The 72,089-nt window shown below is 40.9% G+C and overlaps 3 protein-coding genes across 6 annotated transcripts; all 3 read left to right on the forward strand.

Annotated features, from left to right (window-relative positions):
* Nucleotides 1–31,723: 31,723 nt before the first annotated feature.
* LOC148356336 (tudor domain-containing protein 5-like) lies at nt 31,724–47,675 on the forward strand. Of its 4 annotated transcripts, none has more exons than XM_088347245.1 (14): nt 31,724–31,787; nt 34,072–34,134; nt 36,869–37,109; nt 37,178–37,344; nt 38,227–38,512; nt 38,589–38,668; nt 38,775–38,898; nt 40,723–40,877; nt 40,961–41,178; nt 44,341–44,553; nt 44,624–44,690; nt 46,718–46,918; nt 46,996–47,108; nt 47,228–47,675. In XM_088347245.1, exons 3-14 carry the CDS (start codon nt 36,869–36,871, stop codon nt 47,238–47,240), a joined length of 1,878 nt encoding a protein of 625 aa, XP_088203371.1. In that variant the 5' UTR covers nt 31,724–31,787; nt 34,072–34,134; the 3' UTR covers nt 47,241–47,675. The 4 variants fall into 4 exon arrangements, with proteins under 4 accessions (XP_088203371.1, XP_088203374.1, XP_088203373.1 ...); XM_088347248.1 differs by lacking the exon at nt 31,724–31,787 and adding an exon at nt 33,504–33,720; XM_088347247.1 differs by lacking the exon at nt 31,724–31,787 and adding an exon at nt 33,728–34,002.
* A 4,699-nt stretch (nt 47,676–52,374) lies between these two features.
* On the forward strand, nt 52,375–63,844 carry naa40 (N-alpha-acetyltransferase 40, NatD catalytic subunit). The gene is made up of 8 exons (XM_088347296.1): nt 52,375–52,707; nt 56,813–56,908; nt 58,657–58,709; nt 58,787–58,882; nt 58,955–59,113; nt 59,174–59,257; nt 60,697–60,774; nt 62,696–63,844. Exons 1-8 carry the CDS (start codon nt 52,702–52,704, stop codon nt 62,841–62,843), a joined length of 720 nt encoding a protein of 239 aa, XP_088203422.1. The 5' UTR covers nt 52,375–52,701; the 3' UTR covers nt 62,844–63,844.
* Nucleotides 63,845–65,408: 1,564 nt separating this feature from the next.
* b3gat3 (beta-1,3-glucuronyltransferase 3 (glucuronosyltransferase I)) lies at nt 65,409–71,192 on the forward strand. Its single transcript, XM_088348057.1, has 8 exons — nt 65,409–65,553; nt 65,981–66,080; nt 66,146–66,317; nt 68,310–68,493; nt 68,566–68,718; nt 68,786–68,872; nt 69,465–69,668; nt 69,738–71,192. The coding sequence occupies exons 2-8, from the start codon at nt 65,987–65,989 to the stop codon at nt 69,834–69,836; spliced, it is 993 nt and encodes a 330-aa protein (XP_088204183.1). The 5' UTR covers nt 65,409–65,553; nt 65,981–65,986; the 3' UTR covers nt 69,837–71,192.
* The last annotated feature ends 897 nt before the right edge of the window (nt 71,193–72,089 follow it).

Below are 72,089 nucleotides of genomic sequence, written 5' to 3' on the forward strand. Positions count from 1 at the left end.
GTTCTGCCTTTGAGAAATGTGTAAACTGGAATTTGAGTGTCTCTTTTGGTTAATTGTTTGTTGCTAACATTAATTATAGAGGTGAAACCTGATGTAATTATGGAAATTTCTGTTCTATAAATTAAATCATTTTAATTTTAAATGTTTTATTTATTTGTCATTCAAGCCTAACTCTGTAGTTTTAATTCAATGTGCCTTATAGTCCTGTACGCCTTATATATGAGAAATAGCATCAAATCCGGACTATAGAGCGCACCCGATTATAAGCCGCACCCACCACTTTTTAAGTGATTTTCCACTTTTGTACTTACACAAGCCGCACCTGTGTTTAAGCCGCCTGCGCCCGCATTAAAACTTGTGAAACGATCTTAAGTTTAACCCAGACCAGGCTGTAAGTTCCATGATTGTGATTTTGGAGAGATTTATTGTTCTATATTCTTTATCAATTAATCATTATTCGACAAATCATAATACACTACAAAGCCAATGGGCCGAGAGGCTGAGTCAAGGTTCTAGCCTCCGAGACTCCTACCGACACGATCCAAAAGTCAGTAGTACACAATCCTAGAACCACAGTTGGCATCATGAATGGAAAATGATACCCGTAATTAACGTATGATACAGACTTGTAAAGTCCGGGTCCCGTTAAAAGTAATCCAAGGAAATAAAATGTATATTTCCAAAGTTAAGGGTGGGAAAAATATATATCTACTATTATCTGCTGCGACAACAGACAGATCTACCGGTAACTCAGCTTTACCCCACTTCCTATCAGCCCGCATTTGCTCCGCCCCTTCTTTTTGATTCGCCTGTAGAACACATAACAGAATAAATCTCTAAAATAAATACATTACAAAAATATACAGTTGCAAATACATATTATACATGGTTACACATATTTACGAAGAAAGACGGTACACCGAGAGAGTTTTCAAAGCTTTAATAATAATAATATACCTTTCATCCCAAACCGTGCCTTTGAAAGGTACCAACACGCTAGTAGGATCACGCTCGCAATGCATCAAACATGCCTGTCAAAATAAAAGCATCCCGTAATTGTGAAATTCACGGTAGATCGTCCTCAACTTCCTCCTCAGAACTATCACCATCAAGGGCGTCTTCCTTATTATCGGAGCGTATCTTTACTAAACAGACAATGTATGCAAAAACTTTGCAGTCTTTCTTGGCGCACATATTCTACTGGTCTTAATCTCACCTTTTATACTCCAGCGCCGCTGGTGGCCGTTAGAAAAATTACATAAATTGGCCGCTTCACTGAATAAGCCGCAGGGCTGAACATTTGGGAAAAAAGCGGCTTATAGTCCGGAATTTACGGTATATTATAAAAGACTATTTTTGGTTGGTGTTCCTTATAATCAGGTGCTTCTTATGGAGAGGAGAATACAGTAATTGAGTTCCAGGAACGCGTTCAATGTAATGCGTTAGACCCAACACTGTTCATATTAACAAAATGGCCGCCACGCAGAACTTCAATGGAGATGTCCAAGACCCAGTCTTCCGCCATCCATCACCGAAAAACTTTGCCTCACCCGGCAAGACTCATTGGGCCCCGGCAGCTTTATTTCCATCCCCTCTCGTCTGCATCCATCTCATTTCCCGGCTGCCGCTTCTATATTCTGGGATAAGTGCTCTCCATGAATCTCTGGCACACCTGCTTTCTCCCCCCTCACCAACTTCCAAACTCTCGGCATCTATTCATCTGCGGCGCCCTTCTTGTCGGCTTCCTTCCGTTTTGTTCCCTCGCAGTCATGTGTCTCCTTTAATAGCCTCTTTTCTCTTATCACCCTCTTATCTTCCCTGATTCGACTCCCATCACCTCTTCCCTAACACCACCCCTCAAATTGTCTCCATATTTTCAACTTCTGCCATGTTTGTTGCTCACCCTTCAGACCCGACTGACTCCAACATTCGAACATTTTCTTATATAAAAAAGGAATTATTTGGATTGTTTGATGCTCTGTTCTTATTCGTACTGTCAGTTTTTGTAATGTTTAACCTTTTTTACGTGCACTTATTCTTCTTTTTTTCTCTTGGGGTTGAATATCGTTGAACTTTCTATTAAATGACCTAAAACATGTTGATTCTTGAGTTTTGAAGTTGTGCATTTGGGTTTGGAGCAAGTCGCCCTATGTCAGAGGTGTCATACTCATTTTAACTCGGGGGCCACACGATAGAACAAACATTCTGTCGGGGGCCGGACTAGTAGATTAAAGAGAAGGAAAAAGAGAGATAAATAAATAAGCGAAAGAGGAAGGGAAAAGGAGAGAGGGCGGGACAAAGAAATAAAAAGAGAGAGAGGGAGAGAGCGTTAGAAACAAAAGATAAAAAGTCGTGAGAGAGGGGGAAAAGAAAAGGAGAGGTAGAAAGAAATCGAAAGAGAAATAGAAAGACAGAAGGAGAGAAGGAGAGAAAAGAGAAAAGAAAGCGCAAAGGGTACAAAGAGAGAGCAAAAGAGGTTAAAAGACACAGAGAGAAAAAGAGACAAAGAGCAACAAAGGAAGAGAAAAAAAGAGACACAGAGAGTGAAAGAGACAGAGAAAGAGAGAGAGAGACAGAGAGAGAGAGAGAGAGAGAGAGAGAGAGAGAGAGAGAGAGAGAGAGAGAGAGAGAGAGAGAGAGAGAGAGAGAGAGAGAGAGAGAGAGAGAGAGAGAGAGAGAGAGAGAGAGAAAGACATACAAGTAGAGTGTCTTTGTGAGAGGCACCTGGCTTTGGCAACATCAAGTTGACATATTTCAACCTGCAGCTTGTTTTTCCCTTGCGCTTCTCTGAGTGTTGTCTCGCGGGTCGGATTCAATCCCTTAGCGGGCCTGATTTGGCCCGCGGGCCGCCTGTCTGACTCCTGTGCCCTATGTCAATGGTCGGCAACTATTTCTGTACCACGGACCGGTTCAATGTCTGATATAATTCTCTGGTCTCGGCCACCCAATAACATTAGTAATAATAACAGTAACGTACAAAGCGGCGCCGCCACTGTGATTTGTTGTTTTATTGTCTGCTTCTATCTTCGGTGTTTTTCTTCCCGTTTGACAACTAAACATTTGGATTACTTTCTATCCTATGGACATGGGTTTTAGCGCACAAAAATGCAGTTATTCGAGGATTGAACTCCTTGCCCTGAAGAATTCTCATGCCGGCGTGATGAGGGGCCTATCGTGGAAGAAGAGCCGGAGCTAGCTAAGTGGCTAGCAGCATTATAAGTCTTCGGTACCGTCCGTAATCATGGTAAATGTGACCTCACTACCAAATAAGACCAACGAGTGCTGGTGGAAAACACCGAAGCGCACAGGGAGCGCAGTTGCTGTGTTTTGCGGAAACGTGGCTCACGTTTAGCACCCCGGACGCCAATGTGTAGCGACCCGGAGCTGCCCGGAGCTATCCGGCTTCAGCGCCGCTATACAGAGACACGAAAGCCTACGGGAATCGTAGAGGAGACGGACTCGCTAACACGAGGTAGTGTATCCCTGGACACAAAGAAAAAGATTTCCATCTGCCGCAGGGATGTCGAACTTTTGGACTAGCGTGTGACGTCATCCACTCCGCTACAAGCACCCCTAGGGCTTCATGTAAATCTGTTATATAAACAACAGGGTAGACTGCTGGAAGTATGAATTTCCCTACGGGGAATAATAAAGTATCTATCTACCTATCTATCTATCTATCTATCTATCTATCTATCTATCTATCTATCTATCTATCTATCTATCTATCTATCTATCTATCTATCTATCTATCTATCTATCTATCTATCTATCTATCTATCTATCTATCTATCTATCTATCTATCTATCTATCTATCTATCTATCTATCTATCTATCTATCTATCGAATAAAACTAATCTTAATAATAATGATAAGCCCAACACTGCTGTGTTATCACAAAATCACCGTGCCACATTATAGAATGATGTTACGAACATTATGGGGATTAATTTAGCCAAAACAGCTCTAATTCAACAATTAACCAATCTTGTACCCCTTCAGGTCAGGCCATGTATAGGATAAATGACAAAATAAATGAAACGACAAAATATAGAATAAAATACACAACAAAATACATGACAAAAAAAACATAAAATAAATGACAGAAGAAATACTTAAAAAACAAATGACAAAATGAATGACACGACAAAATATATAACAAAACACACAGGAAAATACACAACAAAATACAGGACATAATACATGACAAAATAAATAAGTGACAAATGACAAAAGGAATGACAGAATGCAGAAATAAATAAATAAATTACATGTATGTCATATATTTAGGTATTACCGTATTTTCCGCACTATAGGGCGCACCGGGTTATAGGGCGCACCCCGAAAAAAGAGTTTTTGGTCCTAAATTTGTCATACATAAGGCGCACCGGATTATAAGGCGCTACAATGGGAACGTCGACAAAACAGTGAGATAGTTCAGCCAAACTTATTACCCCCTTAACGTTCCGAAAGCTTGCAAAGAAGCAAATACGTGCCGTAGACACGTGCGGATGCGGTGTCCGTACGATGTCACTCAAATGCATCGTTCCAAATATCATTCGGAAGGTTAAAGTCTTGGGATTCAAGAAATGCCAACCATTCCTTAGTTTCTATTTTATTTTTCGCTTGCAACTTTACTGTGCATATGACAATAAACACTTGGAATTGAGTTTAATTTAAAAAAAGACCCATCACAGAAACATCGATATCACTCTGAAACAAGATACTGGGAAAATATATAGCCGGAGTAGCTCACCGAAGTCGTTGTGTTCAATAATAACGTGCAACCATGGTCCTCTTATATCCGTGAGTGTTGTAAATCCAGGAGAGTAAAATATTTACAAATACAGAATGGTAAAACATGTTTTCTCCGTAGACAACCAAACTTGCTATTCACATTCATCTTTTTCGGCCAATTGCAGGCTTTGTTTTGTCCCTTTAGCCTATGCAAGCCTGTAAATGATAAAAAGGATCCGCCCCCTTTACCTCCGAAAAACTTTAGCCAATAGCGATCGATTCAACTGATGATTGACACATCTTTTTCGGCCGATTGCAGGGTTTGTTTTGCCCCTTTAGCCTATGCAAGCCTGTAAATGATAAAAAGGATCCGCCCCCTTTACCTCCGAATAACTTTAGCCAATAGTGATCGATTCAAATGGTGATTGACACATTGGTTAGCCAATGAAACGCCGGTATAAAAATCCCAGCATACACCGCGGACTACTTCGCGTTCGCACTGTATTATAAGGCGCATGGTCAGCTTTTGAAAAAAATTAAGACTTTTAGGTGCGCCTTATAGTGCGGTAAATACGGTACATGGTTTATATATATGTTCATTTATTTGAAAGGCATATTTTACATAGGCAAGGATAGGTCCTCCACACACGCTTCCTGCTGTTGAATTGTACCACTAATGAAACGATCTTTACTGTAATTACAGGCTCAGTGTTTTTGAATAACCCTGAATGAGCTGTCACGATATTGTCGGTGTTGTTGCTTGCACGTTATTGTCAGCAACACTGCCTTTTTACAGCCGGTGGGTGACAAACTCGTTTTTTTTTCTCTTTGTGTGTTTGTGACCTTGTTTCTCTCACTCGCATTACCAGGCCTTGCATCTCGGAAGATTTCTCGCCTCACCCCATCCCATCATCACCCAGCTTTTTCCCCTCGCCTTTCCATCTCGCCACAGTGGAATTACCCTGATTATGATTGTGGCGGTCATAATGACAAGGGGGGCAAAATGAGGCGCTCTCCTTCTCCCTGGTGTTGGACACCAAGGAGGTGATGATGATTGACTCTGCAACTGGCTCATTTTTTCGCCCTGCACAATCTTTGTTTTTTTCACTGCATCCTAGTGATCCGAATTTTTTTAAGCATACAAAACGTGAGGAAATAGTACACGTTTTCGCATAAAAAAATAAATAAATCCCAAAAATTATATATATATACCGTAAATTCCGGACTAAAGAGCACACCTGATTATAAGCCGCACCCACCACATTTTAAGAGGAAAACCGATTTTGTACATACACAAGCCACACCTGTATATAAGCCGCCGACGCCCACATTAAAAAAAAGCAACACAAACACAAAATTAATCCAAACTCAACTTCAAGTCCCGCGATTGAAACTAAATGTCCTTCATTGAAGTACAGTCCAAATATCACAGCCGGCAAAATGAATGGAAAATGATACCGGTACTTAAGGTTTGATGCAGACCTGCAGAGTCCGGGTACCCGTTTTACCCCACTTCCCGTCACCCACCTGTTTGTTTCGCCCCTCTTTTTTAATTCGCCTGTGCAAAATATATCAGAATAAGTGTCTCAAATAAATACAAATAAATACATTACAAAAATATACAGTTGCAAATACATATTATACATGGGTTACACATATTTACAAAGAAAGACGGTACACCGAGAGAGTTTTCAAAGCTTTAATAATAATAATAATAATATAACTTTCATCCCAAACGGTGTCCGTGACAGGGAAGTTAATGGTGGCAACACGTTAGCAACACGCTAGCAACACGCTCGCAACACAGTAAACAGGTCTGGTGAAAAAAAACATACCGTACTTGTAAAAATCACGGTAAACCGTCCTCATCTTCCTCCTTAGAACTGAAGCCATCAAAGTCGTCTTCCTCAGTGTCGGAAAGAAACAGTGTCATATAGACGTCGTCCCACGCTCCCGCATCTGGACTCGCGCTGTCACTGTTGCTGGAACTTTCATCCACTCCTGATTCTGTGCCCTCCTCTCCGTCACGCAGCAGACCGGCTTTACGAAACCCGTTGGTGATGGTGGATTTTATGATGCTGCCCCACGCTTTCAGGATCCAGTGACAGAAAAAGTTGCCTTTCGCATTCGGCCAGTTTTAGTGAAGTTGCAGTCTTCCTCGGCGCATATATTCCACCGATCTAAATCTTACCTTTTGTACAAGAGCGCCACAGGCGGCCGTTAGAAAAATTACATGAATTGGCCGCATCACTGAATAAGCCGCAGGGTTGAAAGTTTTGGGGAAAAGCAGCGGCTTATAGTCAGTATATGTCATTTCATGGGTAAATTCCAGTTATTTTCCAAGATACTGCATCTTGAAGACAGCACGTCTTTCTTATGCTGAGCTGTCATGGGATGAAAACCAGCACCCTAAAAAGCCGGTCACCATATTGTTTTACGTGACAATTAGTTGCAGAGGTTACAAGTGTTTTAAGCAAAGTTTTTGTGTTTTTCGTGGAGAGTGCAAAAACGTTGTTTCACAGGTGAGTGTAGTAATAGTACAAGAAAGAGCGAGCAACCTAAAAGGGGCTAAAAGGCAAACATAAAACACGGAGAACTGCAAAAGGAGGGCTAAACGGAACAGATTAATGAAAGGCAGATGAAGAGTCGGCGAAAAAAACGTAAGGCTGGACGATGCAAAAAAAAAAACAGTGAGCAACCAGGCTAACCGATAACCAACAACGAGAAGTGGCAAAGGCTTTGCCAACAAACGCAGAGCCGGTCAGGATAGACAAACCAAGGAACACGGCAAAACCGGTGATGAGGCCAGGCTAACCGATCAAAAGACACATCGTGATTAGCCAGGTTAACAGAGAACCAACCATAAAAAGCAGCAATGGCTATAACCTCGAAGACAGCCGTGAATAAACCAAGGGATATGTCTCTAATGCCAGTGTAGCCGGCCAAACTTCACACGGTGGGCAGCTAACGAGCGCCAACTGGGAGCAAACAAAACAGAAAAGCCGTCGGAAGCCCCGAAGCTGAAGGGGGAGTAAAATTATGCACGAGAGGAAAAACATAAATGAAAAGTCACAATCGCGTATCTAAAAGGAGGCGAAGGCAAACAAGGAACGCACGCCGTAACAAAGGCAAGTAAACACTCCATGCAGCCTTTTGTCATGATTACTAACTCTGATCACCTGGAGCAATCAGGTGGGCGCCTTCTGATTGGCTGGCACTTCGCTTATAAGCGCGCTGCGCCCAGACCTCCTCGTCAGAGTGTACGTTTGTGTGACTCTCCTGATTCCCCGTTCGTCAAAGAACTCTGCTTACCTGTTTCGGCCTGCCTCCGATCCGACCTGTTTCCGTCCCACGCTTCGATCTCCTCTCCAGCCCCGGTAAACTCGACCTGCCTGACTTCCGCACTCCGATTGGCCGCTTGATCCGAAGCTATCTCTCCGGCTCCGCTGCTGACGTCTGACGGCCATCACGTCTCCTGCAAGCCCTGAACGCTTCCTTAAATAAAGAACTGAAACGAATGCTCTGGGGTTTCCTGGTCTGTTCTGGTCTCCTGATACCTTTGGAGAGTGAAGCTTACTACTCAGACAAGAGTTTTAAGGACCCCAGCAACATGGTAGGCAAAGTTCCAATTCCTCCGAGCAGAAATGACCGGTAGCAATATCTGTTCGCTACACTCACTGTCTGTTTTGGAGCTGGCCTCACATGTTGTGTTAAAGGGATTCGCCATTTTGAAAGTGCTGTGTTCCCTCAATGACATCACAGTTCTTCCGCAAACAAGCCAGACGGGTCGACTTTGAGACTAAATTTCTCGAGTCCCCCTGTGCGAGGAATATTTTGCAAGAAATTTGCATAATTGTCTGGAGGATCACCACACGTTCTGTGCCTAATTGAAAAGAAAATCTATTTGGAAATACCTTTAACTTTTCTTCTGTTGTACTCCCCTCCCCCTGCCCCCCCTTTCCAATGCTCACTTGAAGACTCTTTTGAGTCTTTCAATTTTCCAACACTCTTTCATCTCTGTTGCTGCGACCTTCCGTCCTCCATTTTACCTCGGCTACTTGTCCTCCCCTCTCAAACACACGCCTGCGGAAGCTTCCGAAAGCCTCATTTCTCCTCGCCGCCCACTTTGCTCCCCTGTCACAAAGGAGCACGATCCATTTCCTTTCAGGCGCACCCTATTCAGAACATAATGATAGAATTGCCGTGTCTCTCAAACATGTGAAGTGGACAGCAGCAAATGGCCTGCTTTAGTGGGCTTTCATCACTCCCGCTCTTCATTACACGCCTGCCTGTTTTTCTTTTTTTGTTTTTTATGGTCCTCGCACAAATACATGCCTGTTTCCCTTATTGACACTAATGCACTTCAGAGTTTGCAAAATGTACAAAAACTGCTTTTCTTCCCTTCCAGAGTAAACACAGGGAGAAAAGTACATTTGCACTATTGGTTTCAATAAGAAAAACTTTTTTTGTTTTTTTTTTGTTATATATGCAGATCTGATCTCTTTGATAAATTAAAAAAAAATTCAGTGATGGTTGTTAAACTCAGAGGAGGGTAGTAACAGAGTACATTTATTCCGTTACATTTACTTGAGTAAGTTTTGGGAAATGTTGTACTTCTAGGAGTATTTTCAAATCCCTGTACGGTGGAACCTCGGTTCTCGACCATAATCCGTTCCAGAACCCTGTTCGAAAACCGATTTGTTCCATCACCGAAATCCTTTTTCCCATTAAACATAATGTAAATCGTTTTAATCCGTTCCAACACCCTGAATGTTTACCTTGAATGTTTAACGTAAACATGAAGCTAATCGTACGTTCGCGTTATTGTAATCTTCCGTATGAAAGATTACGCTAACATGAATGTGTAAAAATAAAAAAAAGGATAAAGAAAATAATTATGCATAGGATTTCTTACCTTTGTGGTGGTCAGCAGAAGGTGCAGGAAGATCAGACACTCGCACACCTCCTTCATATTTTGCTATTATTTCTTTCTTAAATGCAATAGTTGTACACACTACTTTTCTTTTTTCATCTGTAGCAACTTTGCTGCTTGCACTGACTTTCTTTGGAGGCATAATTAGGGGCTAAAACTCTTCGTACAGCTATATTAAAAGCAAAAGCAAAACAAAGCATGTCCGCATGCGATAACAGTTGGTCACGAAAAGAGCGATCTACACGCGTACGCCGCTCAACATCGCACCCTAGCGTACGCACTTACGCATTACCGGCTTTCGAACTCCGTTTTTTTGACCAAACAGCAAAGCAAGAATTTCGCAATATTTTTGGTCGGACTCCGATTTGTTCGAACTGAGAGGCGTTCGAAAACCGAGGTTCCACTGTACTTTTACTTGAGTAAATTTGTGAAAAAAAAACTGTACTTTTAATCCGCTACAGTAGGCAACATTGAAGTTGTGACTTTGTTACTTAATAAATCTTCCCAGCGTAAGTACATGTCTGTCTGTCTCCGCTAGGGCGCATTTATTTTGACGCAAAACTCCGCCAGGCTTTACCGTGTTTAACCAATCAAACGTAGCAGCCTCGTCACGTGACCATATTCAACTTAAGCAGGGGAAATTTTGTTTGCGAATGAAACAGATCGAGAATCTCGCTTAGCAATACCTTTTATGAAAAAAAAGAAGAAGAGGAGTATCACATCAAAAGCAAATTCCTTTTAAAAAGGGTGCCCAACATCACTTACAATATGCAAGGTTTCCAGGGTTGGGTATGGTTACTTTAACTTGATTACTTTCAATTACTTTTGGATTACTCCAATACCAAATATGCTAATAAAACACAAAAGAAACTAAATATGAATAAAATGATGACTCACAACACGTGGTAAGCTTTCTCTCCTGGCTTTGATCTCTTTGATCTCCGGCAAAACGAACATAAAATGCGACAGAAATAAAATGAAAATAAATCCAAACAGCTTGCCAACATCATTTTTGCCATTCCATGTATTCTGTTACTCCCCAAGCCTGCACAAAATTTAGTAATTTTATTCATATTTAGTTTCTTTTGTCTTTTATTAGCATATTTGGTATTGGAGTAATCCAAAAGTAATTGAAAGTAATCCAGTTAAAGTAACCCTACCCAACCCTGAATGTCTCCTTTGTTTGAATTCATGGGCTAGCTTGTTATTCTGCTTGCAGAGCCTGTTAAGATAAGTATCTGGGTTTTAAATGTGCCACTTGGTGTGTATTTATTTTTTTATATACTATTTATATTTTATTGTTTATTAAAATACTTTAATTTACGTTGATTATTATAATCTACTTTTAAATTAAATGTATTTTTTTGTTGGTTAATTGGATGGACTTTGATAATTTCATGATCTGATTGGTTGTTGAAAAAGATCACTACGTTGCTATAGTTACTCAGTACTTGAGTAATATCTTCACCAAGTTTTTTTACTGTTACCTACTGCTACTTTTGCTTCACTTTAGTGATATTATTCTGAAGTAACAGTACTTTTACTTGAGTACATTTTTTGGCTACTCTACCCACCTCTGGTTAAACTCCTTTCCATTTTGTTTTTGCACTTCTACTGTTTTGATACTTCAAGAATACTTTTTGAATAAATGCCTTTTTTCAAAGTCAACTTTGGCAGCCATCACATAGGTTAATGAAATCAGTATATGAAGAAAGAACACATTATTGAGTTATCAGCTCCTAAAATGGGACCCCCTGTATCATGGCACACCGACCCCTTTACCACATGGGTCGTTGGGGCAACTATTCCTGTGGTGTGTCTTGGAAAAGTACAGCCTGGCAGCGCCCATCTCGCTCTCCAGGGCGTTTTTTGGGGTATACCCTAAAAAAACAAAATGTACTCTAACAACAGGTTCAATGCATCTGCTGCCATTTACAAGGTCATTGAATTACTCTCTTTCTGTATACAGTAATATGTCTGAACGCCCTCCTCTGTTGTATGATGTGCCAAGTCCCCAACTCTTCTTGGCAATGGGATTTCTGATAGAAAAGTATTCCTCCAGATGACAGTGTGTTGGTCATCGGCGGGTAAGCATAGAAGATGTCAAGAACCGGAACAGGATCAGGACCCAAATGCGTGACATTTCTCACACATGAAACGGGAAATGGGGAGTAATGCACGTTAGGCAGCGGTCTAGCATGAAAACACAGGAAGCCAGAGACCGACGAGATCGATACCAATGGTCCGACCAGATATCGGACGGATGGGATCGATACCGGACAGGACGGGACAGACAGGAATGATAATGAAACAGGATATCGAAAATAAACGGGAAAAAACTAGACGGGAACGAAAACTTGAGAGAATAATAAACAGGACAAAAATAGACAGGAACGAAACTGGAAACCGATATTAAACAGGACAGAAATAAACAGGAACAATATCGGACAGGGAATACCAACAGAAGAGAGGATCGAGTCAAAACCCTCGTCTTGCAGGGCAGAGGTTCATTGACGGGCTGACAAAGGAAGAATGACAGCATTGAGCTTAAATAGACTGAAAGCAAATCTGTCAATGAGCTGCTGCTGGCGCCACACGGGCGGGGCCAATTGGGCGCCATGACAACCGTGACAGAAGAGACTGATGATAGACCATATCATTAACACAGCGGCACAATAATCCTCTGAATGGTAATTCTGAAAATTGAGTTATACTCCACTGATATGGTTGCCCTACCGCAGGACAAACAGTGGGATGTACATGTGTCAGAAAAAGCCATGAACTCGCGACCCCAGTTTTACGCAGACTTTTGAACTTGAGCGTCGACTTGACTCGTGAAGTTCATTGGTTAGAAACATCTTTGGAAACTCTGGTGATGGGAGAGGGTGTCACGGTTGCCATGGCGCCCAATTGGCCCCGTCCGTGGGCACCAGCTGTAGCTGGTCGACAGATTGGCTCCCTGTCAGTATTTAAACTCTGTCATGTCAGTCCCCTTTTGTTGGTCAGTCTGCGAATCTCCATTTTTACACGGCAAGGCCTTTTTCGCCCATAAAAGTTACTGATCGTTAACGCGAATGAGTTCACCCTTCCTGCCTCCTGCCTCCGATCTGGTCCGGTCACGTGACAATCAATTTGAAAGATTTGACATTTTCAGCGTCACTTTTGCTTTTCCGACCTCTCAAGTGGAAGCGAAAGGGCAGAAATGAAATGGCCAATGTTATTTCTTATTTGTTGACTTCTGTGCTAAGCAATTAGATATTGGGATGTTTCTTTGACATTTTGTTAAAAGAAAGAAGCCACTTTAAATCAAAACTCAAACAAATAACGATCAAAACAATCCTGCGCTGAGCCAAGTCAATATTCTGAGGGGTTTCATTATCTTCTAAATGTCATGTACTTTTTTCAAAGCTGCAAAGTTTGTCCTTTTGCTTTATTTAAGGCACCAACGAATACGGCGCTTACTTCATATTTCCTTCTTTGAAAGTCCCTCAGCATGAAAAGCACCGAGAATCAATGGCGCCGCGTCACCATGGAAACAACAAGGATCGACGTGCCACGGAAAGGCGTCATGCGTGCTGCTGTTGCGATACATTTGCTTTGCGCAAAGCGGCTGAAAATTGCACTAAAACTGTCATATCTATAAAATCCTGCAAATTGCTTCTCTGAGAACATTGGCGAGGCTCCCAAAAGATCCAGCCGCTATTTTTACTTCAAATAAACGTGGCATTGGATGCGACAGTCGCTGTGATAGCGCATCAAATATTCAGTGTCCCAGACTGTGGCCCTCATGTTGCCTCTGAGTGGAACAAACAAGCCGCTTTGTGCCAGACAAGCTGCATCAAAGTGACGATCGGAAGACATTTTGAATAGATTGGGCGATTTTCTCGCAGTGTTCTGTATCCGTCCAGTATTCCATCGTCAGACATTCTTGCATATTCTTTTATCCGTTACTCACTTTTGTTTTATCCAAAAGTGAATAGCTGCCCCCTGCCAGGAACTTCTTACATTTGTATGCAATAATTATTGGTGAATAGAATAGAATAGAATGTGTTGCCAATGCAATAACATAGTTAACTTTCCAATTACTGCCCTGCGACTGGCTGGCAACCAGTTCAGGGTGTCCCCTGCCCACTGCCCGATGATTGCTGGGATGGGCTCCAGCACCCCCGCGACCCTACTGAGGATAAGCGGTGCAGCTAATGAGATGAGATGAGATGAGAACTTTACAATTACACCTGGCACTCCAGGATAAACGCGTAAAAGAGACTTAAAATAGAAAAATGGGCTAAAAAAAAAAAGGATTAAAAGGCAAAAATATTCAGAATGTAGTGCTTAGAGCAGGTGTCAGGAACCTTTTTGACCCAAAGAGTCAGGACCAGAACGAAGACAGGACCCACTTGCGTGCGTTTCTCTTGGGTTGTTTTATTTAGGAAGAAGGGAAAGGGTAGATACAGGATCCGTAGATCGTTGATTGTGGGGAGCAGGTTACTCAAACGCGGAAGTGGTATTTCCGTGGTGAGCGAAGGGAGTGTCGAGAGCGGGGAAAAACAGATCGAGGGGGGAGCAAAAAGGTAGTCAAGTTCAGAAAAGTGGTCAGAGCCGGGAATCAAACAGGAATCAGGGTCGAAAAGGCTTGCCTCGCGTGAGCTGAGGTTCGCAGACGGACTGGCAACGGGTGACAGAAAGACGGGGGTTTAAAAAGAGACAAGCAGCCAATCAGCGTCCGAGGCAGTTGCCGCCAAAAGAGCAGACTCAGGCGCCTCGCGTCAGTAATTATGACACAAAGAGCCATAGAAGCAAAAATATTTTCTTTGACAGAGCCACACCATATAAAAATCAACAAAAATGCAAAACCCGCTCTCCAGACAAAAGCTCATTTTATTTCACTGTCTGACGTTTTATTTATGAAATGAGAATAATGCCAAAGCCTATGTCCTATATCAACAAATATACCACTTTAAACTCGTCTCTCACCTGTAGTTCCTTAGGTTGGTTGAGGGTCATTTTGATCTTAGTTTTTTTTAGAACAAGGTGCAGTAGGTGTGTGCGACAAAGAAGGAAGTGGCTGTGTGTGCAGGGATCTGCCAACCCCTACCGCTGACCCAATCAAATCTGTCCTCTCCTGCCGCTCAACCAATCAAATTACTCTGTGTGCTTGGCTGGCGTTTATGAGACTTTACAGTTGGTTTTATGGGTTTGTATCGTCTAGTGTCTCAACAGATAATATAGATTGTTTAATGAACTTTCATATAAAGAATTCCTTTAAGAGACGTACAACCAAAACGGGAGCAGTTGGTATGACATTTGACTGTGAACTGTAGTGGACACTGTGCCTTTTCAATACTGGACCGAACCATTCTAAACCCAGTGGTGCATTGGCCTTCTATGTGCCTATATTCGTTCAGGGCAATTCTGAATTGGAAGAACACAGATGAATTGTGCTTGAGTAATCATATCTCAGAGCTATATGTACTCATGAAAAGAGCCACATATGGCTTATGAGCCATAGGTTTGCGATCACTGGCTTAGCAACTAGCACAAGTTAAAAAAAAATAGTGCAAAGTAACAGAAAATTAAAAGTAATAATATGACGTCAGTGGGCAGCCTGGCGGCGCAGTGGTTAGCGCAGGGGTCGGGAACCTTTTTGACTCAAAGAGCCATAAAAGCAAAAAATATTAATTTTATTTTGGGAAAGAGCCACACCATATATTATGAGACAAATTTACTAAATTGCTAAACCCGCGCCCCAGACAAAAGCTTAGTCTTCAGCACATTTATTTTTGATGATTTGATAAAAATTATGAAAAGAGAATAATGCCAAAGCCCCTGTCCCAAAATCAACAAACATACCACTTTAAACTTGTCTCTTTCTTGCAATGACTCAAGATCGGTTAAACTCCTTTTGACCCTTTTTTATCATACATATTGGTTTCAAAACCAGATGCAAGCATTTATTTTGTAAAAACGTCACAACATTCTGAGAATAGGGAGCCTTATGTGCTTACCTTTGGCGAGAGATGGGAAGGAGTGCTTGTACTTTTTGCATAGCTCCACCCATCCCTCCCACTCACCCAATCAAATGACTAAGTTCTCTTCCGGTGTTTTGGCGTATTTACAGTTCTGTGGATTCATCATAAGGTATCTGAACACTGAACACAGATTACATAGTGAACTTTTATATAAAGGATTCTTTAGCGTTGTACAGCTAAAACGAGTTTTTTTCCCCCATTTTTTTGTGTGACACCTTGACTGTAAATTGTAGTGAAAAACGTGCCATATATATATTGCGAAGTTATCAGTTATCAGTAAGTTTCGGTTTGGCTTTGCGTGTAACTTGATAGGATAGACAAAGCAAGTTTTGGACAAGATGGAGAAATTTTGCATGCAATCAAATCTGTCTCTGAGCCACAGATACTCGTAGAAAGAGCCATATATGGCTCGCGAGCCATAGGTTCCCGACCCCTGGGTTAGCGCATGTGCGGCACAGTTCATGTCATGGGAACCTCCTGCGTGGGTTCAAATCCAGCTGCAGACTTCCTGTGCGGAGTTTGTATGTTCTCCCCGTGCTTGCGTGGGTTTTCTCCGGGCACTCCGGTTTCCTCCCACATTCCAAAAACATGCATTTCAGGTGAATTGGCCGGTCCAAATTGTCCCTAGGTGTGAATGAGCGAGTGAGTTGTCTGTCCCCGTGTGCCCTGCGATTGGCTGGCAACCAGTTCAGGGTGTCCCCTGCCCACTACCCGATGATTGCTGGGATGGGCTCCAGCACCCCCGCGACCCTACTGAGGATAAGCGGTGCAGCTAATGAGATGAGATGAGATGAATATGACGTCATATGCACAAAAAATGTATAAATTATCTGATTATATAAAACATAAAACTTGGCATGTAAAAACCTTGAAAATTATCAAATCAAATAAGAAACATGAAATGATTAGCAGTATGGAAAAGATAAATAACCATGACGGACTCCATGGTGTGTTCCTCTCCTTTATGTAGGTGTTTTTTCACAATGACTTTTCAACCATTTATTCTGGATATGTCATGATTACTGATGCGAATCACCCATACCTGCTCCTTTGGCGCCAACTGCCTCGGACTCTGATCGGCTCCCTGTCCCTATTCAAACGCACTCCTATCTGTCCCCTTTTGTCAGTCCGTCTGCGAATCTCCGTGTGTACTGGGCAAGCCTTTTTCGACCCTGACTCACACCTGTCCCGTTTTTCGCTCCTGTTTTTCTCCCGCTACGACCTGTTTTGATCTCGACCACGTCTGCTCTCCTGTCCCAAATTGCGATCCGTTTTTGATCCCGACTTTTGCTCTCCCGTCCTCGCTTACGACTCGTTTCCGACCCCGACCACGTCTTGCTCTCCCAGTCCTGGCTACCAACAAGTTTTCTGCCCCTGACACTGCCATCGCTCGCCACGGAAGATCCACTTCCGTGTTCGGATCACCAGCCGAGTACGAGAGAGAACACCGGATCGTGGTAAACGTTACGCGAGTGGGTGCTGTTTCCTTTCTGACAGGATAGCTAAGACTTATCATGTAATGGACATAATCTTGACATGGATCAATTTTTATAAGACAAGCACACCTCTGCAAATTTTCCTTGCCACAACTAATGTAGTTTTATCCGTAACCCTGAATAGAGCGGAGGTGGAAGCCGAACAAAAACTTCCCTAAAAATGTCTTACTTTGCCACTGTAAAGTGGATTACAACAGTCATTTAGCTCATGTGAGATCAAATCCACAATAAATATATCTCCCGCTGTTACCCAACCTCTTTTTCTAATGAGTTTCCGCATGGAGAAAGAGCAGATGTGATTTGTGAAGAGCGAGTCGTTTCTTCAAGTGTCGTAAAAAGTAATGATGTGCAACGTAAAATATGGCCGCTTGGGCGGCGCTGCCGATTCTCTGTCGGCCTCGCGTTTCCATCCCCGTGATCGTAGCCCTGTTACGGACGAGCGCTTACACAGACCATAAGGGGCCCATAAAGGTTTTTTTCAGGGTGCTAACAGCACGCAAGTTGAGAAAACAGGAAAATCTCAGCTATTCTGCCTGATTAGGGGGTCTTTCAAGATGCTAAAATTAGAAGAGGCTTTTTTTCTCTCTCTCTGCGGGAGAATTTCACCTGCAGTTAAGCAAACTTTGTCTGGAATATAGCAGAATGAAGTCTATTACCACAATAAGCAACGACCCGATGGAGCATTTTGCTGTTTTTACTTCATTTTCAGTATGAGGGATTAAAACAGGCTGGCTGCACAAAGGTTTGTTCTTTGTTTAAAAAAAAAAAAAAAAAATGAATTCTTGGATTATTTAGTGTCAAGACCAGAACGGAGACAGGACCCACTTGCGTGCGTTTCTCTTAGTTTTATTGGGAAGAAGGGAATAAAGCAGGATGACGTCTATTACCACAATAAGCAACGACCCGATGGAGCATTTTGCTGTTTTTACTTCATTTTCAGTATGAGGGATTAAAACAGGCTGGCTGCACAAAGGTTTGTTCTTTGTTTAAAAAAAAAAAAAAAAAATGAATTCTTGGATTATTTAGTGTCAAGACCAGAACGGAGACAGGACCCACTTGCGTGCGTTTCTCTTAGTTTTATTGGGAAGAAGGGAATAAAGCAGGATGACGTCTATTACCACAATAAGCAACGACCCGATGGAGCATTTTGCTGGTTTTACTTCCTTTTCAGTATGAGGGATTAAAACAGGCCGGCTGCACAAAGGTTTGTTCTTTGTTTAATAAAAAAAATTTTTTAAAATGAATTCTTGGATTAATTAGTGTCAAGACCAGAACGGAGACAGGACCCACTTGCATGCGTTTCTCTTAGTTTTATTGGAAAGAAGGGAATATAGCAGGCTAAAGTCTATTACAACAATAAGCAAATACCCGCTGGAGTATTTTGCTGTTTTTACTTCATTTTCAGTATGAGGGATTAAAACAGGCTGGCTGCACAAAGGTTTGTTCTTTGTTTAATTAAAAAAAACTGAATTCTTGGATTAGTTAGTGTCAAGACCAGAACGGAGACAGGACCCACTTGCGTGCGTTTCTCTTAGTTTTATTGGGAAGAAGGGAAAGGATAGTACACACGATCCGTAGATCGCTGGTTGCGGGGCGCAGGTTACTCAGACGCGGAAGTGGTATTTCCGTGGCGAGCGGTGGCGGTGTCGAGAGCGGAAAAAAACAGATCAGTAGCCGGGACGGGGGAGCAAAATCGTCGAGATCAGAAAAGGGGTCGGAGCCGGGCAATCAGAACAGGAGAGATTCAGGGGTCTGAAAGCTTGCCTAGCGTAAGCAGAGGTTCGCAGACGGACTGACAACCGGTGATAGAAAGACGGGGGTTTAAAAAGTGACAGGGAGCCAATCAGCGTCCGAGGCAGTTGGCGCCAAAGGAGCGGGCACAGGTGCCTCGCATCAGTAATCATCGCAATTAGCTCATTATTATGTTTGAACTTTGACAGATGTTTAGTAGAATATGTAAATAAATAAGTATCCTGATTTTAGTGAAACGTCATTTTCCCTTTTATTGTTTTTACATAATTCCATATAATTATCAAGTATCAAACAATGTCGTTTTCCTATTTAGCTTGCACCCATTCCAATATAGTGCTCATTATTCTGATTAAAAGCTGCATCAAATGCAATTCGACTTGTAAATAGTTAATGAGCGTGTGAAAAGTGTAACAATGTTATGAGTTTGTCAAGCTTCATTGTGCTTGAACCATTCAAAAGACCAGCTTGTTTTTATACACCAGACATTAGCAGCGTCTTCTTCCATACTAAAAAATTGTCTTCTTTCTCAGTAAACATGCTGCCTCTTGTAAACCAAAATCTAGTATCCTCTCCCTTAATGCTAAAAAACTGTTTTTATGTCAAAAACCAGCATTGTTTTATATTATGCTGAAAAACTAGCTCAGTTGTCTTCTATACTGAAAACTGTCACGACCAGAATGGAATCAGGACCCAATTGCGCAACGTTTACTACAAGTTTTATTGAAAGAAAGAGGAAGGGCTGCGCCCACGATCCAGTGCTCGCTGAACGCGGTAAGCAAGTCGCTCTCGCAATCGGATTGTGATCCGAACACGGAATTTGATCTTCCGTAGCGGGCGATGGCGGTGTCAGGGACGGAAAAACAGGTCGATAGCCGGAATGGGAGAGCAGACGTGCAAAAACGGGACAGGCAGGAGTCAGGGTGAAAAAGGCTTGCCTTGTATCAACAGAGCTCTACTCGTCACATTCACTGAATGGAAGGAGACCAAGAGGAAGACCGCGATTGACGTGGATCGATGGTGTTATGAGTGCACAGCAGGAAAGAAGTCTAAATTTAGTGGAAGCCTGATGTCACCATGGCTGTTCAATGTGTACATGGATGGTGTGGTGAGAGAGGTGAATGCAAGAATATTTGGCAGAGGTGTAGAGATGATGGATAACAGTGGAGCGGTGTGGGAGGTAAGTCAGTTGTTGTTTGCAGATACCTGCCTCCTCCTGTCCGGTATCTTTATACGTTCTACAGTAACTGGTATCGATCCCGCCTGTCTTGCCCTGTGCGGTATCTTGCTCCAGTATCCAGTATCCGGTATCCATCCCACCTGTCTCATCCTGTCCGGTATCTTGCTCCAGACTCCAGTATCCGGTATCGATCCCACCTGTCTCATCCTGTCCAGTATCTTGCTCCAGTATCCGGTATCGATTCCATCTGTCTTGTCCTGTTCGGTATCCTGCTCGTGGAACCAGTATCTGGTATCGATCCCGTCATGTCCGGTATCTTGCTGTTGTATCCAATATCCAGTATCCGGTATCGATCCTGTCTGTCCCGCCCTGTCCTGTATCGTCTGGGTCTGACAGATGCGTCGTTGCTGTTTTGGACTTCTTGAACAATTTTACACATAACTATTGATGTTGACTACGTTTTGTCTATTTTTACCCAATGCAAAATCTATTGCAGCCTGGTCGTCCTGGAAAGGCTATTACTTCTTGTGTGGTCACAAGGTTTATTATTTTCCTCATGTTGAGGTTTTTGTGTTTTTCCTTCCTTGCATGCCAGTTTCAGATCCGGGAATTGTGTAATTGCGGCCTGTGTAGTCCTTTGAGACATTTTGTGATCAAGAGCTATACGAATAAATGTTACTTGATTACAACAGGAGTGAAATGCAATTTCCCCCCAAATAAAATATAATTTGGTCCTGATTGTTGTAAAAACTGTTGGATGTAATATGGTCTAGTGGACACATGTCGTGAGACCTTACGACTTTCTCAATTGAACTCAAGTGATGCAGCTGGGAGGAAAAGTGGGAATACTACGTTTCTCAGGGTCACCATTGTTCTCGTCCGTCTTTTCAAAGTGCTCTTTGTCTCGGTGGGACATTTCTTTCATCTTTTTCTCAGGACATTTTCTTTCATTTTTTAATGCCAGCACGAGCTATTCAGACACTTTGCGCTCTTTGCTCCTGCTGACCTTTCGCTCCCATGATTTCTTTCATGTTTTTTCTCTTTTTTTTCCCTTGCTCCGCTTCGTCACCCTCGCTTCGTTTGACGGCGCGTTCACAAAGTAGCCACAGCTTGACATTTAGTTGGGGATAAATGAGTGGCGGCAGTTATAGATTGCCACTGCAACGCTCCCGAGGGACGCGTATCGGGCTAATGGCGGCGGCGTCTGCTTCCCTCCGGCTCCAATAATCAATAAGCGTTTCCTTCTTCGGTCCGTCCTTTGTCAAGAGTTGGTAGGAATCCAATAAGGCGACGCGACGAAAGTGCGCAGGTGAAGAATTGTCGCGAGCCCATGTGAGGGGCAGGACGTTATTTGGCCTGCTAAATATTTGATGGCCGAATCATCCTTTTTGTTCTCCGTCTACCTTTTGCTGGAGGATTTTGGAGAAACGGCTGAAAATAAGAGAAGAGACAGGAAGTCATGCAGGGTCTTTTTGCATTGAAATAATGTCAAATCTAGTTGCCGATACGATTGGTTGTTGTAAGCCAGGAGCCTCGAACATTTTCAAGCTGATAGCTACTTTTTGATGGTAATCAGATCAAAGGACACCCAGGATGATATACATTTGTAAAATAACGTATCAAATAACTACTATGTTGTTACTATGTTATTACTAGGTTAATTATTGGTTGAATGGACTTAGTCAACTGCTAAAAATTCACTTTACTAGAAAATCAGAGTGACACATGTCATAATTGCCCTATTTGGAACACCTGTGGCAGCTTGATTGGCGCCAAAAGCCCGGACAAGCTGATTGGTGGCCACACCCTTCTTAAGCCCCCGACTTCAGTTCAAACTTTGTCAGATCGTTGCGAGCTGTTGTGTTTCACTCAGTGAGCGTTCTCGTCCGACTTCGTCCCTGTTAAAACCTGTTTCCTGCCTGATTGCCGTTTTTCGACCCGTTTCCGAACCTGACTACGCCTGTTTTGCCTGCCGCCTGCCTAGGACCACTATTACGAAATTTACATCGCCTCTGATCTCCTGCCATGGTCATACGACTTGCCATTCCCGCCTGTCTTCTTCCGACACGGAATAATTATAGTTTGCTCTCCACCACTCTTCGGATCAAGCAATCAAGCAAGCCTTACTCTCACTCTATTTCAATAAAATCTGAGAAACGCATGCAATTGAGTCCTGTGTCTGTTCTGGTCTGTGACACACATCCCTGGTGAGCTATTTACAGAGTAATTTATTGTTTTATAACTGTTTTTTTTGGTGTTCTTCCTATTTTGTTTTTATAAATAGATAGATAGATAGATAGATAGATAGATAGATAGATAGATAGATAGATAGATAGATAGATAGATAGATAGATAGATAGATAGATAGATAGATAGATAGATAGATAGATAGATAGATAGATAGATAGATAGATAGATAGATAGATAGATAGATAGATAGATAGATAGATAGATAGATAGATAGATAGATAGATACTTTATTCATCCTTTTATTTTATTCATCATTTATTCAATAATTGCCAAACACATGCAGTGAACTAATCTACAATAAAACATTAGACATTTGTAATCTCTTTTAAAATTTTGGGATTGCATAGGTAATGTTACAGCTAGTGACAGTAACATTCTATTGTAACAGCTTGCCAAGCTTAGTAGATACCAGGATTTAAATAATATCTAACAGAAAAAACAAAACGGAAAAATGGGAGCCTGAGTGATTCCAGTCCATGGAATCCAACACAAGGTAAGGGTGTAACAAAAAGGCAGATGTATTCAGTAACATAATTACTGTAACAGAACTCAGAGTAAGCCCAAGGAACTAGCTTGATAAAATGCCTAAAAAGGGAATCAGCTAAACCACCGAACCAATTCCCCCCAGTAACAGCAGGTTACTAACTACACTGCTCTAGACAATAAAGCACGGGGTTGGCATAATCCCTTAACCTGGTGTATAAGTAAACCCTATGTGTGGCATGCATAAAAGCCTCGGTCTGACATGCTTCAGGGCCTGGCCAAACCAACATGCAGTACCAGTCAGTAAGTGTATACATCTGATGGCTGCAAAAAAGCAGTAAACAAAAAAGTCTACAAAAGAGAAGAAACAAAAGAGTGAATATTGACTGATGGGCCGAACCAGGAAGTGGAGAAACTGTTCCAACCAATGGCAGGGTTGGGTAGGGTTACTTTAACTGGATTACTTTCAATTACTTTTGGATTACTCCAATACCAAATATGCTAATAAAAGACAAAATAAACTAAATATGAATAAAATTATGACTCACAACACGTGGTAAGCTTTCTCTCCTGGCTTTGATCTCTTTGATCTCCGGCAAAACTAACATAAAATGCGACAGAAACAAAATAAAAATAAATCCAAACAGCTTGCCTACATCATTTTTGCCGTTCCATGTATTCAGTTACTCCCCAAGCCTGCGAAAAATTTAGTAATTTTATTCATATTTAGTTTCTTTTGTCTTTTATTAGCATACTTGGTATTGGAGTAATCCAAAAATAATTGAAAGTAATCCAGTTAAAGTAACCCTACCCAACCCTGACCAATGGTGTGCAAAAGTGCTGGCAACTGAATTCTTGAGATCTGAAAAACACAAAGCAAAGACCAAGCCACCCCAAGGCAACACATTCCGTAAAACTTAGAATTAGTTTATATATGGCTTGGAATTGTGGTAGTCAACAAGAATGCATTACAGTGGAACCTCGGTTCTCGACCATAATCCGTTCCAGAACCCTGTTCGAAAACCGATTTGTTCAATCACCGAAATCGTTTTTCCCATTAAAAGTAATGTCAAATCGTTATAATCCGTTCCAACACCCTGAATGTTTACCATGAACGTAAACATGAAGCTAACCCAGGCTAATCGTACATTCGCGTTAGCGTAATCTTCCGTACGAAAGATAACGCTAACATGAACGTGTAAAAATAAAAAAATCAGGTCGTTTACACGTCGTTTATCACCCGGCTCTCCACAAAAAGTGGCTAGCACTTCATTGGAAAGGGAGCTCCGTTCCAACACCCTGAATGTTTTACGTAAACAAAGCTAACCCAGGCTGATCGTACGTTTGCGTTATCGCAATCTTCCGTACGAAAGATTACGCTAACATGAACGTGTAAAAATAAAAAAAAGGATTATGTATAGGATTTTACCTTTGTGGTGGACGGTGGGGAGAGAAAAATCATCAAAAGTTTTTCAACCTCTTCCAAAACTTGCGGCAGTTGCTTGCTTATAGCACTAACTTCCTTAGCCGCATCACTCGATTTCATAGCTTCCTTATTCTTTACTATCGTACTGATAGCAGATTTAGCCATGCTGTATTCACTAGCAAGATCGGAAATTCGTACACCTCTTTCATATTTAGCTATTATGTCTTTCTAAAAGGCAATAGTTGGACGGACAACTTGTCTTTTTTCACCTGTCCTGCTTGCACTGACTTTCTTTGGAGGCATAATTAGGGGCTAAAACACCCGTACGCCGCTCAGCATCGCACCCTAGCGTACCGGCGTTCGAACTCCGATTTTTTGACCGAACAGCGAAGCAAGAATTTCTCGAAATATTTGGTCGAACACCGATTTGTCCGAACTGAGAGGCGTTCGAAAACCGAGGTTCCACTATACAACTTTTCATTTTCAGTAAAATGATATCTGAAAAGACCTAGGCTAAATATCTGTAGATATTCCGTTTTTTTCTTTTATTTTGCTTCGCAATTTTAAAATTGCCCGTCAGTTATCATTTGAAAAAATGGTCCATCCTTACCTGGGAAGGTCAAATAATTAGAAACAGCTCGGTTTTATGGACATGATTAACCTGTATTGCAGAACTCACCAGCGGAACCTGCATATTATTGTGTGCGCATCCCGCAGCGGTGTCTATTCCGAGTCAGTGGAAATCTGTCATTCACCTTCTTTCTTTTTCTCCTCTCCGGTCCCTCGCGGGCAATTACATTTGACAAAGTGGAGAGACATATTAATGCGAGCAGATATCTTCTCCTCCCCCTTGGCTCACTCCTGTTTACTTTTTACTTGCGGTCTTTAATGTATTCAGGATGTGGGATTCGTGACTTTGACAAAAGTTTGCCCGGATTAAGGGCATATACGATCCTTCCTTTCTTTTTACCTGATGACTCAGTAATACTTCAGATCACCTTGAGGTAGTTTGTTCTCCTTCCTGCGCCACTGCCACCCGCTGAAAAGTTTCAAACTATTATACCCCACACTCCAAGTAAATTCTGCTAATGAATGAAAAATCAAACATGTTGAGTGGTAGGTTAGATCCTACTTGGTAGGAAGGATTTTTTACTTGATGCGTCACACGATTGTCAAACGGTGTTCCACACGATCAATCTCGGAGCCCCTGCCTTTTCAATTTAAGTTGCATCTTAAGCTGAAGACACTATTTAAATAAACATGATATTTAAAAGTATGCCATTTAGAGTGATCCCTCGGTTATCGCGGTTAATGGGGACCAAGACCACCCGCGAAAACTGAAAATCCGCTAAGTAGCTGCGCTCCTTCAAAAATGCTTAAAAAAAACGTATACAGTATACCCCCCTGTATACAGTACACCATATAGAATACGGGTAGAGAGAGAGAGAGTGAGAGAGAGAGTGAAGTTTATGTCATAACAAAAGAAACCTGTAAAATATGTGCTACGTACATGGAATAGGCCTGCGGCGAAACCACTACGAACCATTCAGTATGATTGTATTAACCGCTCTCAACCACATGCAGCAATCGCAGTTTATTTGGCTTGTTAACACTACCGGTTACATATTGAAAATAAAAACTGTGAAAATGTGATATTTGATGAGTGTTTGTGAAGCGTTTTGGGAAACAACAGTTAAAAAAATGGTCCGCGTTCATTTTAATGAAAGTGAAAGAGCTACCTTCTGACAATAACAACATACTTTAGCTAGCGGCATCAAACGGCTTTTACAACAAATACACGAAACCGCACACAATTAGCCGTGTTTAGGTAGTACAAACAACCGCTCGCTTTTGGTATAATAAAGTCAAACTTGAGATGAAATGTGACAAAAGAGAATATAGTTACGTCGCGTCGCCGAGTTCCTTCATGATAAACTGAGCGCCACATAAGAAGGGGATGAGGTGGGAGGAGTTAAAGGAGGGGGGGATGAGCGAAGCGGTAACTCACCATGACTAAGCATTCTGTCAGGGCCTCCCCCACCCCTTCACAATAAGAGTGTCCACACCGTGTCCTCAGTAGACATAAGCTCGCGCTCAATGGCGTCAAGTCAATAAATGCTTTTATTGAGAAGGTAAGATATATTTTTTAGACCCGCAAAGCTCTGAACCCGCAAAAGTGGAACCGCGAACTAGCAAGGTTCCACTGTATTTTTATTGTTTGGAAGGCTAAAATACAGGTTCTCAAATGAGGGTACTTGAGAATTTTATTTGTTTTTAAAACAAGTTTCCATAGTTAGATACTCTAAAAAGTTAAAATGGGGTGTCATTATTTATGGAAAACTATTCCTTTAAACTAGAAGTTAGATTTTTTTTTAACGTATTGACTGCAACACATTTGGATAACTTTTAGTTGTAGTATATGTAACCGCGGTGTACCTGTCCCACCAAAGATCCACATTCACGCTGGACTGGATGATGAGGTTTTTATCACAGTTTCTGCAGATGAAATGAGTCACAACATTAGCTTCTCTGCTGGCTTTGATCTCTTTGATCTGGTTGGCAGCTCGCTCTGTAGACTGCCCAAAGCATATCAAAGAGCTTAGTTTTTAATTTACATAAAATACATTTTGGAATATCACAATATTTTTACATCCATTTTAACAAGATACTTTTAACAAGAGATCGTATAGTGTTTTTTTTACCGTTTACAATGAAATCAACACATTTTCTTTAGTCTGAATTTTAACCAACATCATCCTTTATATATATCATCTCATCTCATCAGCTGCACCGCTTATCCTCAGTAGGGTCGCGGGGGTGCTGGAGCCCATCCCAGCAATCATCGGGCAGTGGGCAGGGGACACCCTGAATTGGTTGCCAGCCAATTGCAGGGCACACAGGGACAGACAACTCACTCGCTCAGTCACACCTAGGGACAATTTGGACCGGCCAATTCACCTGAAATGCATGTCTTTGGAATGTGGGAGGAAACTGGAGTGCCCGGAGGAAACCCACGCAACCACGGGGAGAACATACAAACTCCGCACAGTAAGACCGGGACCTGGATTTGAACACACGCAGGAGGTTCCCACGACCTCAGAACTGTGCCGCACATGCGCTAACCACTGCGCCGCCGTGCTGCCCCCTTTATATATATATTTATATTTATATATATATATATATATATATATATATATATATATATATATATATATATATATATATATATATATATATATATATATATATATATATATACTTATATATATATATATATATATATATATATATATATATATATATATATATATATATATATATATATATATATATATATATATATATATATATGTGTGTATATGAGAAAATAAAAATAATAACAATAATGAGTATAAAAACGGATACAATTTACCTGCAGATGAAATGAGTTACAACATTAGCTTCTCTGCTGGCTTTGATATCTTTGATCTCTATAAGGGTAATTAACATTTTAGCACAACAGAAACAAAACGAAAATAAATCCAAACAGCTTGACAACATCAATCACATTACTGTGCATTTTGAGAGATTTGTCAGCTGTGGTTATAATGTTTAAAATTAACTTTTTTGTGGAGCACCAAAAGATGTGTCTTACCATTGGCAGCTCGCTCTGTAGACTGCCAACAAAACCCCGCCTTCCGGTCACATGTCAAAAGCCAAAACAAACCCTACCCCATACCAGCAGGTGGCACCATCATTGCAGGACACTTACCAAAAACTATACACATATTTCAGTAGGAATTTCAATAAAACAAAAGTCATTATTACACCCGTTACATATAGATTAATAAGTAAATGACTTGGATCCTGTGCCCAATGTTGGTTTGAGCAGCCACACTCACTGTATACAAGTCTAATGTTGGCATTTAGGCTACACACTAGTGTAAATGTGTAGACCGTCATCTTTTTAAGGTTGGAAAACGTTTTGTCTACCGCTACTTTATGTTAGTTTAATATGTTTACTCCTTGCAAGGGTTCATGGCTGCTAAGCTAGCGATGACCTCATGTTAACGCTAAACTAATGTTAAGCTACTGCTGAGGTATTCCGAGAAGAAAATCGTTCTGATAAGTATAGAAATCGTTTGTGTTAATTGTATTTTAAATGTACTTAATGTACTCTGGATACCAGCTCGGTCGTCACCCGGGTCAAAAAGGATTGATTGCATGAAGGCGTTTGACAAAGTATGGGAAGCCATTTAATGAGCCACCATGCGGAAGTACAACATATGCCAGAAACTAATTTAGACCATTGAACAGCTGTATGCCAATGCAAACAGTGCTGTACTTAGCAATTGTAGCAATGGAGTGTGGTTTTGAACCACAGTCCCTGTCATAAAAGGCTGCATTCTCTCTCCAACTTAACAACTTTCTTTCAGTATTGGGGGAGACACCATTACCGACCTCCGTTTTGCTGATGATATTGCGGGATTGGCAGGAGACAAACAGGAACTCAGAGATGTGGTCAGTTGCCGGCACAAAGCATAAACCCACTATGGGATGGATATCAGCACAGAAAAAAAACAAAAGTAATGACCAACAATCTCCAAGGTATCATCACAAACATCACCAGTATCATCACATACATCACCATCAACCACACAGCGCTAGAACATGTAACCAAATTTAAATATCTTGGAACTGTCATATCAGAAAAGGGGTCAGAACCAGAAATCATGGCCAGGATGGTTCAAACCACAGCCGCACATGCCAGACTTAAACCATCTGGAGGGACAAAAACATGGCAGTGAAATCCAAGTTCAGACTAATGGAAGCGCTGGTTACTTCCATCTACCATGGAGATGCCATGCTACAGGAAACTTTTAGGCATCAACTAATTAGCCCAAGTAACAAACAAATTGGTACGTAACACCATTAGAGGGCAAATTGGACCATACAAAGAACTGTTGTCAACTGTGAGCAGATGGAAACGTCAGTGGTATGGTCATGTCACAAGATCATCTGGACTGGCCAAGATCATTCTCCAGGGCACAGAAGGAGAGGAAGACCGAAAAAGACCTGGGTCGACAACATCAAGGAATGGACTAGTGCCAACTTTGCCATGACCCAAGTACAGGCCAGGGACCGTGGAGAAGGCTATCCAGAGTCCTCATTGTTGCCCTGACGACCCATGTGGTTAAGGGATCCGTAAACCATGAATGGAGTGTGCGCTGCAAACCCGAGCATTTTTGATGAGTGCCTCTGTCCAATCTTCGCTTAAATGTATTTAAAAGTGTTTTTTTTTCCTTTGATCAAGAGTGCGTAGTGGGATCCTGTAAAACTCCCATTTGTGATCACTAAGGTTTTTTTTCTCTGATTTTGGCACCCAAACACACAATGACAACTATCAGCAACGATAGCTTTTTTTTCTGTCTTCTGACCAGTCGAGAGCGATCTCCATCCAGGCCCCGGTGCTGTGGAAAGCTCTTCCCCCTGAGATTCAATCAGAACCCTCAGTGTAAATGTTTAAATCTAAGCTTAAAACACACTTCTACTCTATAGCGTATGAATAACCAGGGTTGGGTAGGGTTAACTTGATTACTTTCAATTACTTTTGGATTACTCCAATACCAAATATGCTAATAAAAGACAAAAGAAGCTAAATATGAATAAAATTACTAATTTTTTTGTAGGCTTGGGGAGTAACGGAATACATGGAATGGCAAAAATGATGTTGGCAAGCTGGATTTATTTTCATTTTGTATCTGTTTTAGTTTTGCCGGAGATCAAAGAGATCAAAGCCAGGAGATAAAGCTTACCCTGTGTTGTGAGTCTGAATTTTATTCATATTTAGTGTCTTTTGTCCTTTTATTAGCATCGTTGGTATTGGAGTAATCCAAAAGTAATTGAAAGTAATCCAGTTAAAGTAACCCTACCCAACCCTGTGAATAACCGATATTTTATGTTGACAATATCTGTGTATTATTTGCCCTCATGTAGGTTTTAGATCAGGGGATGGTGTCATAATAGTCTGTAATAATAGTTTGCAATAGTCTTTGATCTGTGCAGCCCTTTGAGACTCTTTGTAATTAAGGGCTATACAAATAAACATGACTAGACTTGACATTTGCCTCCAGGCTAAGCCCCGCCCACCAGACATGTCACAATGTTTATGAACCAATGAAAGGGTTTATACTTACAGTGGCTTGCAAAACTATTTGGCCCCCTTGAAGTTTGTGATCTTTTGCCACATTTCAGACTTCAAACATAAAGATATAAAACTGTAATTTCTTGTGAAGCATCAACAATAAGTGGGACACAATCACGAAGTGGAACACACTTTATTGGATATTTTAAACTTTTTTAACAAATAAAAAATGAGAATTGGGTGTGCAAAATGATTAAGGTCACAAAGTTCAAGGGGGCCAAATAGTTTCGCAAGCCATTGGAACTATTCTATTCATGTGCTAGTTAAGTGTACTCGGCTGAAAAACGACCCTTGTTTTAAAAGTGCACTTAAAACTTTAATCAATGCATCCATAACAGCCCATCTGGATGACTCCAGCATACTATTTCTAAGTCACCCAGTTGTGACTCAAGCATTTCTAATTGGTGCAAAATGTCTTCTGCTCATCTCCTGATCTGTGCAGGTACAAACAGATAATTTCAACTATACCTCTTTCTATTGGTTTCCTGTTCAGAGTTACTTTGAGCACTCCAACACAGAATTTGTTGGGACACTAACTAACACTTAACCAAACAACGAAATATCACACAGGACATATAACCAAAAGCTGATAGAGCAGTAACGGGAGCAGGGTTGGGTAGGGTTACTTTAACTTGATTACTTTCAATTACTTTTGGATTACTCCAATACCAAATATGCTAATAAAAGACAAAATAAACTATATATGAGTACAATTATGACTCACAACACGTGGTAAGCTTTCTCTTCTGGCTTTGATCTCTTTGATCTCCGGCAAAACGAACATAAAATGCGACAGAAACAAAATTAAAATAAATCCAAACAGCTTGCCAACATCATTTTTGCCATTCCATGTATTCCGTTACTCCCCAAGCCTGCACAAAATTTAGTCATTTTATTCATATTTAGTTTCTTTTGTCTTTTATTAGCATATTTGGTTTTGGAGTAATCCAAAAGTAATTGAAAGTAATCAAGTTAAAGTAACCCTACCCAACCCTGAACGGGAGTGTCGTGCAATGAGACCATAAATTATCAAATTTAGCAAACAAAAAGTCTGGGGGAGGTGATCAGTCAGGAGAGACATGGCGACTGGGAGGGAACAAGGTACAAAGAGAAACAATAATCCAACAAAGCCGTGGAAGAGTTGAACTTTGATACTTCTAAGAACTCTTTGTGACGTCATATTTCAAAGAGATGAAAGAGCACCAAAACAAAGAACACGACAGCATGACAGTACGTATAAAAAGAATCAACAGTAGTCAAGTTTAATATGAGTCTGTGAGTCTGGACTAAAAGCCAAGCATTCTTTTCCTCGAGGTTCAGTAAGTTGACAACATTCTTTTTTTCTCTTTTAAAGGATCATTTGGGCTTGACAAAATGAGCTTTTGTAAGTGTGTCAAATTGATTTGTCTTTTTCTGATGAATCCTTGCGCTCACGTATTGAACTGGTGTTTGGCTACTCATCAATGTGATGATTTATCATCCCAGAAGAGAGCGGCTGACTGGCATGTGCTTTGTTCCTTCTCAGACACTCCTCAGTGTAACTGGGGAAATGTCACAGTTTAAAATCCAGCTAGTGTGTTTGGACTTGTTTGTTTAGTTTTTTCGGTTGATTTTATTTTCTCTTTGATCCATTGCCAGTCTTCCATGTTGTCCCTCTCTCTGCGCCTGGGATTTTGCGGCGTTCACGTGGATGCTACTGGGTACAAAAATAAGTACAATGAATATTAATGATCATAAATTGAGAGAATATCGTTTGAGTTGAACTTGGATGTGAAATTAAACAGCTACCGGACCTACTGTGCGGAGCTTGTATGTTCTCCCCGTGCTTGCGTGGGTTTCCTCCGGGCACTCCGGTTTCCTCTCACAGTCCATAGACATGCATTTCAGGTGGATTGGCCGGTCCAAATTGTCCCTAGGTGTGAATGAGCGAGCAAGTTGTCTGTCCCTGAGTGCCCTGCGATTGGCTGGCAACCAGTTCAGGGTGTCCCCTGCCCACTGCTTGCTGGGATGGGCTCCAGCACCCCCGCGACCCTACTGAGGATAAGCGGTGCAGCTAATGAGATGAGATGAGATAATAAAGAGGGGACAAAACAATGATGGATTTGAATTGGCTATATTGTAATTGTTATCAACAGTGTGAAACATTATATGCAACCAGATTGGACATCGCACCCAAGGGTATACATGTAATAAAAAGAAAATAAGATTATCAGAGACTATCTAGAAAAAAAGGCAGAAAAAAATATTTTCTACGTAGTGCTAAGAGACTAGCCTAAATTATGATAATAGTGCAATTTTCTTGAATGAAAATTAATAGTAAATAGTAACAAATGAGCAATGAAATTAAGTGCAATAACATTTTGCAGCAGCAACAAAAACAAGAAGAAGGTCTCTAGGTATGTTTTCAGTTTTGGGCAGGGTTCGGTAGGGTTACTTTAACTTGATTACTTTCAATTACTTTTGGATTACTCCAATACGAAATATGCTAATAAAAGACAAAAGAAACTAAATATGAATACAATGATGACTCACAACACGCGGTAAGCTTTTTCTCCTGGCTTTGATCTCTTTGATCTCCGGCAAAACTAACACAAAATGCGACAGAAACAAAATGAAAATAAATCCTAACAGCTTGCCAACATCATTTTTGCCGTTCCATGTATTCCGTTATTCCCCAAGCCTGCACAAAATAAATTTTATTCATATTTAGTTTCTTTTGTCTTTTATTAGCATATTTGGTATTGGAGTAATCCAAAAGTAATTGAAAGTAATCAAGTTAAAGTAACCCTACCAAACCCTGGTTTTGGGGCACTCGTTTTGGGTGTTGATGACCAAAACTAACCACTTGGGCACAATCAAGGAACGCTTCTGATTTTTCCCAAGTTTTGAACATCAGGATGACATGTAATGCCCTTAATAGGACTAGGAACACCTTAAGAACATCTGGTCCTTTGGCTGAAAGATGCCACTATTTTCCCCTCATATTTCCAACCTTCTAGCGTCATCAAGTGGATAACAATGCAAGTGCAGCATGAACCTTTAAAAATGAGACGATACCTTTTTGAGAAAGCACTTAATTCCTCCTACATTAGAAAAATAAATTGAATTCATTACTCGTGACTTGAAGGCAATATTCCCAAGCACCAATTTAACGTCTTTTCTTGTCGAGCACTTCAGTGGTTTTGTGGCTGCTGTTGCTGTTTTTACGCGTGCCAGGATCATGTTCATCCTCGTGGCCTTGAATGAAAACAAGTAACCCCGCCGCAAGTTGATACGCTTTATTTAATTACCATTTAAATTCTACGTCGTTTTTATTTTGTGTGGCCCTCGGTGCGTCCATATAAAGCATGCACGTGTGCATTGTTTTTATTTTCGATTGCGTGGGTGGCTATTATTCATCCGTCGTATTACTTTTATTTGAAATAACTCCATTTCTCAATTTAGCTGGCTGCAGGGAATGTGAGGTTTTACTTCTTGGACTGAACTTTGTGTGTGTTTCTGTAAATAGGAAAAGACTTCGATTGTTGTGTTAGGGTAAATGACTCGTGTAGTAGCCATGTTGCTTAATTGAATGTGATCGTCAGTGTCTTGTCGCCCCTCCAGGGAGAATTCCCAGTGGTGGATCTGACGAGTTAAGAAAGCACGAGGAGATAGGTGACATTAACGGTAAGTGTTTTTACTCAAATCTAAAAAAAAAGGTAATTCTATTCTATTGCTTTTTGTGAGTCAGAGACGCGATGCTAATGTTAGCTTAGCAGGCACATGCTATCGTCTTCTAATTATGACATAGGAACGCGTTGTTCCCGTGCAGAAAGTTAACCATTTTTGTGGTCTTAGCTTCTGAGCAGGGTTGGGTAGGGTTGTGAGTCATCATTTTATTCATATTTAGTTTCTTTTGTCTTTTGTTAGCATATTTGGTATTGGAGTAATCCAAAAGTAATTGAAAGTAATCCAGTTAAAGTAATCCTACCAAACCCTGCTTCTGAGGAACATAAATACGCATTAATAGGTGTTGTAGCTCATGTACAGATTTTAAAACTTTAATAACCAAACTTAATTATGGCCACTTTTAACTCTTATAAGTGGAGAGGCTATACACGAATTAGTAACGATATATTTCTAATTAGAATTGTCTTGTTATTCATAGCAAGTAGTGAACTTGGTTGACAACGATATTAAACTTGACAGTTAAGGACAAACACGTGAGCCACACACTTTGTCTAGTCAGTCAAGTCATGTTTATTTGTGTATTTGTATGGCCCTTTTTACAAGGATTCTCAAAGGGCTGCACAGACCACAGATTATTGCAAACTTCAGATTATTAAGACACCATCCCCTGATCTAAAACCTACATGAGAGCAAGGAAAAACTCAAAAATCTCCCCGGATAAGTCAACTTGTATTTATTTGTGATGCCCTTGATCACAAGGAGTCTCTAAGGGCTGCACAGACCACAGATTATTGAAAACTACTGACCATTATGACACCATCTCCCGATCTAAAACCTACATGAGGGCGAGGAAAAAACTCAAAAGCATCAACGTGAGGAGAATGAAGAAACCTTGAGAAGGGACCGCACATGAGGTAACCCACCTTCCAGGATGACCAGGCCTGCAACGGATGTTGCAAAAACAAATAATACACATATATTGTCAACGTTAAATATAGGTCATATATAAGCTATAGAATAGAAGCTGTACATATACAACACAGAATATATGTACACCGTATTTCCTTTTTGATATATAGATATTTGATTTGATTGTATCCTTGTTATAAACACTGTACACCAGCGTTGCAAATTAATACCATTAGCATTTTATGTTAAAGCCCCACTGTGTTATATTTGACTACTAGAAGGCATTGTATTGTCTGATGCGAACAAAAAACACTGCCACAGACCACAGCGTTGCACCAAGATGCCAGACAAATTATCATTTCCACCTATGATCAATCGGTAGGGATTCCACAAGATATACAAATTTCTCCACCTTAAATCTTTTTATTATATGAATTAACATTGGTATAATAGTACATGTATTTTTGTCAAGTCAAGTCGTGTTTATTTGTATAGCCCTTAATGACAAAGAATCTCAAAGGGCTGCAAAGATCAAAGAATAAATCGATGTATTTTTTTCTTTTTACAAAATGAAAGTTATTTTGTACCACTATGAGGCACTAAATATTATACTCTCTTTGATGACAATATAGACATTTTGAATCCTGAAGGAAAAAAATAGGATAAATAGACCAGTCTTTACAAGATAGTGCTTGGAGACTGGTTTTAGTTGTAAGTGCACAAGAACAATAGTGCAATGAAAAATTGTGCGATGTACTGAATTGTAACAATGCTTTTTCATTCAAACTAAAATGGATTCACTATAGGATCTGTTGACTTATTTATTGACTCCTTTATTTTGCACAAGATAACCACTTGTAATATGAAATTTAACTAATCCAAAAACTAACATTAAAAATGCTGCATTTGAAATTATATAGACACAAGCGTGTATGCTAAAACCAAACAAATTGAAAAATAAATCACACTAGAAGCAAGCACAGACTGTGAAGGCGGGTGCATTGTTTGATGTGTCCTTAGAAAGATTTAAGTAGAATACATTCTCTAAGTATGTGTTAACAATTCCCAACTGAGTTTAAAGATTGTTTATTTAAAAAAATCCACCACACATATCTGCCTTTACCTTACTTTTATCAAACCTGTTAGGGGCGGATCACTTTAGGTTCGACTATAATGGAGTGCTGGAGAGAGAAATAACCCAAACAATGCCATATTGAATTCTAAGAACCTTTATACATGTTTTTTCCAACCACTCATTTATCTTTTAGTAAAGCTGTTCTGGCTGCGGAACACATTAGGTATGAGGAATGGGGGAAAGGGTATTTGTTGGAAAGTATCTTAATGCTTGTCCCTGCGTTTTTATTTTCTATTTGTTATTGTAGCATGATAATGGTGAAAGTAGAAAGAGGCTTATTTAAAGTATAGTCCAAGCGCCAACCAAAAACCCCCAGAAAAAGGGGAAAAATACTTTGTTTAAGCGTGTCTACAAAATGCATGTACTTGCACGCACATTATGAACAAGCTGACAAAGACAGCAATCATGAATTCAAGCCAGGAGATAGCGGCAGAGAGTTAAAAAGGTCAAAATTCCTTACAGCTCAATTAAGAATAAAAAGTCAATTGAGCCAAACCTTTGTGGAACTCTCACCAGGTTGCTCAAACACACACTGCACTGTAAATGGATAAACAATGGCGAGATGTCGATAACTTCATTACATATTGCGAATGGGTCAATTATTTTCAAAAAAATGTCCACGGAATTCATGGAATAATCCTTATCTCAGGGTTAATCAGTTACCTGTTTTCTCTTACTCTCTCACAGATGTCAGCACACAAATCAAGCCAGGAAGAAATCTTAACTTCGCTCAAAAAGGACGTCCGCTCTTTACTCATTTCGTCCAAAAACGGTTTGAGCCCCAACCAGTTAAATCGGGACTATGGCAACATGCTTGGACGTCCGTTACCGCTGAAAAGCCTGGGCTACCTGAATGTTGTAGATATGGCCAAGGCCATGCCAGACGTGATTTCAATGGCAGTCATTAATGGCTGTCCTGTCTTCAAAGGTAATCGATGGCTTGATACTTCTGGAGTCTGTGGTCCTTCACTAGTGTATGTCTTTTGCCTTTCGTAGCTGTTACTGACAATTCCACCAAACATATTGAAGAACTGGTGGCCAAGCAGCGATGGTCAAAGAAAAAGCACGCTAACAAGTGTCAACCAGCGCCCAACCGGTCCCGTCGACCGGTTTGTCTTCCGCTCCAAACTCTAAGATCGCATCTACAAATACTCCTCAACGAGGTTTTTCTTTCTTTTTAAATCCAATCACAGTGTGTTCAACTTTTTGTTTCATTTAAAATACAAAAGTATTCCCAAACAGATTTTTTTTATTAGGCACAGAACGTGTATTGTTCCTCCCCTCAATTATGCAAATATGTTGCAAAATATTCCACACACCGGAAAACTCAAGAAATTTTAGTCTCAAAGTTGATCCATCTGGCTGGTTTTCGGTAGAGCTGTGACCGTATTGACGGAACACAACACTTTCAAAATAGCCTATCCCATTAACACAACATGTGAGGCCAGCTCCGAAACACAGTGGTTGTGGTGAACAGTGATTGCATAACGCTAACTTCTGCTAGGAGCTAGCTTTTATTTTGTTTTTCGTTACGTGTGTCGCTGTTGGAATAATTTTGTCCGGCTAGTTCCCCTTTAGCTTCTGCCGAGGGCTTTCCTGTTTTGTTTGTTCCTGGTTGGCACACGTTGGCTTACCCACCATGTGTTTAATTTTTTGCCTGTAAGCCCCTCTAGGGCTGCCCTCCCTTTGTTGCCTCATCACTGTATCCATCTGTGACACAACGCCTGGGCATTCTCCACAAAAACATCCAAAATTTTGCTTAAAATACTTGGTACCTCTTTGACTAATTGATATGTAACAATATGGCAACTGGCTTGCTCGGGTGCTAGTGTTTCTCCGATGATGTCACAGCTCAGTCAAAGAAAATTGGAAATCAAACAATAATTAGGATATTACTACAATATATCAATTATATATAAAATGAATGGGAAAATTGTATGCAAAATTCATGTACTATTTCCTCACAAGTGTGTTGCATGTTAAAGAAATTGGATCTACAACTGATGGTCTTGACTGCCAGGCTAATGAAACGCTGACTGTTCCAGGGACCTGTCAGGCAGTGCGACTTGCACTCCTGTTACCTGCGAAGGTTTCACCACCGGCTGATTCCCGAAAATTTTGGTTTCAAAACGATCCCACAAATGCTAGAGGCTCTGGCTGATGTGGTCTTTATCCAGCCGAGCATGATGGGCAACTTTATCACACTGAGAAGCATGAACAAATCTGCGTCTATGAATCGGACTACATTTTCCTACCCGTCTAATAGGGTAGGGAATATGGGGCTGAAACGCTCACACAGCAGAGGAGTTGGGAGACAAGAAAATACATCAGGTTTGTTTACTTCTTTGGAGTGATTGAATATATTTGATTCTTTAATTTTCTAACCACACATTCCATTTTTGTTAAGAACTACCAAGATCTCTGCCTAAAGTCAAGAAGGAGAAGAAAAAAACTGACTCATATTTCACTCTTAGACTACAGCTGGAGGTCTGTTTATACATTTTATATATATATATATATATATATATATATATATATATATAATTAGTGGTTAGCCACTCTGACATTTATGTCGTTTATTGCTTCTTTTAAGGCTTCAGGCAAGGAAGCGCCACTTGTGGATAATAATAATAATAATAATCACTTGCCCAAACAACCAGCAGAGGACAACAGAGTTCACAGTCATGTTGCCGAGGACTGGGAAGCGTCTGATGAAGGTTTGCAGTATGTCAGCCATCAGTGGCTATCTTATACCGTATATTATTGATTGCTATTCCCCTTATTAAGCAAAAATAAACCAGAAAACCGCAACGTGGCACTTATTAACTCACAGCAAGAGAATAAAAACAAAGATACTTTGTGTAAACACGTTTATTTTACTTACCAAACAAACAACACAGATAATTCATTTGGCATCTTTCGAAGTTTTTTCCTCACTTCCATTAAATTTTGTTCTGCTTGTACCTAGCATTGCATGACTTTACAGACTTTGCCTGTTCTACAGATGATTTAACACTGTAACAGAAACTGTCACAGTTTAATTTGAGACAAAGATGACAGTATTATCCTCCGTGTTGCATGTCGAGGTGTCCTTGGGTAGGACACTGAACCCCTAATGCCCCCAATGGGCAGGTTAGCGCCTCACATGGCTGCACGGCCGCTATTGGGAAATGTGATGCACAATGTAAAGCGCTTTGGGAAGTCTTGACTTGAAAAGCGCTATATAAATGCAGATCATTTCATTTCATATTATTTGCCATCTTCTTCCCATACTTTGTATGTACTTTCGTACCTTCTTACCTCACATGGCTAAAAACCTTTCACTCTTTGCATTAAACTGAGGATGACCGACCAATTGGCGCAAAAAATAAATGCATTTGCTGTTGTACCGCGATAATCTTGTCAATCTACGATGAAGTGGTCGTCTGCTACAAGATACTGAGACGATCTGGAATAGAGCCAAAATGGGCAGGTCTAACAAAAAGCATTTGTTTTTAATATATTTTTTTCTCGTACAAAATGTGTTATACAGCGTACATTAGGGCTGCAACAACGAATTGATAAAATCAACTATAAAAGCATTGGGGACTCGGCACGTCAATTCAATGGAAACTAGAGCACATGCTTGTAGTACCCAATTTCTGCGGCAGGGGGCGCCATATGACTATTTTGATGCACCAGGCTATTTTAAATCCTAATTAATTTAAAAAGCAATTTCCAGAAACCAAAATGCAACTGTATAAAGTATACCATGTACAATAAGATGCAGACACCGTGTTTAGAAGTGGATAAGGACATATTTGACAAAAAACCTTCATAAAATATACAGTTCTTCAATTTGCCTAACTAAAGTTATTGTAGAGAGTTTGGGGGAAATACATATAAGAGCAATGTAGAATTGCAAATTTGATTACAGGATAAAGCTATTGGATTGTGTATAACACTGGGTATGAAGAACATACAAGTCAACATGTACCGATCACCGCTCTTTAATCTTTTAAAGAGTCATATTTTGTTTAATTATACGCACCATTCTACTCTACTTTCCCAGGTTGTTTCACAGTAAATCCTTAAATAATATCTGCAAGGTATCAAATTTGAGGAATTTCCTCAAAATAATATACAGTAATCCCTCGGTTATCACGGTTAATGGGGACCAAAACCACCCGCGAAAAGTGAAAATCTGCTAAGTAGCGATGCCCCTTCAAAAATGCCTAAAAAAAATCAATTTTATTTTTTTATTTTTATTTTTTTAATTATTTTATTTTATTATTATTCATTTTTAGACCCGCGAGGCTTTGAACGTGGAACTGCGAAGTAGCGAGGTCCCACTGTATTCGCGATTTACTCAGGTTCTTAAAATGACGTGTCTTGATAAATGCACATGCAGGATTTGAAATCAAGGATGTAAATCGCAGCCTTATTTGTGGGACTGCAAAGTACTTGATTCAAACCTGAATTCTTCTTTTAGTGGTACTGGACAAATATAAGAAAAAGAGCTTGAATATTGCCGGTTTTAAATACCTGATGTCTCTCTTTAGATGAATTAATCCAAAAGGAATGCGTTGTGGCAAATGCACACGAGGACCACTCCACAGCTCCTCAAAGCAAAATCAAAGGAAACTATAGTTGTTCGGTGGAGGCCCATCAAGGAAATACGTTAGACTTCAGTGAGGATTTACAGACCCCAGAAGAGGTGAGATGTCCAGTTGGGTTTATCATGGATAAAATCGCCAAATGATTTTATTATTTTTTTTAATTATTTTTTTTCCATGACAGAGTGTTGAGACAAGACCAGCCGTTAAGGTTTGTCGTGAGCTCCAAATAGCAACTCTGGACGTTTTACGTAATCAGCGTATAAAGCGGCCCACGTGGCAGCCCTCTCGCAAGATTGCGCCCGTGCGAGTGGAGTATATCCGGTCCCCGGGACATTTCTACATCAGCTTATTTGAGAGCGATGAGTCGCAGGCGTTGCTGGACATGATGTTTGAGATGAGGTGAGTGGTTGGTCTTGCATGTGCTGGTGTATTGGGACAATAGTGCTAATAATAAGAGCGTGGCTCCCTATTAGGCATGGAGTGAGATGCATTCCGTAAGACGATGTTTCACGGAACGGTATCTACGAGACGATATTTTAAAATTTTTGTTGACTAGTTTTCATTCGTATTTTTTAAAGATTTTATTAAGTGTTTGAAACAGCCCAGCTTGTCTTCAAGTGCTGTATTAAATGGTTTAGTTGTAAAGAGTTAGACACGCATTAATCACAATTGCGCTAATAGAGGCCGCATTCCCGATCAGTGTTGACGTGTTACTTGAGAAAAGTAATCAGTTCAGTTACAAGTCCATTTTAAGTAATTGAATCACCTAGATGGACTGACACCCAAAAGTAGACCATTATTCTAAAAGTAACTATCGAGCTTCAACTCACCTTATGTACTCATAGAAGCCGACCTCCTAAGCTTTCTTTTAAATAGCCACTAAATAAAATAATTTGAAGAAATTGTGTTCACCAACGGGCGGCAGTGGTTGGCGCATGCTCGGCACAGTTCTATGGTCATGGGTTCAAATCCAGCTACCAGCCCTCCCGTGTGGAGTTTGCATGTTCTCCCCGTGCTGGAGTGTTTTTTTCTCCGGGCACTCCGGTTTCCTCCCACATTCCAAAAACATGCACGTCAGGTTAATTGGCTGGTCCAAATTGTCACTAGGTGTGAATGAGTGAGTTGTCTCTGTGTGCCCTGCGACTGGCAACCAGTTCAGGGTGTCCCCTGCCCACTGCCCGAGGACAGCTGGGATGGGCTTCAGCACCCACGCAACCCTAGTGAAGGATAAGCGATGCAGATAATGGATGGGTGGATGGTGTACACCAACCTATCGAAGCCTTCATATTTCTTGGCTTATGCAATCAAAGGAGCTTGTAAACAAGCACAGCAGAGACATTCCATATCCATTTTCTTCTCCATTTCTGGATAATGTCCAAGATGGTTTTTTGTTTTCCCCCAATTTATTGCAAACATTTTTTTTACAAATAAAGAGCAAAAATCAACGCTCTTTCACCGTAAATTAATCCAGTTTGCCCCATTGATATTGTTGTACCTGTATACAGACGCTCCCCTACTTACGACCATTTGACTTACGCAAAACGGTAGTTACGAACATTTTTTTCGGGATGTCAAAAAATATCTGGACATTGCTGTAAGTTAAATTTTGTATTGTGTGCACTTTTTCCGAGTAGAGGACAGTACTGTAGTGCTTCCTTCCGCCGCATGGCGCTGTGAGAGGTTACCCAGCATCCACCCGAAAAATAAATCCGCCTTCTACTTCCTGGTTAATGTGTAATCATAACAACGTGTACTGTATCACTAGCGCGCTAAGAACTTTGATGTTTTTATTGTTTAATATCTCGTGCATCCATTCAATATGGTTGGTGTAAATTTTAAAGAAGAGGCGAGCTGTTTCTTTTGAAACGAAAGTGGAATAAGAAAGCTTGATGCAGTTGAGAAAATGGTCAGAAAGCTTTTTTTCGGCCACTTTTTACCACGGGGGGGAGGGCCTCTTGAAGCGCATCTCCCAAAAGTAAGTTAAACCTCACTTTATATCTTTACAGAGCATATTAATTTATATAATGTTTATTCTTAAGTACAAAACAATACAAGCACTAAACATACTTACAGTATATAAACCTTACACATACAAAATATAGCACTAAAGCAACTCATGAACAAATTCAATTTACCAACGGTCGTCTGGAACCTAAAAACATAAAACGTGTAATGAAAAGACTTTAAAAAGAAATAAGATAAAGATTATTCAGACAATAAATATTAACTGGATGAATAGACAATAAAGGAAGTAGTTAGTGACTTGACTTTAGCTACGTCAGCATTAGTCCCGCCTAAGCTATAGTTAAATATCAGCAATAGGATAATTTCAAGGTTATAATAGAGTGTAGATGCAACTCTCATGCTGATTTTGTCCGAAAATGTGTGGCGGTTTGAGGCATACAAACATTTTATTTGGGATTTTTTTTCTTTCGTTCTTGCAAAGGACTAGTGATGTTAAAATCTTACAGATCAAGATCTCTCCCAGTGCTTACTAGCTATGTTTTATAAATTTTTGATTTATTTACATCCCCACCTGCACATTTCACATCTTAACAGTGTTCCTACGGGTGCTTGAAATCCTTTAATGTTGTGTTATTGAGGATTGAAAAGTGCTTGAATTTTAGGTTAAGTGTTTGAAATTGTTGCCACTGTTTAAAAAAAAAAAAGGTGCTTAAAAATGACGCCTATACTGCTTTCTGGTGGCTTCGCTTTGCATTTCTTCCCCTCACGTGACTAAGGGCAGCTGGCATTAGTTTTTATGGCATTGTGCAATGAAGCATCGTTGCCCCCTACAGGTCGTGTCCAAGAGGACAGGTGCTTGCTACACCTAAACATGAAACTTTAAAATGTTCATTTGTGCAAGGATTATGTATCAATTATGGGCATTTATAAAAGGCCATTCGAAAAATGAAGTTAGTTTTCGACTGATAAATTGTAATGGGAAGAACTTCCTGAAAATGGTTACCCAACACTCATTGGGTAAGAGATTTGTCTACAAAATATTTACACACATATTGTTCATATCCACTAATATATTGGTGATGTATTCAGGATCAAAATATAATATGACATGATAAATGCGCAAGCAAGATTAAAATCACTTATGAAAATTGCAGATGTAATTGTGGATCTGCATAGGTCATTGCTTGGTACTAGAGAAATTGGAGCATTTGTTTTGAAATTTCTCAAAGTGCTTGAATTAGGTCATGAAAAAGGTGTATAAATCCTGTAACAATTTGAATGATTTCCTTAAAATTTGTTTTTATTTAAATCGATGCATTAATGCAGGGGTGGCCAACCCGGTCCTCGATAGCCGCATGTCCTTCATGTTTTGGGAGTTTCTCTGCTCCAATACAGGAGAGTCCAATCACCTGGATCATATAGGCTCCCACACAGTTTGCTTACAAGCTAAAAACTTGCATCACCTAAGTTGGGGAAAAGGAAACCTCAAACATGCAGGACATGATGTTTCAGGACGTGAGGCTCTCGACGTCTTGTTTGGCCAACCCTGCGTTAATGTTTATTCTCCTGTCAACCGCCACCTATTTTGTCTTCCAGGCAATTTTACAACTGTCCGAAGGTCTTGGACCTTTATCGACTCCCACAGAGATTTGTCCGACGGGGCCAGGCCTGTTGTGTGTCTGCAGCGGGCTACTGGTTCTACCGGGTTGTGATACAGCGTAAAGTTGCCGGCACGTCTCAGGTGGAGGTGTACTTTGTAGATTACGGCAGCACCAGCGTGGTGTCATCTATTAACCTGAAGTTCCTCAAGTATGTTTGGTGGTGATGGATAAAGTTGGGAAATTACATTGGAAATTAGAATATAGCCTTTTTTTCATAGGACCTGTTTCTCCACCCTCCCCGCGCAAGCTGTTCCCTCCTCGCTGGCTGGAGTTAGACCGGCAACTGTAAGCATGACATCCACTATCTCTCCTTTTAACTGTACTTTGTCCTCATGTCACCTTTTTGTAGTCTATGGTCAGACAAAATGTTAACAGGGATGTCATGATCAAAGTTTAAGTTGTATATGAAATCAAAAGTATTTTCCGCAATTGTATGCACATTTCCAAAAAATAGTCTTGTTTAGTTTTTCATCATTTATAAGAGGTCCCAGACTCTGAGGTGCATGGAAATAACACCACAGAAAGGGCTATGGTTGCACTTTTTTTTAAGTACTGTCTTTTTTCATTGATATTTAGAATTACATTGGATGCAACGGGAATCGAACCCAGATCGAAGTGAGGAGCGCCCCAGGTCCGACCCACTGGGTCACTACGGATTCAGGCGATCCTATTATCTCATTATCATATTATTCTTAGTCACAGTACCAAATTGTTGACGTTATTATTAGGCCAGGCCGTGAAAATATTGTCAGACTCCAAACCGGCCCGTGGTACAAAAAAGGGTGGGGACCAATGAAATACAATTAATGCATCGCCGGTTTGGAAAGTCTTTACGAAATGCACCAGATTCTGAACTGAATAAACATAAAGGCTTTGTGAAGTAATTTGGTCGTTCTGAACTGAATGAAGACAAAGGCATTGTAGGAAGTAATTCGATCGTCCTGAAAGATAAACACACGGCCGCACATATTCAATATGTTTATCACTTACGATGCTTATGGTAAATTAGGCCCTTTTAGATATTAGAAGACTTGAGCTGACCTAGGTTGCTGTGACCTTTCTTGCTTGGTGTCTTCCTATCTAAAAGCACTCTTGCACACACTATCCAGTATTAACCAGTTAAGACCATTAAGCCTCCATGCAGTCTCCGTGTTCTTATTTCATGTATAGCGAGCATGTAAAATTAAATATAACAAACGGGCTGAAGTTCAAGCAAACGTTACACTTAGTTTGAGCTGAATAAAGTGAAACAAAATGTTATATTGATTCTTAATCAATTTCTGTTTCCTCATTTATTTTACATGTCTGCTACCGTGACTAAAGGTTGTGTGACAATGTGTCGTCTGTATCCCTAGTGGTCAGGTGAAGTGGTTTTAAACGGGACTGATTTGAGGGCCCACCATCCGACCCTAATTACAATCTTCAACCCAAATCAACAAAGATTCCACTTCTCAAATTTATGGAACATAAGGCAGTTTGAACCAGATTAAAGAATATATTCACTTAAAAAAATGACTAGCAAAACCAAAACGACTAATTAATAACATTCCCTTTTGAAAGGTGTGAAATACAAATAAAAACGCATGGAATTAAAATGTGCATGTTTTTGTTAGGCCTGGCAGTTCTTCCGTTGTCTCCTAAAAAATCAACTGCACTCATATGGCCACGATCCATTATCTCCGGTCGCAGATTGTCAAGAGCAAGTGCCGAGAGAACAAATTTGTGTCATACATACTTTCTGCCTAAAATGAAAAGCATCCGCAAACCATTATCTCCATTAGACCATTTCTGCAAGTGGAGGCTGACAAAGTGCATGTTAAAATTGGGTGGAGAAGGGCTACTTGTTGGATTTTCGCATATCTGGTTTTGGTCCCCATTAACTACAATAAACAGATTAAAGTACCTGGGTTTCGCCATATTCAACATGTGTAAACAAATTTTATCTGCCTTTTTCTGTGGTGTGATATAGTTATCAACTCCCTTTTGCATGGCATTATCACCACTGTTTAGGGAGTGTAAATGACCCTCACTCATTTTGGTTGTCTTAGCAATTTCTTTGCCAAAACAAAGGCCCAGCATTCATTGTAAATAGGGCAGCAACCCACCAGTTGATGAAAGACTGGTTTTGCAGGTAGGATCCATGTTTGATTCCCATTGCACCTAATGTGATGCAAGTGTGAACAACCATATGTCTCAAGTGGTTAGGATTCGGTGCTTTTACTATTGCAATCCGGTTTGATCCGAGTTACCACAATTGCTATGCAAATATGGTTATGAGCGCTTTGTTTCTAAGGCTAAGCGTTTCTTTCCAGGGTACATGGAGCGCGCAGGCCACAGCTTCCTTCCGGAGCCTCTGCTTTGACCGTGTCCTCGTGGGCGCCCTCAGGTGTTACGTTGGAGACGTACTGCAGATTTACCTTTACGACACCCGCACAAGCGAGGATGTCGTCATTCACGATGTTCTGGCTGAGGAGGGCCATGCCGTAACCTGTTGTTACATGGAGAGTGCCAAGGTCCAAGATGGTCTGCAAGATTTGTGTTGCAATGTCGAATATTCTACTAATTGTTGCTTGCCCTTTGCCTGCCTCAGCTATGTGTCTGGGACAATCCTGTCACTTTGTATCTTGGAGATGGCACGGATGAAATGCAAGATATTGAGGAGATGTTTGAAAACATTCAGTTTTTGGAGCAAACCACCGATAGGTATGTAAGATTTTATTTTTTGCTGTGATTGATGAACGTATTGAAACATTACTGGCTTACTTGCCAGTGATCACACCCTGTGCATTAAGGCAGATAACTAAAATGTTCTTTTTGTTCAGGTCAGCGAAATGAACTTGGTTAAAATGTCTCCAATTTTGATGCAAGAAGATCCCCAACGACTAAAATATCTGACGCGCCAGTGTTGTTGATCGTGGAAAATGTAAATAATTTATTTTTAGTATGGAAGCACAAATGCAGAATATACAGTTTTATTGATGTTCATGAGTTTTGGTGTTCAATTTAGTCCTTTTGAGGCTAAGGTTAGGTATTTTGTTTCCTCCATTGAAGGAAGATAGTTTAGCTTATTCTTTACTTTCTAGGTTATTTTGGTTCTTCAACCGCACGATTGTTTAGAAATATATATAAAGTAAATATGTTTTAAGAAAGGGTTTCTCTGTAATGTTTGTTTTTTAATATTAGGAGTTCCATTTTGTATGTTCCATTCGGGGGACTTGTATCCCATCAATACATTAAAAATTAAATATTTCATATTCACACACCCATCAACCGATACGATTTTATTGTATTTTATAGTGTGGTTGTTGTTTTCCAAAAATATTCAAGTCGTGTTTATTTAGCCCTTAATCACAAAGAGTCTCAACAGGCTGCAAAGACCACAAATTATTGCAAACCACAGACTCAGTAGCCTAGATGGTAAGGCGCCCGCTTTGAGACTGGGAGGTCGGTGGTTCGCGCCCCGGCCGAGTCATTCCTAAGACTTAAAAAGTGGTCGGCGGCGCCCTCTGTTGGCTGCAGCTGCATCGGCTCGCTACAACGGGTCAGGTGCAATCGACATTTCGTTCTGTGTACATTGTTACACAGAATGACAATACAAGGAAATTAATTATTATTATTATTATTACACCATCCCCTCATCTAAAACCTACATGAGGGTAAGGAAAAACTCAACATGAGGAAAATGATGAAACTTTAAGAAGGGACCGCTAATGAGGTAACCCAAAGGGATGAACAGGCTACAACGGAGGTTGCAAAAACAAATAATACACTGATATTGTCATCATGAAATACAGTCTAGGACATTCATAAGGTATAGAATAGTAGTGTGTTTCAAGCCTAGATTTAAAAAGTTCCACTGAGGTTGCAGATCAAATCTCAAGGGGCAAAGCATTTCCACAAGGATGGGGGCCTGAACGGAGAACGCTCTCGAACTTGCGGTTCTCTTCTTGGGATCACTAGTAAACCAGCATTTTCAGAGGAAATTGAAAGATATGAGGGAGCGAGTCCATGCATGATTTTGTATAATAGCAACAGAACCTTAAAATCACATCTTAAGCTAACAGGGAGTCAATGGAGGTTAGCTAAAATCCGTGAAATGTGATCAGACTTGTCTTGGTTAAAAGCCTCGCTGCAGCATTTTGTACCAGCTGCAGGCTCTTGATTTTGGATTTCAGGAGAGTAGTACATTACAGTAATCGAGTTGGGAGGTAACAAACCCATTATTATCTCCGTATCGGACTGGGACAGCATAGAGTGAATTTCAGCAATGTTGCAAATTGATTGACATATTGGGATCAAATGTGACCCCTACATTTTTGACTGAGTCCCTCTGGTTGATATTACATTTGTCAATGTTCAGACCAGTTTTTGAGAACAAGTTACAGGCATTTAGATGGACCAATAACTAACATTTTGGTCTTTTCAAAGTTTAAGGTACAAGAAGTTGAGTGACATCCATCGTTTTATCTCAGTGAGGCAGGCCTCCAAATTTCCAGTTTGGTGGGGCAGATTCCTCCATCTGAAGAGGAAATACTGTGTACATATATTCTGTGTTGTATGTGTACATGAAAATTAAATGATCTGCATTTATATAGCGCTTTTCAAATCAAGACTTCCCAAAGAGCTTCACAGTGTGCTTCACATTTCCCAATTGCGGCCATGCAGCCATGTAAGGCGCTAACGTGCTTATTGGAGGTATTAGGGGTTCAGTGTCTTACCCAAGGACACTTCGACATGTAACACGGAGGAGCCGGGATTCGAACTGCAAACTCTTGATCCCTAGACGAGCGCTCTACCTCCTGAGCCACTGCCGCCCCGATATAGTTGAGTGTCATCTGTGTAGCAATGGAAACTGATTTTACTTGCGAATAATATCACCTAATGGAAGCATAAACATGCTGAAAAGTAGAGGGCCAAGTACTGAACCTTGCGGAACACCACAGGTAACACTAAAGGGCGCAGACGTCATGTCACCATAGTTAACACAGTGCGTCCTATCTGAGAGGTAGGATGTGAACCATAAGAGGACGGTTCCTGAGAGACCAATCCAGCAGCAGCAGCAGCGATGAAGCGCCGAAGTCAATTGCCAGTAAAAGATCATTGGTTACCTTAACCAGAGCCAATATGATAATATTTAGTACATTTGTAATGGTGCAATATTTTCAACTAGATAGAATACCACTGTTTAAGATAATAGATTTAAGTTATTATGATTATATTTCAGTGAAAACTTTAAAGTTTTATGCTTTGTAAAAATATATGATTTAAACAGCCCGGGGTAAAGGAAAAAATAATGAAAAGGGAAATAGTATTTTCCCACAGAACAGATTTTTAATCTGTGTGTCCCATGAGAGAAGTTTCAACAAATCCAGAGAATCCAGTTTCACAGGATATGCCAAAATGCTCTATGGGCCACCATGCGGAAGTACAACATGGGCCAGAAACTTGTTCAAACCATTGAAAAGCTGTATGACAATGCCAGTCAGTACAGTGCAGTACTGATCCATGGTACCATTGGAGTGTGGTTTTGAATGACAGTCGGCGTGAGACAAGGTTGTATTCCCTCCAACTTTATTCCAACATCTTCCTGAAGAGGATCATAACGCAAGCTCCGCAGCAAAATGATGGTACAGATAATATTGAGGAAAACAATATCTCCAACCTATGTTTTGCTGATGATATTGCTGGATAGGCAGAAGACAAACGGGAACTCAGATGTGGTCAAAGCATTTACCCAGTACGGGATGGAAATTTGTACTGAAAAAACAAAAAAGCTAGAACCTATCACCAAATTTAAATATCTTAGACCTATCATATCAGAAAGAGGGGTCAAAACCAGAAATCGTGGCCAGGATAGCTCAAACCACAGCCGCACTTACCAGACTTCTGGATGTACCAAGAACATAGCAGTGAATTGAAAGATCAGACTCATGCAAGCGCTGGCTAGTTCCATCTTCCTCTACGCTTGTGGGTTTCACAGAAAAACTGGAAAACAAATCCAGGCCATGGAGACACAATGCTACAGGAAACTTCTAGGCATCAGCTACCTAACCCTTGTGACAAAGGAAATGGTGTACAACACCATCGGAGGGGACATTGGACCCTACAAAGAATTGTTGTCAACTGTGCGCAGACGGAAACTTTAGTAGTATGGTCATCAGGACTGACCAAGATAAATCTCCACGGCACAGTCCCATGGGGAAAAATGAGAGGAAGATGGAAAAAGAACTCGGCCCACAACATCCAAGGGGGACTGGTGCCAACTTTGCCAAGAACAGGCCAGGTACCGTCAACAGTGGAGAGGACTGTCCAGATTTGCTTCCTCATTGGCGACCCATGCGGTCAAGGGATTTGTGAACTGTAAACCCTGATCCTGTCCTACAAACGTCACCGGAACTCAATAATTAGCATTAATTGAGATTGGCGTTGTTTTGTCTGAAGTTTCACAGAAGCACGTGAACGTCTCACAATCGAAAAGCGGGGACTGGGAGCGTACTCTAAAGGAAGTAGTGATGAGAATTCCGGGTCTTTTTACAGAACCGGCTGTTTCGGCTCGGGTCACTAAAAGGAGCTGAATTGTTTTTAATCCGTATATAACAAATAAAATTATTCTGTAACCAACGAAATTACTTTTTGAAAAAGGGAGGAGGGATATAAAGTGAAAAAGAAAAGAATGGAAAAAAACTAAAGCGAGAACTGATATGGTAGGAAAAAGAAAATTGCAAGTGGCTCAGGAGGTAGAGCGCTCGTCTTTGGATCAAGAGATTGCAGTTCAAATCCCGGCTCTTCCGTGTTACATGTCGAAGTGTCCTTGGGTAAGACACTGAATCCCTAATACCCTCAATAAGCAGGTTAGCGCCTTGCATGGCTGCACGGCTGCTATTAGGAAATGTGAAGCACACTGTAAAGCGCTTTGGGTAGTCTTGAAAAGCGCTATATAAATGCAGATCATTTCATTTCAAGTCAAATGAAAAAGTTTGAGAGAAAAACAAAAGTTGGAACCTTGGGAGAAAAAAAGGAAGGAAAAAGAAAAAAGTGAGAAATTGGGAAAAAAACTCAGGAAAAAGTGAAAACAATGAAAGAAAAACTAGGGGGACAAGCAAAAAGGGAAACATTTCATGGAAAAGAAACGAGAAGGAAAAGGGGAAGAGGAAAAACATGGGAAAATTAAATAGCATTATGTGCAAGCTGAATTTGTAAAAATTTGTCGATCTAAGAAATAATAATTTATTTTTTCACTCCACAATGAATTAACCCATTTAAACTGTTTTTGTACTAGCTACTCAAGTCAGAGCAACTCAGCAGCTCTGAAAAACATCCATTCATCCTGCCATTATCTGCACCGTTTATCCTCAGTAGGGTCGCGGGGGTGCTGGAGCCCATCCCAGATATCTTCGGGCAGTGGGCAGGGGAGACCCTGAACTGGTTGCCAACCAGTCACAGGGCAACTCATTCGCTCATTCCCACCTAGGGACAATTTGGACCATCCGATAAACCTGACATGCATGTTTTCGGAATGTGGGAGGAAACCGGAGTGCCCGTAGGAGACCCACACAAGCATGGGGAGAACATGCAAACTCTGCACAGGAGGTTCCATCTCATGACCTCTGAACTGTGCCGCACACGCGCTAACCACTGCGCCGCCGTGCTGCGCCTCTGAAATGAAACAAAATGAAAATTAAATGTATTGACTTATCTGCAATAACAATTAGAAATATTAAATACGAGAATACACTCAACTTTTGTTACGTAAAAAAAGTGAATCTCTAAACCTATCCCTGAAAATAAATTATTTACAAATCTACACACAATAAACAATTCTTACCTTCTTATTTTTAACACATTTAGGATCTACAACACAAATTCCCTGCAATAAAATGGAAATGGGGAATCACAATAGAAAAAAAGCATCTCCAATTGGGGAGTGTATTAGTGGGGAGCCGGCTCGTAGAGCCTTTTCGTTCGCAAACGACACTACTAAAAGAAAGGGCGAAAGCAAGATGGACCTGGACTAAAAATTGAAGAGCGCGTTTTTGGCGCCCTTTCAACTGAAAGACAAATTCTGCGCGGCTTATCTGAGCGTTAACTCATTTAAGCAAAAAGCCGCACCGATAGCCTCCTCTGACCACACACCGGCCGGCGACTGGAGACAGTTAGCCTCGTTAGCGCGGAAGTCATTGTGCTGTATTGTAGTCTTCCTCGGCGTCAACCTCGATCGCTCGCTCCCGGGTGGCGATCATCAAGAACGGACCAAAAAAGGAGCGTAGCCCGGTGACGGAGCACGCGACGCGGCGATATGGGGGTAAGTGTTATTAGCTAACCAATGCCGCTTTCGCGCGAGAGGAACTCTGGAAGAGGTGGCATCCTGCTTAGCACGAGGGCTAACATTAGCCATGGATTTGTTCTCTGTTTACACCATTGAGCGCCTTGTTTAATATTAAGCTAGCCGCGGTAGCTTCCCCGAGATCTCTGCAAACTCCGATTGCAAGATTTAGGCCACTAGCCTCGCACCGCCGCCGTGCCTGGCCATTCTCCACTTGCACTCTTTACCTTAATTCCATCCACGTGCTCCAGCATATACTTTAACAAGCCACTGAGTTCTCTCATCTTAACTTACTTTCCTGATTTCATTCGTTAACAATGGGCTACTTGGGACGCGCGATGTTAATTAAAACGTGTTATACATGCTTTCCCTTTATTTTGACTGAAAAAAAAGTCTTAAACAGAGGCGTTAAACACAGTTTCAAGCACTTCCAACCATCCATCACTTCACTGGCGTTCCCTTTGGAATAAAGCATCCATTTTCTTGACCCAGAGATAAAATGAACTGCTTCAATGCTTAATGTTGTTGGAAGCTGAGACAACTGTTTACCAACAGGATTCAGTCTAGTGTATGTATACACCCATCCATTATCTGCACCTCTTATTCTCAGTAGGGTCGCGGGGGTGCTGGAGCCCATCCTCGGGCAGTGGGCAGGGGACACCCTGAACCGGTTGCCAGCCAGTAGCAGGGCACACAGGGACAGACAATTCTCTCGCTCATTCACACCTAGGGACAATTTGGACTGGCTAGTTAACCTAACATGCATGTTTTTGGAATGTGGGAGGAAAACAGAGTGCCCGGAAGAAACCTACGCAAGCACGGGGAGAACATGCAAACTCGACACAGTAGGTTAGATCTCATGACCTCAGAACTGTGCCGCACACGCGCTAACCACTGTGCCGCAGTGCTGTCCCATATATATACATATATATATATATATATATATATATATATATATATATATATATATTAATAGTCTATAGCAGGGGTGTCAAACTCATTTTAGCTCGGGGGCCACACGATAGAACAAACATTCTGTCGGGGGCCGGACTAGTATATTAGAGAGAAAGAAAAAGAGAGAAAGAAATAGGACAAAGCGGAGAGAAAAAGAGAGTGGGTGGGACAATGAAAGAGAAAAAGACAGAAAAAGGGAGGAAAAGAGAGAGAGAGAGAGAAAAATGGAGGAAAAGAGAGAGAGAGAAAAACGGAGGAAAAGAGAGAGAGAAAGGGAGGAAAAGGGAGAGCGAGAGAGAGAGAGGAAAAGGGAGAGCGAGAGAGCCAGGAAAAGGGAGAAAAAGACAGAGAGGAAAAGAGAGAGAGGGAAAGGGAGGAAGAGAGAGAGAGAGGGAGAGAAACACATACAAGTACAGTGTCTTTGTTCGAGGCACCTGGCTTTGGCAACATCAAGTGGACATATTTCGACCTGCAGCTCGTTTTTCTCTTGCGCTTCTCTGAGCGTTGTCTCGCGGGCCGGATTCAACCCCTTAGTGGGCCTGATCTGGCCCCCGGGCCGCATGTTTGACACCCCTGGTCTATAGTCTACAGTAACTGTGTCACAACATTAGACCCCGGTTTGGCTGAAATTCGCTCAACCATTTATATGGTAGCCCATTAAACAAATCTCTGTTCATTGTTGAGATACTTTACTTTAAATGCCCAGTTCTTTTTCGGTCTTCCTCTCCACCTGCCTCCTAGGACTAATATACTTGTATATATAAAATCTATGTCATTGGTATATTCCAATTATTTTCCGTGATAATGGATTTTGAAGACAGTATGTTTCGTCTTTGACTTCCTGATATCTGACGTCTTGTGAAGCACCCTAGCAAGCCAGTCACCCCATTGGTTTACATGTTAACTATTGGAAAGGGTTTAGACTCTTTTAAGACAAGTTTTGGTAGTTTTTCTGGATAATGCCTAGCTATTGTGTCGCAGGTGGGTGGTGCAATGGTACAACAAATGACGAGGAGCCAAAATAGAGCAAACTGGCAAAAATAACACAGAGCTAAGAGGGGCTAAACCAGCATGGCTGCTAAAAAATGGCTAACCGGGACGGATCGAACATATAGTTAACTTAAATCTAAACGGCTGCTAATCTGACTTTTTGCACTACTGGCAGTTTTTTATAGCTTGCCACTCCTTGCACATTGCTCTCTGCACTATTGTAATTACAGCGTTATTGTTACAGTGTTAATGTTACTGTGTACCTGACTTGTTAACCTGACTGCCCATTTCGCACATCTGGTTAGCTACTCTTCTTGCACTATCGGCACTATGGTAAAATACTATACGTAGCCAAAATACAATACAACTTTATTTATATCTGTACATTCAAGGAAACTGTGGGGGTCAGATGCATCGACATTTCGTTCTGTATACACGTGTACTAGAATGACAATAAAGTAGATCTGAATCTGAATCTGAATCTGAAAAAATGGTTGGCTGACTTACCAAAAACATGCAGTAAGGAGCCAGGAGGAATGCGAGCCAACAACAAAAAATAAATAAGGCAACAAAGTCAAACCCAGCCTTGAGAAAAACAAGGAGCACGGAAGGCAAGCCAGCTAGCAAAATGTTAACTGTGCTAACCCAGACCAAACAAAGCTGGAAGCCTTCACTAGCCTGCATCTTAACAGGACAGTATTATATTAATTGCATGACACGTGGCGAAAAACACGTGAGGAAAATTTACAATCACATACCTAAAATGAGGCCAAGTCAAAAATGGAACATAGCTGTCCAAGACAGCAGGTAAACATATCCATGAAGCATGGGATGATCAAATCACATGACCCAGAAATAAAAGTTTCCCAGCGACACTGTAAGCAAAGTTTAAATTACTCTAAGAGGAAACGACCGCCATACATTCGCTGTTAACTGCAATCTTTTTCGACGAGCCACTCCATTTTTGGGGGGTTTTCGTCATCGGTTGACGTTACAGCTCTTGGGGATATGAGATCAAACTGTATACTTTGAAAATTCCTTGAGATGCATGGCGCGTGAATATTTGAAACACATTGAGAGTTGTACATTGCTTCGTGAGCAAAGACTATATTTCACAATTAGCTTTTAAAAAGTAACAATGCACCATGTTTTTAATAAAGCGTTACTCCCAACACTGCTCTTGACTGGTAGTTTCGTGCATTTATTAACCAAGGGCCACTTAAGACGCTTGATGTAAATAAATATGTATAATAAATGCTTTATTTTTACTTTGTGCCCAACACAGTCTGAAACAGGTGTTAAGCACTTCACTGGAGTTCCATTTGGAATAAATACAGTCTCCACTAAGGGAACCGTGTTTTATTTAGTGCCTTGATTAAAAATGTCATTTAACGATACTGATTTAAATAAAAAGCAAAAAATACATTCACCCATATAAATATGTGTTGTTTTAAAAATACTCAATTATAATAGGAGAAACGAAAATGTTATTTCAAACATGATAATTTATCAATGAAGTGACACGCACATTGAAATCATTAGTATTAACAAACAAAACAAAAAAATGGTTTTAATCAGGTTCTAACATCAGAGAATAAACAAAAAGATACTCAGTCTTGTATTATAAAATATATATGTAAAATCACGGATCATTTTTTTGAAGATTAAATTCTGAGGGTTTAGAGAATATATAATCCAAAAGCTTAATCTAGTTACTTTAACTAGATTACTTTTGGATTACTCCAATACCAAATATGCTAATAAAAGACAAAAGAAACTGAATATGAATAAAATGACTACATTTTGTGCAGGCTTGGGGAGTAATGGAATACATGGAACAGCAAAAATGATGTTGGCAAGCTGTTTGGATTTATTTTCATTTTGTTTCTGTCGCATTTTATGATAGTTTTGCCGGAGATCAAAGCCAGGAGAGAAAGCTTACTACGTGTTGTCATAATTGTATTCATATTTAGTTTATTTTGTCTTTTGTTAGCATATTTGGTATTGGAGTAATCCAAAAGTAATTGAAAGTCATCCAGTTAAAGTAACCCTACCCAACCCTGTCCAAAAGGTTTCCAATTGATGTGATAAACAGTTGTTTAACCGCAAGAATAATCATGTTTTGATGTCTCCTCCCCAGAGAAAATCCAGCAGAGCGAAGGAAAAGAAAGCGCGGCGTCTGGAGGAGAGGGCGGCTATGGATGCCGTTTGTGCCAAAGTGGATGCTGCCAATAAGGTGACCAGATTGGGGAAGTGGGCCAAGTGTTTTGTCAGCATTGCTTTAAGGCAATTAATAACACTCACTTGAGCAGATTCTGCAGGTCACACATGGTAATAAAATGCTGGAGAACGGGTTACACTCAGTTTTATTCAAGTGAAGTCACATTTATTTGTATATACACAACATAGTCAACATCAACAATAAACCTTGGTAATTAAAATTGTTGCAGAAGCCAGAGTCAGCGTTGATGCAGCTTCCCTTCTTAGCTGGTCAATGCAGATGATACAGTGTCTCAGGTCTAGGTTTTGGTTCTTGTCCGCTGACTCATCCAAGTTCGTCCTTCTCCTTCATTCCAACGCCAGCCAGGCAGCCGTAACAGTATCCCAAAATATAAGGTTGGCATCAGTCATAAGCTATTGAATAGAAGTGTGTCTTAAGTCTAGATTTAAACACGTCCACTGAGGTCGCAGATCTTATGTCATTGGGGAGAGTATTTTACAACACCGGACCTCAAATAAAGAACGCTCTCGAGCTTGTGGATTTCTTCTTGACTCTCGGAGTCACACCGAGACCAGCGTTTTTCGAGCTGAGGCTCCGAGCAGGAACATAGCGCCCAAATAAATCAGAAAGATAGGATGGTTCAAATTTAAGCAACAATTTGTATGTTAGTGAAGGAACCTTAAAGTCACAGGGACTGTCTGACAAGTCAGCTAAAATTGGGTTGATTTGGTCAAACTTGCTTGTCCTAGTCAAAAGTCTCGCTGCCGTGTTTTAAATCAGCTGCAAACTTTCAATGCTAGTCATGTCATGTTTATTTGTATAGCCCTTAATCACGAAGAGTCTCAAAGGGCTGCACAGACCACAGATAATTGGAAACCACAGACTATTATTACACCATCCCCTGATCTAAAACCTACATGAGGGCAAGGAAAAACTAAAAAAAAATGAAGAAACCTTGAGAAGGGACCGCACGAGGTAATTCCCAGGATGACCAGGCAATGGATGTTGCAATAACAAATAATACACAGATATTGACACAGATATTGTCATCATTCATAAGCCATAGAAGTGTTTTAAACCTAGATTTAAACAGTTCCACTGAGGTTGCGGATTGAATCTCAGGGGGAAGAGCATTCCACAACAACATCGGAAGACATGAGCGCAATACATTAACGTTATCGGGCCGAAAAGTAAAAAAACGCATAAATTATAACCTCAGCATCTGATTTTGACAGCATCAGAATATTCATACGATATTAAGAAGGTGGAAAAAGGAGAATATTTTCCACATGTAACTGAAACGACACATAAGGATCAAATAAGGCACCTACATTTCTGACTGAGTCACTCTGAATTATATGACATTTGTTAAAGTTCAGAGCAGCGTTTGGGGTGTGGCATTGGCTCAGGAAGTAAAGCGCTCGTCTTGGGATCAAGAGGTCGCAGGTTCAATTCCGGGCTACTCCATGTTATGTGTCAAAGTGTCCTTGGGCAAGACACTAAATCCCTAATAACCCCGATAGCAGGTAGTTGCCTTGCATGGCTGACTCCCTATTGGTGTGTGAGTGTGTGTGTGAATGGGTAAGTGTGAAGCACATCGTAAAGCACTTTGGGAGGTCTTCATTGACTTGAAAAGCGCTATATAAATGCAGACCATTTTTATCATGTTTGAGAACAAGTCATTTTTTTTCCTGGCTCAAGGCACAAAAAAATCTTATTATCCAACTTAAATTCTTAACAATTGCACTATTTTCCTTTCCCAGCTTGACGACCCACTCGATTCCTTTCCGGCCTTCAAAAAATATGACAGGAACGGGTCTGTATTCATTGTATGTATCTCTGCAACTCTTCTCTTTTATTCGATGCTATAAAGTGCCTACCCCCTTCGTTCAGACTAAACCTGCAAATCGAATGCAAGCGAGTGACCACTCTCAACCCGCTGTCAGTCGAGTGGGCCTTCGAACTTACCCGAGCGAACATGCAAGCGCTGTAAGAATCCCGTATGGATCTTTTGTATTAATAAAGATGGATAGAAATAAAAATGTCTCCCCGCTTCTTCAGCTACGAGCAGAGCGAGTGGGGCTGGAAAGAACGTGAGAAAAGGGAGGAGATGAACGATGAGAGAGCGTGGTACCTGTTGGCCCGTGATGGAGACTCTGCCCCCGTGGCTTTCTCTCACTTCAGATTCGATGTGGATTGCGGGGAGGAAGTGCTTTATTGGTATGTTGCTTTTATATGTCTCCTGCATTTGGATGGGCCACATCTTATTTTGTGTTGCAGCTACGAGGTGCAGCTGGAGAGCAGAGTGCGGAGGAAAGGACTCGGAAAATTCCTCATCCAGATTTTACAGCTCATCGCGAACGGGTTAGTGCAGGGGTCAGGAACCTTTTTGACCCAAAGAGCCATAAAAGCAAAAAATGATTTAAAAATAAGTTTAGAGAGTCACATCATATATTTTTCGACAAAATTGAAAAAATTGCCAAACACACTCTCTAGACCAGGGGTGTCAAACTCATTTTAACTCGGGGGGCCACACGATGGAACAAAGATTCTCTCGGGGGCCGGACTTAATAGATTAGAGAGAAAGAAACGGAGAAAGAGAGAGAGATTGTGAGAAACACATCCAAACAACAAATTCAAAGAAACAAATAGAGGAGAGAAAGAGAGAAGGGGAAAGCAAAAGAGAGAAAAGAAAAGGAAACGAGTAAGAGAGAGCAAAAGAATGTAAAAAGACAGAGAGAAAGAGACAAATGGAAACAAAGAAAGAAAAAAGAGACAGAGAATGTGAAAGAGAGAGATATTGAGAGAAAAGGGAGGAAGAGAGAGAAAAGTACAGCATTTGTGAGTGGCAACATCAAGTGTACGTATTTTAACCTGCAGCTCATTTTTCTCTCTTTGCCTTCCTCAGCATTATCTCGCTGGCCGGATTCAATCCCTCAGCCGGCCTGATCCGGCCTGCGGGCCGCCTGTTTGACACCCCGGCTCTAGACAAAAGCTCATTCTTCAGCACATTTTATTTCACTGTTTTTCATGTGATGATTTAATCAAATGTATGAAATTATAATAATGCCGTGATAATAATCAATAATGATAATAACCCTGTGTCCCAAATCAATGTAAATATGCCATTTACAATTTGTCTTCCACCTTCAGTTAAGAGTGTTGAGGCCATTTTTTTCCATGAAATTTGTCCTTATTAACGGTTTTTAAAACAATGTGCATGCAAAGTCCTTTTGTAAAAATGTCACAAATTACTGCAAACGATAAGCATATCGTCATATTCACTTTCGGTGTAGACTGCACTGAGCAAGAGAGAGAGAGAAAGAAGTGCCATGCGCTGTGTGCAGGGATCCGCCCACCTGTACTGCTCACCCAATCAAAGTCGTTTGCCAGCGTTTTTGTTTATCAGTTTAAATGGTTTCTTATCGAACTTCTGCATTAAGTTGCTTCGGCTTTATATGGACCAAAATCGGGATGAAATCACATGACTTTGGAACGCCACAGAGAGATGTGCAAATGTCTCCCGAGCCATAGGTTCCCTACCCCTGCTCTATTTTGTACTAAAGAATAAACATGATACAAATTAATATGCTCTATAAAGATATATAAAGTGAGGTTCCCTACCCCTGGGTTAGTGTGTGGTGAAAATATGTTTGGATTTCAGATGCAGAGTTTCGTGCATTGTGTTTTTCAAAGTAAAAGTACTTTTTATAACAGCCTTCAAAACCCGTGGCGTTTCAATTAGTCGTAATGTCGATTTTGAAAAAACAGAGCAAGCAACATCTCCTGTGTTTGTCTTACAGCACACAGATGAAGAAAGTGATGCTGACAGTTTTTAAACACAACCTCGGCGCCTACCAGTTCTTCAGGGACGCCCTCCAGTGAGTGCTGCAACCGAGGATTTTAGGGTTGTCCTTGAGCTGTTTTCCAGGGTTTGTTTGTATGCTTGAAATCCTTGAAAATGCTTGAGGTTTAATGTTGTGTTTTCAAGGATTGAAAAGCGCTTGAATTGGTGAAATGTTTGTAAATGCTTGAAATTGTTGCCATGTTTCACAACCAGTCTTCTTAAAATGGATGCCGACTCTGCTTTCTGGCGGCCTCGCTTTGCCATTGCATTTCTTCCCTCGTGATCAACAGCAGCTGGGATTTAGTTTGTACTGCATTGTCCTGTGAAGTGTCGTTGCCCTCTAGAACAGTGTTTTTCAACCGTATTTGAACCAAGATACACTTTTATTTATAAAAAAGTTCAGAGGCACACCGTTAGGCGAAAATGTTTGAAAATTAACATATCAAATGTTTCTCTGTACTGCCTCATAAGCAGATAATTAGTATATAAAAAGAGAAAATAATACTTAAAATAAAAAAGAATGGTGTGTTTTATTGATGTTATTTTTTACAGTGCAATCTTAAACTGTGTTATTAAACAAATTTGGTTATTAAATGTACTGTGCTACCTCATGAGATGATTAGTATATAAAAAAATATATAAAAATCGACTGCCACCTACTGATATGGATGACTATTACAGTTCCTCATCTGAATGTAGCAAGAATACTGAATAATGGCCTTATTTTTTGGGGAAAGATAAAATTCCACCGGCACACTAGACAAGGTCTCACGGTACACAAGTGTGCCCTGGCATACTGGTTGAAAAACACTGCTCTAGAAGGACAGGTGCATGCTACACCTCAATAGGGCACTATCAAATATGTATTAGTGCAAGGATTATGCATCAATTATAGACATTTTTAATGGGCCATGCAAAAAAATAAGGTATCGTTTCCCTGTGGTGAATTGTAACGGAACGAACTTCCTGCAACTGAAAATGTAAGCAACATATTCGTAGTCATTTTGAGCTAACACCTCTGAAAACAAACATTTACAATTACTAAAGAGTTAAAAATTGCAAATGTAAATTGGAGATACAGTGGAACCTCGGTTTTTGAACGCCTCTCAGTTCGAACAAATCGGTGTCTGACCAAAAATTTTGAGAAATTCTTGCTTTGCCGTTAGGTCAAAAAATCGGAGTTCGAACGCCGGTAATGCGTGAGTGCGTACGCTAGGGTGCGATGCTGAGCGGCGTACGGGTGTTTTAGCCCCTTAGTATGCCTCCGAAGAAAGTCAGTGCAAGCAGCAAAGTTGCTACAGGTGAAAAAAGAAAAGTAGTGCGTACAACTATTGCATTTAAGAAAGAAATAATGAAAGGAGGTGTGCGAGCGCCCTCTGCTGACCACCACAAAGGTAAGAAATCCTATTCATAAGATTATGATAACGCGAACGTACGATTAGCCTGGGTTAGCTTTAAGTTTACGTTAAACATTCAGGGTGTTGGAACGGAGCCTCCTTTCAAATGAACCGCTCACTTGTTGTGGAGACCCGGGTGCTAAATGACTTGTAAACGACCTGATTTTTTTTATTTTTACACGTGCATGTTAGCGTAATCTTTCGTACGGAAGATTACGATAACGCGAATGTACGATTAGTCTGGGTTAGCTTTGTTTACGTTTAACATTTAAGTAAACATTCAGGGTGTTGGAACGGATTAAAAGGATTTACATTATTTTTATTGGGGAAAATGATTTCGGTGATCGAACAAATCGTTTTTTGAACAGGGTTCTGGAACGGATTATGGTCGAGAACCGAGGTTCCTCTGTATATTTTTGGCTTTGCAAAATAGATGCTTCACACTGGATTTCTTATCTTAAAGGTACAGGAGAAATTGTCAATTTGGCTTTGAAAGTCCTCAAAAAATGCTTGAATTTGACCACGAAAAAGGTGTAAAAACCCTGGTCTTCTTCGCAGGTTTGAGATGGACGACACCTCGCCGAGCATGTCCGGATGCTGCGGCGACGACTGCTCGTACGAAATCCTGAGCCGGCGCACCAAACACGGCGAGGCCTCTGTGGGGCACGGCCACGGCGGCGGCCATTGTGGCGGATGCTGCCATTGATGCTTCAGGTCGTCGACGGCGACGAGAGGCAAAATGAATGCGGGAGCCGGAGCTGCTTCCTCTCCGTTGTGGACCGTGTGTCTGGTTCCACGAGAAGTTTGTGTTTTTCTGCTGTAAAAGCGGCATGCGGTGTGAGCTTCGGTTTATTTCATCTGTTACGTCATCTTCCTATCATTGATGGCAAGTGGCTCCCGCCAGAGCGTCTGTCATCTCATTATCCTTTTATGGAAAAGTCAGGGGCTTCACCTGCCTTCTCTTTTCAGGTGAGCCCTTGTCAAACATGCCTCATTACGGTCACATTGTAAATGCACATCCCGCCATTTGTTTTATTACCAACTGCTCCTTGTCAGTTGATCAGAGGGAGCGAGCCTTCTTTTGTTGCGTTTTAAGTCTTAAATAAGACAAGCGTGCCACAGTAACGCCGCTTGTTGAACTTTGCCACAGCTCAGCAAAAATAAATCCTCATTAGGTTAAGGGAGATATTTCTTCCATGCGTCATGAGTGGACTCTTTGACAAACATGCCAGTTGAGTACGCCACCCCTAAGAAATCCCAGGCTTTATTTTCCAAGGAGCCGGCATGTTTCTAAAGCCGACAGGGGTACGTACAAGTGTTTGTGTAATACCAACTTAAGTTCTTGTGAATAGTACTCAGAGTTCAGATCATTCAACGAGCCCAACAGGGGTTTTTTATCCATTGACCACCAATTAACATGGCAGGTGAGCTGTCTTTTAAAAGAAATGCTGTAATCAATTTTAAGACTTTATTTGGAAAATGTGAAAATAAAACCTATTTCTGGTCAATCTTATTTCCTGTGCGTGTGTGTCCGCGCGTTACATCTCTTATGGATTCCATGTAAATGCAAAACACTGAAATATAAAACCGACTATTGCTTACACCATGGTCTTTCAACACAATAATGGAAGGGAACAGAGAGTCACTCTGCCTTGTCAGTGTTCTGTTTGTATGTTACACATCAAATAAAACTGTTTTCGTATGACACGTTTATTCCATTTGTTTTTGCGCCATCTACTGGCTACTGACATCATTGCAGCCACTGTTTATAGCTCATGACGTGCATGCACGTACGCGCATTTCTTAGACATGGTGAGTGGTCTGCATTTATGTAGCGCTTTTCAAGTCAATGAAGACCTAACAAAGTGCTTTACGATGTGCTTCGCACTTACCCATTCACATACACACTCGCCAGATAGAGGGCTCGTCTTGGGATCAAGGGGTTGCAGGTTCGATTCCCAGCTACTCTGTGTTATATGTGGAAGAGTCCTTGGGCAAGACACTGAATAAGCAGGTAGGCATGCTCAAATAAACATTTTATCTTGGAGTTCGGGGTAGAGTTTGGACCCCTTGAAACAGTCATTTTCTTACTTTCACCGCTATGCACTAACAAATGTAAACTGAGCAAAATTGTGGGGATGAGCATGAAACCACTCCAGTTACCAGCCTCACCCCAGTTCTCTTTCCTAATACGTATCACCCCAAACAGCTTTGCTAAAAGTAAAATAAAATCAGATAGGCACTGTTCGGAAATAAATATTACAATGTACCGTTTACCAAATTGTTCGAATTAGTTATCTGACTCCATTAACCAAACATAACCTTCATTCACCTAACAATGCATGCTTGTTTCTTTTTGTGAATAAACGTACAAGAGACCGGCATTTCCACACGGGGGCAGATTTAATTTCTTAAATAATGAACTAAGTGAATTCCATCAAATTATTGTCGCTCGAGTCTTCGTCAAGCCTTTTCTCTCGATTGTCCCTCGCGATCTTCTTCCTTTCTCGATCTTCTCAAGTTCTCCCGGCCCACACCTTTTTTCCGCAAGCCGGCGCCCCGGCTCGTCCCATGAGCGGGCCAGAGACTCCCCAAGTAGACTCCACCTTCTCGGAGAAGAGTGTCGTGAAGTCTGTCCTTGTGCGTCTGTCCTTCTGCATCAGCGTCCTGTTATCAACAGAACTAAATAAAACATTCGCATTCGGAACGGCGTGACCTGAAGCTCACTCAGTGAAAATCTTTTGCATTAAATGTGATTTGTATTTGATCGTACAAAATCCCTTGTAGTCAAATGTATAAAATCCTTCAGCACCTTGGAAAATAATCAGGGTTGGGTAGGGTTACTTTAACTGGATTACTTTCAATTACTTTTGGATTACTCCAATACCAAATATGCTAATAAAATACAAAATAAACTAAATATGAATAAAATGATGACTCACAACACGTGGTAAGCTTTCTCTCCTGGCTTTGATCTCTTTGATCTCCGGGCAAAACTAACATAAAATGCGACAGAAACAAAATGAAAATAAATCCAAACAGCTTGCCAACATCATTTTTGCCATTCCATGTATTCCGTTACTTCCCAAGCCTGCACAAAATTTAGTAATTTTATTCATAGTTTATTTTGTCTTTTATTAGCATATTTGGTACTGGAGTAATCCAAAAGTAGATAAAAGTAATCCAGTAAAAATAACCCTACCCAACCCTGAAAATAATAACATGGGATGTTATTAATATTTTCTAAGTGACGTGGAACTCATCGCGAGCTCGCTGTTTTGCTGGGACGTGTTAGCGTGGAGCACCCAACCCGGAAATGGTTGGGAACAACACTGAATGAATGGGGCGTTTTATGAAGGTTTTGTGTCAAAAAATGACATAAAGGCGTTCCTATAAATAGCATCTTCAAAGCGTCTGTAAGTGTTTTATATAATTCAATTCATGTCGCGGTCTACTTTTATATGTACTCGCCTGGCTAGGCTATTTTGTCTACGCTAGCAAGGTCTAACGCCATACACAACGTCACATATCCGAAATAAGAATACAGTACTGTATAAATAATAATACATATTTTCTTTGAACTTCGTTCTAAATGTATTTTATCAATTGCCATCCAAATTAACGCTATGTTTTTGTCATTGCGAGACGAAATCCAGCCCCCAAACCGTGTTTGAAAGCTGCTATTCAGTAAAAAATAATGATGGAGAGGTAATTTTGAGTATATAATACAAAGATATGATTTTTATACATCCGTGTCGTGCCCTTCTACCAGTTATTTTCGATTTGCATGTATGCAAAATCAATTTGCCGCTCAAACTGTAATGACGTGTCCTTTCCACACAGGGAACGATGGCCACGAGAATGAGGTTGAAGTTGAAAACCGTGTTTGTGCTTTACTTTCTGGTGTCACTGATGGGCCTCATCTATGCGCTGATGCAGCTCGGTAAGCAAACATCATGCTCCCAATGTACCAACAGATTGTCTACTAGTGTCTCTTTTTCTCTGCAGGTCAACGGTGTGATTGCACAGAGCACGACATGCCCAAGGAGCGAACTATATCTCGACTGAGGGGAGAGCTGCACCGTCTTCAGGAACAAATAAAGAGATTGGAGGCCACCAAGCAACCCCAAAAAGATTCCTCCTTGCCCACCATTTTTGTCATCACGCCAACATATGCCAGGTAGCCTCCCTTCCGTTGTCATCAGCTGTAGCAGGCCTGAATTTCTCACTTAGGACTTGAGTTGTGCTAAGTCTGAATTGGATCCAGCGCTTTTATTGTGTCCATGAAATGAAAGTTCCTTCTGGAGCTCCGTTTCCTTGTGCACTTGCTCACTGAGCTATAGCTCCACTCTGGTTTCGCCAAAGATTTTGGAGAGCACCATGCTTACAAGTCTCCAGCAGTGCATTGGTGTCTCGGTGCTGTATGGGTTAGGCATGTTTACAAATGTATCTTCAAATCCAGCTTTGGCAAATAACAAGCACTCCCAGCAATAACATTATAGTGTTCCTCGGAGCCTGTGAGACAGGGGTACCGCTAGTAGTTAGTGGACAACCACTTTTTATGGTTCTGTCAGGCTCGTTAGTTTTCAGGGTTGTTCGGGGTTAAATATCTACAGCTTTTCTTTAAAAATCCATCTTAAAAATTGCTCTGACAGTAAATAAGCCAACCAAATCCATGTATTCTCTTTCAGCCATTGTGAGATCAATACAACAACATATTTATTGTGAATCTCAATACAGATACAGTTTACCAACTGTAGCTTTTACAACCTATCATTAGCAAATTATTATTTTTCATCCTCTTCAAATTTGTGGGCAGTTGGCACCATCACTTTGAAATGAAATGAATGAAATGATCTGCATTTATATAGCGCTTTTCAAGTCAATGACTTCCCAAAGCGCTTTACAATGTGCTCCACATTTCCCAACAGCGGCCTTGCAGCCATGTAAGGCGCTAACCTGCTTATTGGGGGTATTAGGGGTTCAGTGTCTTACCCAAGGACACTTCGACATGTAACACGGACGAGCCGGGATTCGAACTGGGATCCCTTGATCCCAAGACGAGCGCTCTACCTCCTGAGCTACTGCCGCCCCTCTAGCCAATAATAAGTTTGTGAAAACGCTGACATTTCCCTGCAACGGCTAGAATGCACTGGTCTCGCCAACTCGAAATCTGATTGGTTAAAGCAACAGCTCCATTGACACTTGTTTTTTTACTGCAAGGCCTGCGGAACTAATTGTGAAGGCCTTCAGGTAGGTTTCTGACCTTGGCAACAAGAACTGGCTGAAATGTGTTAATTGTATAAAACACACAACAGGAAGCGGCACAACCAGGGGGAAAGCAATGAAAGGAAGCTGACAAACAATTTGGAATTATTTAATGAGTATTCATGGACAAAATACAATCAAAATAACATGATTGTAGCCATTTTCACCTCTGAAACGTTCAAAATCATTTTATGTTCAAGTACCTTTTGTCACAGGCTCAAAATCTGTTGTTAAACTACAGACTTCTCTAGCTGTATTCAGTTGTTACCTGAGTTTTAACTTTTAGGAAAAATAAAAATGGTTAAGTAAATATGCCTCTAAGGAGCTGTAATGCCCTGGCTTTGGGCAATGAGAAGGAGGGCCAACCACATTTAATTTTATGTTTGTTTTATATAGATTGATTTAATCAAATTGTTTTTGAAATGCCCACAATTAAAGCAAAATAGGGTAGTGTTTTTTAGTACTGCTGTAGTACCTTAGTATCATTGCTGTAGTATTTCTGTAGTATATCAGTGTAATTACTGTGTAATATTTAAGTAGTATTTCTTTAGTAGCGTTTTTTAAGTATTACTGTAGTAGTAGCCTGGTCAGCCTGGAAGGGGGATTACCTCGTGTTTTTCAAGGTTTTCAAGGTTTCTTAATTTACTTTATGTTGATGTTTTGAGTTTTTCCCTGCCCTCATGTAGGTTTTAGATCAGGTGACGGTGTAATGATAGTCTGTAGTTTGCAATAATCTGTGGTCCGTGCAGCCCTTTGAGACTCTTTGTGATAAAGGGCTATACAGATAAACATGACTTGACATGATTCAGATATTCTTTTAGGCCAGTAGAGAAGGCCTTGCAGGCCCTGGCCACCTACCACTTTTTAGTACGTCAAATGACCACGTTCCTAATGTTCTTTCCAGGTTTGTGCAAAAGGCTGAGCTGACACGCTTGTCCCAGACCTTCCTTCATGTGCCCCAACTCCACTGGTTGGTGGTGGAGGACTCCCAACACAAGACGCCCCTTGTGGGACAACTCTTGGCCAAGTCTGGCTTGTCCTACACGCACCTTAATGTGGCCACGGCTAAAGAGCGCAAGCTGCAGGAGGTGGAAATGGAAATACAATATTGCGGCATTTGCTTTTCCGGGTATTAAACTCACGGTGCGCTTCTTGGCCAGGGGGATCCGAGCTGGCTTAAGCCCCGTGGTGTGGAGCAGAGAAATGAAGCCCTGCGCTGGCTCAGGGAAGAGCTGAAGCCCCAGGAAGACCAACAGGGCGTAGTCTACTTTGCCGATGACGATAACACGTACAGCCTGCAAATATTTGAAGAGGTGTGAGCATGGATATCGAGCAAATGTGAAACTTCTTTTTGCCTCACACTCTTATGGGTCATTTCAGATGAGGAACACGCGCCAAGTGTCTGTGTGGCCCGTGGGCTTGGTTGGTGGGATGAAGTACGAAAAGCCTGTCGTGGAAGGAGGAAAGGTTTGTTTTTCATGCCAAAAAGTGTTAATAGAGAATAGACACATGCAAACTAGAACATGGCTAATGTTGACGGAGTTTTGACCAATAAGTAATTACTGAAGTGTCCTTACGTCAAGAGCTAGGTAGGCACGTTAGTTGTTACCTGAAGTCACTGGACCTGTGTTGATTTCAATATGATTAAAAGTAACAGGTTTAAAGAGGTCTTCATAAAAAAGGTTCCTATGTAAGTCATTTAAAGTCTGTTAAAATACGCTGATTACAATGGACACACCTGAGGTTAAAGTACAACTATAAGTCAGCTTCTGAGTTAGCTTAGTGGTCAGAACCATTTGCCCTTTCTATAGGGATACCAGTCAGATAACTCGAGCCTTCCTACCTTTATGCACCGTAAAATTAACCTGCGTCTTCCCAAGGACAAACAAAATAACAAACGATACGCTGGTATTTTGGTTCCTTCAGCTGTGGTAATTTTGAAAATTATTTTAAAATATGTTCATGTTTGTTAGGGAAACAAAAGCATTTGTCTTGTGCTATACTTACTGTAGTCAGGGATTTTGAGGCTGTTGTAAAAAAAAAAATTCTTCTCTTGCAGGTGGTCCGCTTTCACGTAGGCTGGCGGCCTAGTCGTCCCTTCCCAATGGACATGGCAGGTTTTGCCGTGTCGCTCAGGCTGCTTCTAGCCAACCCAGATTCTCGCTTCGATGGCAACGCACCAATGGGCTTCCTGGAGAGCAGCCTCCTGCAAGGCCTTGTCACTATGGACCAACTGGAGCCCAAAGCTGACAACTGCTCTAAGGTAAAGAGCTTTCTTTAGGGATTTACTCTTCAATATCCCAAGGTTGCAACGTTTTCCATGGATTTGCAGGTCCTTGTGTGGCACACGCGCACAGAGAAGCCCAAGATGAAGCGAGAAGAGGCGTTGCAGGCTCAAGGATTGGGTTCAGATGTGGCTGTGGAGGTCTGACCAGTGCACGCATAAACTCGCTACACACGATGGGATGTCAAACGAGTGCAAGTACTGTAGTTCTTCTGTCATACTCCAAGTGGATCATGCATGCCTTTCCTTTTTTGCATGATGACCACACAGATGCTTTTGTTATCCAGTAGAATCCAAAATGATACAATCTCTACTGAAGACCCTCAAGTATATACAGAGATCCCTCGGTTTTGTGAAGTAGCGTTGAACCTTCATGCAAGCCCGCAAGAGTTAAACCTACTGTACCTCTAGATGACAGACTACCGACTAAGAGTATACGACAGTAACAGAAAAAAATGTAAATATTGATCTAGAAATAATAACATCCATTCTCTGCACCACTTATCCTCAGTAGGGTCGCGGGGGCGGTGGAGCCCATCCCAACCATCCTCGGGCAGTGGGCAGGGGACATGTGGTAGCTACTGCACTGCCGTGCTGCCCCAAATAATAACACTCAACGCATAATAGCAGATGAATGGTTTTATTGTCATTATACCAAAGTAAAAACAAAATTGGAGGGCTTTTTCTTTTTTCAGTGTAAGAAAGCAATTTAGAGAGCGGCTGGCTAGCTGCGCAATAGTTTTTGGTGTCAGCAAAGGAGACGGATATCGGCATTGATTAAAATAAAACTGTCCCGAATGTAGCAGTTTTCCACAAGTTGTGGATTCACTTGATCCATTCAAGGCTAATGAACCTGGTGTTTGCAAGATACAGCGTCAGCAGTGGTGGCCTCAGAGAATTGTTAGCAGTAGGCCGAAACTGCAGCCTCGCAATTCAGTTCCTTGCCTTAAATACTGTTGACATTTCTCTCCCGGCGCCGCCTCAGTCTATTCCAGGACCCGATAACAATCAATGGAGCACCTGGTGTGATCAGCCGTTTCTTTGCACTCTTCTGACTTTCTGCCGAGTCAGATTTAATCGATTGATTTCTTTGCAAGTAAGGAGACGCTAAAAGCTAGCTATACCTGTAGCCGTGTGCTGAGTTTGTTTTGATTTGGAGACGTAGACTGCGCATGCCCACCCTGCCTGTTTGACTGATAGCGTACACGAGAGCCTAATATGTCTCGCTGAACACAATGCATGATACAATGATATTAATGACAACAAATATAAAATCAGTTCATTTTTAAATCTGTGAAGGAGTGAACCAGCCATAACCGAAGCGCGAGGGGTCTCTGTACATTTAAACCCTTCCCTACAGTGCATATGTACAACAAATGTATATGAGCAGTGGTTGTGTACAGTATGTTATTTATTTATTTCTGTAATATGCTTTTCGTTGTTCTATTATTGATATCTATGTCAATTTTATTGTCATCGTTGATTAAACGTTTCTGTGACATTTACTTGAGCGGTTCTCTATATGGTTTTGTTTGAGCTGATATGCACAAATTAGACAAGCAAAAGACTATGGGAGCAGGAACACCAGGTAAGCCTTTTTACTATAGAATCATTTTTGAAGTTTTATTAGTCTTGAAAAGATTGGATGTGAAACTTCATGGTTCTTTTTGATTCTTTTTGATATCTGCTTTATTTATTACGACAATGAGGCTTTACTTGTCAAGTTGCAGACAGTTTTTGGGAAAGAACAAATAAATCACACCCTTCACTTAGGCCAAGACCAAGCTTCTGCACGTGACTGACACGTGCACACACAACCTGCTTCAGTTCCTTGCCTTTATACACTGTTGACATTCGTCATCAGGTGTATGTTTGGGGCGTTGCACCAAATCGGATCTTCTGAGTTATTCATTCACAAACTGAGTTGCGCTCGTGATTTTTGGAAGTTTTGCTTTGGGTTTAAAATGTGTTTGTCCCTTATACTTTGGGTTCACTTTTCCATTTTGAGTAATGAACCTTTTTAAGTCTTAGTCCTCTCTGTCACTGTTGCCATGGCGCCCAATTTGCCCCACCCGTGTGGCACCAGCTGCGGCTCATTGACAGATTGGTTTTCCGTCTGTTTAAGCTCAGTGCTCTCATTCTTCCTTTGTCAGTCTGTCAACGACCCTCTGCCCCGCAAGACGTGGGTTTTGACTCGGTCCTGTTTCCTGTTGGTATTCCCTTTCCAGTATTGTTCCCTTTTATTTTTGTCCTGTTTAATATCAGTTTCCAGTTTCGTTTCTGTCTAGTTTGTCCTGTTTACTTTGGGAGGTTTTCATTGACTTAAAGCGCTATACAGGACTGTCTCAGAAAATTAGAATATTGTGATAAAGTTCTTTATTTTCTGTAATGCAATTAAAA

This window comes from Urocampus carinirostris, chromosome 11 (assembly GCF_059441175.1).
Source record: "Urocampus carinirostris isolate Australia breed hairy pipefish chromosome 11, RoL_Ucar_1.0, whole genome shotgun sequence".
In the NCBI taxonomy this organism is placed as follows: domain Eukaryota; kingdom Metazoa; phylum Chordata; class Actinopteri; order Syngnathiformes; family Syngnathidae; genus Urocampus; species Urocampus carinirostris.

Excerpts from the sequence above, each read along its gene's own strand:
- LOC148356336 (XM_088347245.1), top strand. The coding sequence starts at position 36,869 with ATGTCAGCACACAAATCAAGCCAGGAAGAAATCTTAACTTCGCTCAAA. Across the intron at positions 41,179-44,340 it reads GACATGATGTTTGAGATGAG|GCAATTTTACAACTGTCCGA; the intron begins GTGAGTGGTTGG and ends TTTGTCTTCCAG. Across the intron at positions 44,691-46,717 it reads CTGGAGTTAGACCGGCAACT|GGTACATGGAGCGCGCAGGC; the intron begins GTAAGCATGACA and ends GTTTCTTTCCAG.
- naa40 (XM_088347296.1), top strand. Across the intron at positions 59,114-59,173 it reads GGGGAGGAAGTGCTTTATTG|CTACGAGGTGCAGCTGGAGA; the intron begins GTATGTTGCTTT and ends TTTGTGTTGCAG. Across the intron at positions 59,258-60,696 it reads TTACAGCTCATCGCGAACGG|CACACAGATGAAGAAAGTGA; the intron begins GTTAGTGCAGGG and ends TTTGTCTTACAG.
- b3gat3 (XM_088348057.1), top strand. The coding sequence starts at position 65,987 with ATGGCCACGAGAATGAGGTTGAAGTTGAAAACCGTGTTTGTGCTTTAC. Across the intron at positions 66,318-68,309 it reads ATCACGCCAACATATGCCAG|GTTTGTGCAAAAGGCTGAGC; the intron begins GTAGCCTCCCTT and ends TGTTCTTTCCAG. Across the intron at positions 68,494-68,565 it reads AAGAGCGCAAGCTGCAGGAG|GGGGATCCGAGCTGGCTTAA; the intron begins GTGGAAATGGAA and ends CTTCTTGGCCAG.